This window comes from Cryptomeria japonica, chromosome 9, assembly GCF_030272615.1.
Source record: "Cryptomeria japonica chromosome 9, Sugi_1.0, whole genome shotgun sequence".
Lineage (NCBI taxonomy): Eukaryota > Viridiplantae > Streptophyta > Pinopsida > Cupressales > Cupressaceae > Cryptomeria > Cryptomeria japonica.
The window spans coordinates 91,093,270-91,165,358 of record NC_081413.1 but is presented as its reverse complement, the minus strand read 5'-3'; positions in this window follow the sequence as shown (position 1 = coordinate 91,165,358).

Genomic DNA, 72,089 nt, shown 5'->3' with positions numbered 1-72,089 from the left:
TTCTGATCTCTTCATTTGCATTGGAGAGTTTCTCGGTGAGATCTTCATGCTGTACAATTTCATTGTTTCTTCCTTCTATTTCATTTTGCATTTTATTCCTTTGTTCCAGGATTTCACAGAATCTTGCAGACTGAATTTCCTGTTCTCTTCTTAGCATCCTTACTTCTTTTTGCAGTAATCCATTTTTTTCTAGGAGTTCTTTGATTGCATTGTTTGCTTCATCTACTTCATTTGAACTACTTGTAGGAAAGAGATCTTCAATTTTTGTTTCAACATACTCATGATCATTTATTTCTTTTGCTAGTTCCTTTCTTCTTTTTAGGGATTGGGAAAGATGTTCTCTTGCTTCTTTGAGTTGTGCTATGGCCATTTCCAGATCTAGCTTTTCATTCTCAATACCTTTGTCAAGTCTGAATATCTCCATTGTCTTGATCTTTTCTCAAGCTGTCAAACTTTTACTCTGAGAACCACACCGTTCTGATACCAATTGTTGAAAATATTCAGGACTAACCAAGTTACTGAGAGGGGAGGGGTGAATCAGTAACACTTAAATCTTTTAATTCATTTCTGCACTTGCATATATTAAACCATTCATCCTTTTAATCTACTGCATGCATGGAAATATAATCATTTATAACACATAACATAAAGATTTGGTGACCCAGAAACCTTCCAAATAGAAAGTAAAACTGGGGTGGGGATGGTACCCACAAAACTTTGGTACTGCAGTAAAAGTTGGCCGGTTAAGGCTTACAATGATCACTTCTGATGATCTGCACTGTTAGAAGCAAATTTGGACTGCTAGGTCCACCTTGTTAGAGGATTTACAAACATACAATGAAGTATGCACTCGGTTAAGAGATTTACAAAAGACTGTTAAGTCTACCCGGTAAAAGGATTTACAAACTGATTCAACTGTTAGGATGAAACAGTAGATCTTGACTTACAACTTTATTGCTGATAAGATCCTTTGAGTATTGATCTCCTTCTGAGATAGATATGTCGATTCTGCTCCTTTTCTGACTCTGCGAAAATGTTTTGGTCTGCTGCCTTAATGCAGTTTCTGCTCTGCTCTTATTAATTTCGCATATCCATACATCTTACATTTTTCATACATACTACAGATGGTATAATACATCACATATATATACCATCCATAATTACATTTACATTTCATAAAGTCGGCCTCATACAAATTAATAACATAATCTCATTCTTAAGTTGGCCTTACATAGGTGAACAAGATATTACTGAGTCGGTAGATACTCGGTTCCTCAAGCTGGCTCGGTGATCTTCTGATACACGGTGTCCACTACAGTACTCGGCATCATCATGCTCTCGGTAAGAGTAGAAGCTCGGTCCATACTAGTCCCGAAGTGTAGCTTGGAACTCAGTAGCTGTGGTGACTCGGTAGATATAGTGTCACTCGGTAACCACTGGTGACTCGGTGAGAACTGACTTCTCGGTAACTACTGTTTGTCTCATATGCTCGGTGACAGTCTTACTGCTCGGTTTGAACTGTTTAATCGGTGAGCTTTGCTGAATGCTCGGTATAGGCTATGGACTGAGTGATGAGCTCGGTAACCATTCAGAATCGAATAAGTGTTTTCACTAAGTGTATTCACTAATGACAAATATATCATTATTCCAACAAGCTGTGGCAGCAGAACAGATTTTTGTTAGTACCATTCTATGTCATCAAAACATTAATCAATCAATATAAACCTACTATACCTGGATCTCCCTCGCGCTAGTAGGGATCATGATATGGTAGTATCTGCGACTAAGAACCGCTAGGCTCCCCTCGCTAGTATACTCTATCCACAATGGGTGTAGGCTGGATGGTACTGGTGATAGGTCTTCGTATCACCTCCTGTTCCCCCTGTTGGGGAATAAGAGGTGGATCCAGAGCTATGGTATCATCTCCTGAATGGTGGGGAGCTGCATCCGACTCCTCCTCATCATCTCGATCCTCCTCCTCATCATCATCATCCTCATCCTCATCCGCATCATCACCTGCATCCTCATCCTCCTCCTCCTCGTCACTGGGCTGATCGCCTGTAGGTGGATCAGGATCTCCCGCCTCCTCATGATCCTCTTCCTCCTCTGACTCCTCTAACTTGGATCCCTCGTCCTCATCTCAGTCTCCATGTCTCCATGGGCCTAGATAGCCTGTCGGATGATCTGGTGGAAAGATAGGACTTGGATATGATCTCATGAACCATGAAACATATCTACACTGTGCTCCAGGCTCTGCAGAATAGTCGGTGACTACATCCTGATCAGATCCCTCTAAGTCTGTCGACTCAATATCATCCACCGTCGGTCTCGCTACTGCTCCAAGTTTGGGAAGGACCCATGAGTGTCGAGTATAGATGGGTACATCGGCTAGAACACACTGCTCTAGTCCGAACTACCTCCGTACTCGGTCAAAGTAGAAAGGGACTATGATGTGTGCATATCGTCCTCGCAGTAGGCGGTTCCTCTGTAGACATGCTAACTGTCTCTCCATACCATCCCATCTGTGCATCAGTAGGTAAGGTCTCCACACTATCACCTCGGATGTCAGTCTGTCAACAATCACTCTCCAATACAACAAATCACCAAATCTCCACTCTCTGGTAAGTGGATAAGCGAACACCCTAGGTCGCTCGCTCGCTATACTCAGTGGAAAGCCGACGGGCCTAGTGCATGTGAAATGCTCTAAAATCCACACCTGTAGAAGTGTGCATGTCATCAAACTGCAACCCTGTCCGAATACATACTCCTCAAGGTCGTGATAGAGATGTGCAAGCATACTCCAACCCCATGCATGTGTGTCCCTCACCCATTAGGGCAGACGGCTAGTGCTATGATGGCTATCATAAGGCATCTCAGAAGTGGTACCTCCCCTGTGGGATGTAAGAGCCAGCTGACCATGATGCGACCTCTCATCTCACTCGGCATGGCTCTCCCTATGCAATACACTTTCTCTCTCTGATGATCCTCCGCTGACCGATTGGTCGCGTATGTAACCGTCGCTCCTCTAATAGGAAGACGAAGTATACGGTACACATCCTCGAGTGTGATCGTCAGCTCTCCTACTGGAAGGTGAAAGGTGCATGTGTCAGGATCCCATCGCTCCATCAAGGCCATCAGCATCGCAGGATGAAAGCGAATAGCCGGCATCAGAATCATGTACCACAATCCTACAATAGATAGAGTGTCTCTCTCTGACTGAGTCAGCCACAGAATCTGATCTCGCAAAGTGCGAAGAATATGTCCCGCTGTGTGCTCTCTCATATACGGGAGACCGTGCAACATGAAAACATGATGACAATCAGTACTCAATCATCGAAATCGCAAATGCAAACCATCGCACATCGTATGCAAGCCCCGAACCCCTCACTAGGCCCTGATGGGGACCATGGCACCCTGTCAGGGACCATGGCACCCTGCAGGGACCATGGCGCCCCTGTCAGGGACCATGGTGCCCTGGGGGGACCAGGGCACCCCTCAGGGACCATGGCGCCCTGGGTGGGCCCTGGTCAGCCTTCGAGGCCCGCATACGATCACAAAAAAGTCAAACATGCGAAAAATCAAAAGTCAAACGTTCAGTCAACTCACCTCGTCCAGTGGCTCATCGTCGATCACGGCCTGGCGTAGGCTCTCCATCCTCGTAGGACACTCCGATAGTCGTGAAGGCATGATGATGGCTAGGTGGGCTCCACTACACTGAATAGTATCCTGAAATCGACAAAGTGACGAATACAAGTGTCACTTTCGAGGTATATACTCTCATTTGCTTATTCTTACTTTTTGAAACCCTAATTCTCCTCTGTCATTCATTTTATCATAACTTGAGTTTGGGAGATGTGATTTTCGAGCCGTTTGTTGCGTTGGAATCGTATTTTCCTTCTCCTACTCTCGGGATGTTCCAAAAAGTGCTCTAATGAAGCCTATTTCGCGAACACCCCTCATCAACACTCTCTTACATAATTTGTCGCAAGTAAACATGCTACCCTGTTTCACCTCCCTAAATAAGCAAGTCGAAACAGGGGGGGGCATACAGCTACTCATAGATTTCATCACTTTCCCTAGTAAGCATTAGGTGATTTTGTGATCTAACGTTTGTTTTGTAGGGTGCGGTTCCTAACTGTGTACTGCAGATACCGCTGGGGGCTTCGTCCGACAACATATGGATATATCCTTTTTTCAAATGATGTTTACTTTTCTGTACTTTAGCTTGCATATGCACGTAGTACTCATGTGACCGCTAAAGTGGGGGCTAAATGTAGCATCGTAAATTGTACGCACTCGCTAGGGTGGTACAATTTCACACCTAGTTTAGCACCCGCCTTAGTGCATTTTGCATTCTGCATTGCATTTCTCCTTAAGCACTTAATTAATCAAATTAATTAGGTCTAAGGTTCCATTTCATCATTCTTTACATCACAAAGTTGGGCCCTTTCACTAAAGCACGCCATTCGCATTTTATTCCTTCAATGCATCACTTAATCAAAAACCCTAATTAAAGTCCTATTCCGAACTTGGGGGCTTGGTTTCGGGGTCAAAACATCTCGAAATCACCTATAACTTCGGGATCCTCTCTAAAATCATCATATCCGATGGCCCTGAAAATTTGGTGAAAAGTTGTCGGGACCGTGGCGCCCGGTGCACATGGTCCCGGACATTTTTCCTGAAATTTTAGGAGCGCGATCCAATCATGAAATAAAGCTTAACCCCAAGAAATTGGTGGGATATTCAATCTCTAGGTCGGCCAAAATATAAATTTACGATCTAGGGTTTCATACATAAAAGGCTCTCTTTCCTCATTTGAAGGGATCGGATTTTTGTTTCCACGAACTTCATATGCAGCAAAAGAGTAGATCTTTGAGGACTTCAACATCTTACAACATCTTTCTATCAAGCATCTATCAAATTCATTCATTCACTTAGGGCTTGAAAGACATTGAAGAACAATAGGAGATTACAGACTGAAGATTGGCTTGTACTCCTCCCTTGAGGGTTGGGTATGATTTCGTATTGTTTTCATGTCTTTGCATAAGCTTTGATACATCATTTATTCATGATTTAGATCACATTGCATCTTGATTTAGAGAATTTACACTATCATTTACAAGCAATTAGGGTTTACTTTCTAGGTTGCTCTAGTTTGCTTTCTTGCATTTTTGGACCTTGCACACACACTAGGTCTGCACACACAATACATTTTACAAAACAACTTGGCTATTCGTGGAGGTGGAAATCACCGAAATGGGGGTTTGACTAAGGCAAAACCCTATATAGCCGCCCCTCCCCCTTTTCAGATATTATTGCAGGTTTCGGGATTCAGATGACGCCGCAGGATACAGATCCGGAGAGAGAAAGTTGGGACAACACTCTATGTGAAATTGCAGAGCAGGAGACCGGGACAGGGGCGCTGGGCACCCTGGTCCTGCCAGGACAGGGGCGCTGGGCGCCCTGGTCCCTGGGACAGAGGCGCTGGGCGCCCTGGTCCTCTGGACAGACAGTTTGCAGACAGTCTCTAGACAGTGTTTCGGAGTGGAGAATAGTGGTTTCCGGTGCAGTTTTCAGGAAAGTGGCGCCCGCGCCCCCGTCCCGAACATTTTCAGTCCGATTTTGACTCCGGGTACATATCTGCATTCTTATTTCATCCTTGTACTTATAGTTGTTCATTGTTTAATCTCAATTCTGCAATCTTGTTATTAGTTCATACTTGCATTTTGAGATTAGGGTTTGAACTTGCATTACTTGATCTTACAATTTCAACAAGGGAATAGGAATCCTAATAGATATCCCGTGGCTCTCTCTTTCACCAAAAGAAGTAGCCAATTGTGCGATATCTCTAGGCTCTTTCGTATTCTGTAATGTGTGTCAAAGAGTAGGATTAGGGTATGTTGACCTAGTCTCGCTTTTTCCCCCACACATTACTATTTGAAGAGTAATTAATTTCAATGGGGCAATTTAATTTGTTTTTTTTTCACAAATGAATTTAGTTGACCATAAGTTTATAAAATTATCATGAGATTAATCGTTCAAACCAGATATTTTGACAATTTCATGATCAATCTTCTGAGAGGGCACACAATCAGGATTTTCAATCTCTATCAGGTGCATTATCAAGACCTGATTTAATCTGTGAAACAATGTTGTCTTCACATCATTTCAAAGAGGGGCAAAATGTATACACATAAAAATTGGCTATGAGCAATTAAATAAATATTTTATATTTATTTAATAATTATTCTTCTATTAAATAGTTAATTTGAAAAGATTAATTTATTTAATTCATTTTTGTATCTTTTTATTAATTAATTCATTTATCCTATTCCTCCAAACAATTAAATATCTAATATTTAATGGTTATTCTCCTATCCTATAGTTTCAAATATTAAATAATTCTCAAAATTATTTAATCCCTTATCCAACTCATCCCTCCATCTCCACTTCATCTTCCCTTTGCCAACTCATCCATCATATGGCTAAGGAAATTAATATTTCTTAAATATTAATTCATTATTTATCTTCAACCACCAAAATTAATGAAAATTGTGTATGTACACATATTTCATAACCATTTCCTATATTCTCTCCAACACCCCCTACATCTTAGGAAAGACTTGAGTCCACTTCTCCTATCATTCCTAAATCTTCTCCAACCATCCCTAGATTCCCTTAGTTAGCAACCCAGTCAAGGTGAGATGAGTGAAACTTGTCTTCTCCTTCCCCCTTTCTCTCAACCTTCACCTTTGCTCATAGCCGTTCAAATCTACAGATCTGATCAAGATCATTGATCTGAGCCACATCATCTAATCCTCTCAAGGTCTATAAAATCAAGAGCTTCAGTTGAGAGAGAGTTAGTCTTCAAATTAATCATATGCATCTGTGAGTTTTTGAAGCAAATAGAAAATAGCAATAGCAATTACCATGTAGCATAATCATTTTAGCATAATCATGTAGTATTTGCATATCATAGTATCAGTTAACTACAAGTTATCAGTCCATTCTTCATATGCCATCTTGGAAGCTATCAGTGCATTGTCTAAGAGCATACCATTGCAACCAGGAACAGTGGAGTTAGGACACAATGGGACATAAGTCATGAAGGTAATATATTAGTATTTTATTTAATATGTATTTCATGTAGTTTCATTAGTTGAGTTTGGATTTCCTGTAGCAATTTCCTTTGTATTTTGTGAAACTAACTTGTTGTAGGTAACATTCTAAGAATGCAAATGAAGCTCACACATGGATAAACTTGAAACATTGAATGAAGGAGATTCCACTATCAAAATTGCAAAACTGGAATGTTACTGAGTCAGGTATGAAAATTTAAAAATGGAAGAGGATGAAAGAATTTATGCATTTATGGAAAGAGTTAATGAATTTTTTTTAGGAGTACATTGTTGTGGAGGATCTTTAAGTGAAGATGAAATTGTTTCTAAATTTTTAAGAGCTTTTCCACTAGCTTACAAAATGAAAGTAATAGCTATTAATGAGTTGAGAACAATGCCTAATACATCAATATCTAGAGATAAATTTGTTGGAAAACTTTCTGCATTTGAGCTTGAAGAATTTGGTCCTATTGCTATAGTCAAGACTGATATAGCCTTCAAAGCATCATCATCATCATCTAAAAAATCTGATTGGAAAGCACTTTGAGCAAAAGAAGTTGATTATATCAGAAAAGAAAATAAAAACTTGAAGAACTTGAAGCACTATTTGCAAGGAAGATGCTTAAAGGTCCAACAGGAAGTAAGTATGAAGGTAAAGCACCTTTCAAATATTTTAATTGCAATAAAGTTGATCATATGGTGTCTAGGTGTCTTGATAGATATTCAAGACTACGAGATGAGGCAAAGAGAACATATAAGCCTAACCCTGAATATCAGAGATACAAATCTAAGAAAAACAGAGATAAGTCATGTTACTATGAAGATGAAGGTGTTACAGATGATTCTGATGAAGATCCAGTAGATAGTGGATGGGCATTTGTTGCAATAAAAGAAGATCTACTAGCACCTATTGTCAAACCGGTAGAGCAGGCATTAGCAAAAAAAATTGAAGAGAAGGATGAATGGATCATTGATTGTGGATGCTCGCATCATATGACTGGTGATAAAAGAAAATACTTATCATTATAGGAATATCATGGAGGTCAAGTAAGATTTTGAGATGACAAAGCTTGTTTTATCAAAGGGAGAGGCAAAATATCTTTGGATGGTAAGCATAATATTGACAATGTTTATTATGTTGAAGGTTTAAAGCATAATCTTTTGAGTGTTGGTTAGTTAGTGGAAAGAGGATTTAAATTACAATTCAAGAATGGAAAATGCAAAATCATAAACCAAAATGGATTGGAGATTGCAACTGGTAATCAGACTAAAGGTAATATCTTTCATTTGAATACCAACAACAAGACATGTTTGATTGCTCAGATTGACGAAAGTTGGTAATGGCATAAAAGACTCTATCATGTGAATTTTGATTGCATTGTAAAGATCAGTTCAACCAAGGCAGTAAGGGATTTACCTAAAATTGTGAAACCTCATAATCTAGTATGTAAGGAATGTCAAATGGGAAAGCAAGTTAGAACAACATTTAAGAGCATTTATGAGAAATCTAATAATATTCTTGATTTGATTCATACTGATTTATGTGGTTCAACAAGAACAAGAAGTCCTTAGGGTGATAGATACTTTATGCTAATTATTGGTGATTATTCTAGAATGTTTTGGGTTACTTTTCTCAAGGAGAAATCAGAAGCTTTTGGGAGATTCAAGATATACAAGGCAATGGTAGATAATGAAACTGAAAAGAAAATCAATATCTAATCAAGGAGGAGAATTCACATCTAGGGAATTCAATGCATACTATGAAGAGAATGGAATAAAAAGACAACTATAAGCACCCAAGACACCCCAACAGAATGGAGTTGTGGAAAGGAAGAATAGAACTATACTGGATGCAACAAGCACCATGATAATGGAAGAAAATCTACCTCATACGTACTAGAGAGAAGTGGCAAATACATCAGTTTATACTTTCAATAGAGTTCACATCAAAGGTGAAAACTATAAGAGCCCTTATGAACTATGGTTCAATCATATTCCTAATCTTAAATATTTTAGAATATTTGGAAGCAAATGCTATATTAGGAGAGATGAGTCTATTGACAAATTTGATCCTAGAAGTGATGAAGGAATATTTATTGGTTATTCAACTAGAAGAAAGGCATATAGATGTTATAATAAAAGATTGCAAAAAATCATTGAAAGTGATGAATACTAAGAGGGGGGGTGTGAATTAGTATGCCTAAAAAATTAACCAAACTCTTAAACAATTTTACTGCAGACTGATGTAGTAGTTTAAAAAACAAACCGGTTAAAACATAAACAAGCCAAATAGAAAATAGAACATTCACCCACAGAAGCACAGTCACCATAACACAAGATATTTTAACATGGAAACCCAAATGGGAAAAACCACGGTGAGTAAAACTCACAAGTCAACTATCTATAGAATAGTAACTAGACCGGTTAAGGTCAGACTGGTTAAGGCCTTACAATGTTCTTCACTAGAACAGATCATGTTAGGAATCTAGATCTCTATTAGATGATAAGTCCTGTTAAAGACTACCCTATTAAAGGATTTCAAATCCACAACTATGAACCACCTTGTTAGAGGATTTACAATAGGCTTGGCTAGGCCTACTCGGTTAAGGGTTTCAGACTTGTTGAAGAGATTAGTAATCAATAAGTGAATGATCTAGAAAGTAGCACATAATGCTTAATTAGATCCTTGATTGCTCTTTGTTAATGCATTCCAGCATTACTTCAGTCTTCTATACTTTTCACTCTCAATCTCTATTGTGAGATACCTTTTTCGCACATACCTAATCTTATCTCCAACACTAGCACACAATAACAACTTCAAAACCCTAGACATGATGTCCTCATATAGGAATCTGATTTCATGTCGATCCAATAAGATTATCGATTGAATCACTGCATCGGTATCACTGGATGATAACTCATCATACTTTACAATTATACCAATTTAACAAATAAAGACTGGAAAAATGGAACATAGTGTTCCGATAAAAAAAGATTAAATATCACTAGGGGTCCTCATTCCACTTGAGGTCTTGATACCACTTGAGGTCTTTAGTCATGCTTTGACTGGTAAGCTTCTCCTGCAAAACACCAATAGTGTTCTACAAACAAAGACTATACATACAATGGCATAAAATACCAGTTTGAACAATACAACACATATTATGGGTGGAGAATAACTCATACGTAAAATAAGTGTGTGTTCATCAATGATAATCACAACTTAAACATCATCAAAATGCCAACATAAAGTACTAATGTGAAGATAGATGAACATTTTAGAGGAGAATCAAGATCTCTAGATTCTAAACCGACAGTAGAATTGATTATAAATTAACTGGCACATATTGGAGTAGAATAGAATGAAGAACCAGTCACACCGACATCATCAGAGAACTCAACTGTGACTGAAGAACAACAAACTATGAATGGAAATCAGAAAAAAAAAACCCAAGTATGTAAGATTGAATCATTTCGAAAATCAGATAATTGGAAATAAAAATCAAGGTGTTATGACAAGAGGAAGATTGGCAAATGAAGAGGTATGTTTAATCTCCCAAGTTCAACCTTCATCAGTTGTTGAATCATGTAAAGATAAACATTGGATAAAAGCAATGGAAGAAGAATTAGAATAGATTGAAAAGAATAATACTTGGACATTAGTTCTCCAGCCTAAAGACAAAAATGTAATTAGAACTAAATGGGTATTTAGAAATAAACTGAATGAAGATGGTGAAGTAATCAGAAACAAAGCAAGATTAGTTTGTAAAGGTTATTCTCAGAAAGAAGGAATTGATTATAATGGAACCTTTTCAATGGTAGCCAAAATTGAAGCAGTAAGACTATTTCTTGCATTTTCAGCTCACAAGAACTACAAGGTTTATCAGATGGATGTAAAATGTGCATTTTTGAATGGAGATATTGAAGAAGTTTACATTGAGCAGCCTGATGGATTTTCATTAACAAATGATAAGGATATGGTTTGCAGATTAAGAAAAGCTTTATATGGATTGAAGCAAGCTCCCAGAGCATGGTATGCTGGACTAGATAAAGATATTTTAAAGCTAGGACACACAAAAGGTAATGTTGATAGTAATTTGTATTACAAAATTACCAATGATAACATTTTGATTATTGAAGTATTTGTGGATGATATAATTTTTGGAGTAGAAGAATAGTTATGCAAAGATTTTGCTAATAAGATGAAGGAAGAATTTGAAATGTCTATGATTGGAGAGATAAAAAAATTTCTATGTTTGCAGATTTCTCAAACAGATAAAGGTATATTCATTTGTGTAACAAAATACTTGAAGGAACTTTTGAAGAAATTTGGAATGGAAAACTCCAAACTGGTAAGCACTCCTATGACTACAACTGATAAATTGACATCAAAGGATGATTCAACACATATAAAGCTGACAAGGTACAAATATATGATTAGAGGGTTACTATATTTCACAAAAACTAGACTTGATGTAATGAATGCAGTATGTATTGTTTCAAGATTTCAAAGGAATCCTAAAGAAAATCATGAAACCGCAGTAAAAAGGATTTTTTGGTACCTGCAAGGTACAACAAATCTTGGTTTGTGGTATCCTAAGGATAACAATTTTGACTTATGTGCATATACAGATGCGAATTGGGCAAGAGATGTGGATGACAAAGAGTACCACTGGTGGCACATTATTTCTTGGCAGAAGATTAGTTTCATGGATCAGCAAGAAGCAGACTTGCACATCATTATCTATAGCAGAAGAAGAATTTATTGCAGCAGCAACTAATTGCACTCCGGTATTATGGATCAAGCAAATGTTGAAGGATATCAAGGTAAAATGCAATTAACTGATAGTTATTTACCATGATAACTCAAGAGCAATAGATATATCAAAGAATCTGGTATTTCACTCTAAAACAAAGCATGTTTCTATTAAGTATAATTTTCTGAAAGAAAACATATAAGCAAATGAAGTAAGATTGGTTTATGTGAACACTAAAGAGAAAATTGTAGATATTTTTACAAAGCCTTTTCCTAAGGAAACATTTAAATATCTCAGAGAGAAGCTTGGGATAATCACCCCATCGACAGAGACTTAAATGATGTAGATTGGCATCAAACCAATAGGGACTAATAGAAAAATCTTTTTTGTGGCTTTGATGAAGGAGAGCTACTACTCAGGGGGAGTAGTTAGTTGTATGTTATGTTCTAATTCTCATTTTTAATTGCTTTGGCATTTGATGTCAAAGAGGGAGAGATGTCTATGGAAAAACAATGTACTTTGAATATTGGGGAGAGATGTATTTTGGTTTTGGTTATACTATTTCTATTTTTTCTATAGAACTTTGTGTTGATCTGTTTAGGGGAGATTGATGGCATTTTGTTTTTGGCACTTAGATGTTTTTCCATCTAGTGTTGCCATCAATGCCGAAGGGGGAGATTATTGGTATTATGGATGACTTCATCATGTGTTGCATTGGTTTTGTCATTGATGTCAACACTTATCTTTCTGGAGGTCTACATTGTTGATTTGGCACTCTAGTTATATTGATTTGTGGATAAACTGACACATTGTGGTCCTAGTATGGATATTGGCTTATGCACAGTTACCAGTATATGTTTCACCCATAGCTTAAGAAGTCGATGATAACTTGTTATTATCTGGAGATCATTTGGTTATGTTGAAGACATGGATTGGATGTTTGCATTCAATGTTTTGCATACTAGACTGACTGGATTCACATATTTATCTTAACCAACAGATAGGTTCTGGTTATGAACCGGCATATGAAAACATGTTCCAGGTTAGCATGACATGTTTTGGAAATGATTTATTGATTGGATAATGTGTAAATGTATTGAGGCCGATATATTGTATTGCACCAAGTCTTATTTTGAAATTGATTTAAATGTAATATCTTTTGGGAGCCGACCTAATGGTTAGGTCTTAGGTTTTGTATAAATAATTGTAAGGTCTTATTTGGAAGAAGTGTGTGTATGTGTTGAGATTATTGTGAAGAGAGAAAATAAGCATATCCTTGTGTGAATCATGTAGATATCATCTGAAGGTTGAAGGAAAGAATGTTAAAGGTCATGAAGGTGTTTAGTCCTCATGCGCAAAGCTTAAATAGGTACTAAATCTAGCATTGAAGATGCTAAATTGAAGTAGTACATTGATTACTAGATATAACCATCCAATTGTGTAGTTAGTGAGACTCCTAATTTTGTGATTTAGCAGTGATCTCTAGGTGGGTGGCCTTTCTGCATATGCAAACCCCATTATTGTATTCACATACTATCTGTAGTAGTATCATCTGATTGTGGGTAAGGTTTCCCATAGTGGTTTTTCCCCTTATAGGGTTTCCATGTCAAAATCTTTGTGTCATGTGTTGTGGATGTTGTTTTTGTTTATGTTTCATGCATTAAGTTCTACCAGTATTACTATAACTATTAATCTAGTTTACCGACACTAAGTTTTAAGTTGGAGTAATTTGTTTTGGGTTGCAATTTATTGACAACTGATTCACTCCCCCTTCTCATTTGTCCTTCCTAGTTCCTAACAATTACCAGTTAGTGAGGAGACTAATCACAAATGCAATCACATAGAAAGAGACATCACATAACACTAGCATGTATCAGGAAAACCCAAGATGGGAAAAACCTTGGTGAGCAATGCTGCTGGAGTCTACTGCTCCAATCCAGCCTCACAATGAATCTCTGTTACAATATTTAGGGCTATGACCCAAGGAGTTAAAACCCCTAATTTAGGGCACTGACCCAAGGAGCACCAACCTAAGGAGCACCAACCCCTAACTTGTTTATGAGCTACAACCCCTACACCGAGCTACAACTTAGTGCTCTCAAAGATAACTTCAATTACAAAAGTAGTTATTCTATTACAAGTGAATCTTGTAACCATTTCATATACCTTACTTTGCCAATGAGACACCTTCTCTTCTATACCAGTACCCCTCTTATCTTGCTCTCATTAGCTGCTGTAATGCTGGTAAACTCTACTGGTTCACCTCTATTTTCTTCTATTCTATTGGATCTCTTCCTCACTATTCTATCTTCAGTTCTCTCAATTGCCTTCCTGCCAGTACAAGTACCTACCGGTTCACCTCTCTCTACCAGTTCTTACTTCTTTCAATTTCACTGCTACTCTCCACGATACTACTCTCACCCAATTCTATCACTGCCTTCTTTGTTGTTACCTTTTCTTGTTTTCTATCTGTATGGACACTACCGGTTCTTCACTTCTACCTGTTGAACACTTCAACCTTATTCTCCCTCACACTCAATCTCTTCTCTATCTCCTTGAAGAGCACTTGACTGATCTACTCTCACATGTAGTAGCCCTATCTTCTTCTGTTCAATAATGACCTTCAATGATTTTGGCTTCCTTATTTATAACCTGGTTTTCCTGCCAAGAGCCAATTCAAATCTTAGGCGGTTAGGGTTTCTTTGGCTAATCAAATCTTCATCAGATCTGATCCAATCTACCTTGTATCAATGACCTACATTGGAGGAATGCATCTGTATGCATTTTTAATCATCCAATGTATATTTGCTAAAAATAGCAAATCTAACCCTATTATTTAGCCTTGAAATTAGTCGACACATTTATGATCTAGCTGTTTCCATTTGAGGTCAATCTACAGTCGGATATCAAACATCATTCATAGTGCCAGCAGATCATTGATTTTCCTCTGACGTTCATCTTTCATCGAGCCGCATACTTGTAACATCAACCATCATGACCGCAATGCCAACTGCAGGTCACATATCAAACCAATTGACACATAAATATGTGTGCTCATAAGATCAGCTACCAGAAGAATACATTTCATCCAGGTCCTTTCCAATAACACCTGAGACATAACCTCATCCATCCAGACTACTGAAGTTACTATAATGATCCCTCAACATCATTGACATACATAACCTACAATACTGATCAACATCCATGTTGGTAACATGTTGCACATACCTGTGTCCTATACCGGTATCTTATATCTACTGGGACACTTTCCTCTTAACCTCTATCTCCCGATCACAATTACCTTTGCTACCATTCAATTTACCTATAGAAATAAACCATCTTCCATGTGTAGTCAAGGTGGTAACTACACACATACTACCACCTCATTTTCTTTACCACCTCATTTTCTTCCTCTCACCGGTAGTAGCTTGTTCATCTCCTTGTCTACTTTTCAACTAGGGGGTGACTGATATGGTAAATATGTAACTCCCCCTAAGTCTAACATCTCCCTTAAGCCATAGGAGACATCACTTGTGTATTGAATGCACAATATTAGTCCATTCTCTTATCTTCTGATGTCTTCCTCCATGTCTGCTTGATTTCTTTGCTTTCCACATCTACAGTCTTGGGAGCAGTGTCAACCTTCTTCACCTCACTGGTCCTCTTTCCACAGGCAGTGCTATAATTGCATACAACATCCCTTTCTAATCATGCCATCATGGCTAGTTACCGGTTTCCTTGAATCCCTTGATTGTATAGGAGCACTTCTCCTTTTGTTCCAAGCAAGTCTATGTTTCTCATATCCCCTATTACTACTCTCATACTGAGCATGATTGATTCTCTAATTGCCATTGAAATTCATATTTTTCTTCCTACATTCATAACTTCTATGACCTAATCCATTGCTGTTATAACACACAATGTTTACATTTTTAGGAGTAGTGCAATGATTCTTGTTAGCATAGCCGGTAAAGGAAATATGAATGTTTCTTCTTTGTGAAACACTTGGCTTATATGCATGAAATCTATAGCCATCTGATTTATTATACCTAGGAAGAATAGTCTATCTATTCCTAGACCGCATTTTATATTCTTTTCCCTATGGCCATAATATTTACATGCAAAACAATAACCAAAAAAAGGAGTCTTATTACTTACAAATTTATTCTGCCAAACATGAGGTGATCTTACTGCCTTGGCATCTCCATTTCTGCTTCTTCAGAAGTGGATCCAGGGTTGTCCAATCTTTGCAGGCCTTCCATTAGATCCCTTGTTCTTCCACACTTGACTTGATGTCTTCACCTATTTTCCCTTTTCCTTTCAAATCTGCATTGTTCCTCCATGCGACACCATTCTTCATCCTCATCTTCATTTTCTCCCTAGTTGTAGTAAGATCTATCCTTTTCTTTGGAAAATTTCTAATAGTGAAGGTTTGACCCTTTCCATATCCATTTTTGGAGACAAATTGAATATCTTTTTGGGAGGTCTCCTTGCTTGTAGATCATTCACCACTACCACATCCTAATCCTCCATTGTCCTTGGAATGTTTCTACTAGCTTAACATTTTATCCAAGGCTTTAGTCCCACCATCATACTTGTTTGTCAATTTGAGTTCATCTTGACATTTCTAAAGTTCTTTCCTAGGGGACTCCATTTCACCTATCATCTGCTGATGCTCTTTATCCTTTGTCTCTAGCTCAGTCTTTAGCTCTTTGCACCTACATTCCTTGGTGTCTTTTTGTTGAGTCTTTAACTCTAAGATACATTTCTCAAATTCTTCAAGGCATCTAATCAACCGATTTTGCTCAATAACTACATCATTCTTAAACAACTTGTATTCATTTCTCAGATTCTCCATTTCACTGTTAAGGTCTTGACATCCTTTGTCCTTAGACCTCATATATAGCAACAACTCCTCACATCTTCTCTCCTTGGCATCCAAGATAGACTTCAAATTATTTTCCATTCTTTTTGCCTCATCTAGTTGAGTGGTCAGTAAGCTGACCTTTTTGTTTGAATTTTCAAGGCAAGTTCTCAACTTTCTACATTCTTTGTGAACTGATTTATTGTAATCCTTAAGTTCATTTATAACATTTTTTAGTTCATTAAGGGCACTTAGAAGCTCACCTTCTAGATCAACTTTTGCATCTTCTTCCTCTTCTTCTTCTTCATCATTTCCCAATAGATCTTTCTGGCTTGATCTATCTACCCTACATCATTCCTCTTCATCTTCTTCAAGGTCACTGCCAAACATGTCATATTGGTGGGATCTATCTGCATTATCCCCTTTTGATGTGTGATTCTCAATGTCCATCTCATGGGCCATGAAGAGATGAGTCTCCTCATCACCATTGCTACTGGAACAATCTGATCTGCCTTTGTCATCTGCACATGTATCTATTGCAGTGTTCTTCTCACTATTACAAGTTGATCCAGCAGTGCAGGGCTCATTTCCATAGAGTTTCTTTAGTCTATCCCATAGACTTTTTTCCAATTTACACTTGTCCTCCTATGAAGGAATATCACCAGTGAGTCCATAGAAAATGTCCTTCATGGCTTCATCATTGCACTTGCATCTTCTTTCTTCTTCAAGACTGGTGGGAGGACTGACATTCCTAGGGATACCATTAACAAAGGCCATCTAGACATCATAAACACGGGAGGACAGGTAGACTTCCATTCTACAACTCCAAATGGCATAGTTTGATCTATTAAACACTGGAGCATGGATTGACACTAAACAAACCATTGTGTTCCTAAGCCAAAATCTACCCAAGTGAGAGAAATATTGATAAATACGGTACCTATGCTCTGATACCAATTCTTAGACACAATGCACCATTGAGAGGGGGGTGAATAAGTGGCTATTAATCTTTTCTCCTTTAACTATCTTATGTAAGTATACTAGTCATGGGATCTAACATAATGTAGACTTATCAGTTAGTCAGGAGACTAATCGCAAATGCAATCACACACAAAGATAGATCACATAACACTAGCATGTACAAGGAAATCCCAAGATGGGAAAAACCTCAGTGAGCAATGTTGCTGGAGTCTACTATTGCAATCTAGCCTCACAATGAATCTCTATTACAATGTTTATGGCTACGACCCAAGGAGCTACAACCCCCGATTTAGGGCACCAACCCAAGGAGCACCAACCCTTGATTTAGGGCACCAACCCAAGGAGCACCAACCCCTAACTTGTTTATGGGCTACAACCCCTACACCAAACTATAACTCAATGGTCTCAAAGATAACTTCAATTACAAAAGTAGTTATTCTGTTAGAAGTGAATCTTGTTGTCATTTCATATACCTTAATCTATTGGTGAGACACCTTCTCTACTATACCATTACCCCTCTTTTACTGCTCTCATAAGCTGTTGTAATGTTGGGAAACTCTACTGGTTCACCTCTATTCTTCTTCTGTTCTGTTGGATCTCCTCCTCACAGTTTTGTTCTTTAGTCCTCTCAACTACCTTCCTGTCAGTACAAGAACCTACTAGTTCACCTCTCTCTCTACCAATTTTTACTTCTTTCAGCTATTGTTGCACTCTCCATGATACTACTTGTTATCACTATTTTAAAATTGGGTTCTTCTTTCCCATAATTTGCTGTGGTATTTTAAAAATTTTCGAACAGGGTGTAGTCCCAAGTGCTTCAGCTTTGTTCTAAACTTAGAGGGTTTAAGGGTTTTTTAAGTGTTAGACCTTATTTTTTGTGTTAAACCCTCTGGTTTCTATTCTGCCGTTACTTTATTTCACTTAGGTCATGGGTTGCGGGGTCATAGGAAGTGTCCCCCCTTGTTATTTACCTAGGCGGTTACGTTGATTATTTGAAATTTTTTTGCCTTGTATTATTTCATTCTAAAGTGTCGGGCCCAGTAAACACCGATCAACTTGAGAAGGGATCCGACGGTCTGCGCTATTTCGCAATGGTTAAGTTCTCACCCTTTAAAGCCGTGAAATAGTGAGAATGAATGTTAGCCGTCCATGTGTCATGACGGAGGACGTAAAGGATGTAGCAGTTAAAGAAAGTGGGGCCCCCATGGTTTTCTTCTGGCATATTAAAAGGCAGCACGTGGCACAAGTCGCCACAGTCAGGGGGTTAGGATTAAAGGTTCAAAAGTGGGCCCCAACGATGAGTCGACTCATAGGTGGAGATGACCTGGTAGGGATAGCTCTTACAATTTATTGGGACCCCGTGGCTCCTTCCAGCAAATGATAGAATGACAAGTCAGATCCGAAAGTGATGAGGCGCCAGGTGTCCATGACGTGTCCGCGGGCCCACCATCTCTAAGAGCCTTTAACAGGGTTTAAATGCTGAGCAAGTTGAAATATGATCTAATGGCTCACGTTATTTTGCAAGGGTAAGATGCCCACTTCTTAAGGCCGTGAAATAGCGAGAGTTAACGAGGGCTGTCCACGTGTCTTGATGACACGCGGTCTAAACGGAAACTGTGGGTCCCTATGGTTCCTGCTTGACAAATGAGAAATTGACAAGTCAGCTTCGAAAGTGACAAGGTGCCAAGTGTCCATGACATGTCCGTGGGCCCACCATCTCTGAGAGCCTTCTCAAGGGGTTAAATACAGATCGACTGCAGAGATGATCTGACGGTCGGCGCTATTTCGTAAGGGTAAAGTGCTCACCCTTTAAGGCCATGAAATAGCGAGAATGAATATCAGCTGTCCACGTGTCTTGGTGATGACATAGGAGATAGACCTATTGAGATGAAAGTGGGGCCCCCCATGGTTCTTCTTTTGGCAAGTGACAAAGCGACAAATCGGCACAGCAGGTGACTAGGTGCCAGGTGTTAGTGATGACTCAGCGGGCCCACCATTCCTGAGGACCTTTTCAAAGGATTAAAAAGTGATCAACTTGAAGGATGATCCAATGGCCTGCACTATTTCTCAAGGGTGAGGTGCTCACTTCTTAAGGCCGTGAAATAGCGAGAGTTAACAAGGGTCGTCCACGTGTCATGATGATGACATGGCAAAAAGGGAAAAATATGGGCCCGCCATAATATAAAGGGAGACATTCGGCCAGTATCAAAACAGAATGCGAAGGGATTTTCTAAGCCAATGGTCGGATGCCGCGTGGTATTATGTAGCCAATAGAAAGACGGGACCCAGACTAAAGACAAAGCCGTCAAAATGAAATTAACAGTGAGACACTTGTAGGAAAACTGCAACCCGTTGGAGCTAAAATATGAATTCTCGTATGAATTCGATTTTGAAGGGACGACCGAAGCATGCGGAATCAATGTTATAGTTAAGGCCCAGAGTACAAGCATTTGATTTCCTAACAACCAAGTGTAGATATCTTTTAAAAGGATTTTGCAGAAGAGTAACGCAGAGTTATCTTTTTCAAATACAGAGAAGGTGAATCAGTTGCAGAGCGAATTCCTTCAAGCAAGCATCAAGTTCTTTGTTATTTTGCAGCTATTCTTGTGTGGTGTAATAAGTGAAATTATTCTCGTGTTACAGGAGTGTTTAAGAAGTGATATTCATCTTGTTGTATTTCAAATGGCTCCTAAAAGGGAATTTTCTGGCAAGGTTGATTATTTAGAAAGAAGTGTATGTGATGACTTTTTAGAACAGTTGACGCTGTCAACTAACCAGGCATCTAAGGCCAAAGAGTTAGTACCCAGGGCTCCCCGTCTTAAGATAGGAGAAGGATTATATGACAAAGGTAATTGGTTAAGAGACCCACAGGTTGGACTGTCTGGGTTGGGGCTGTTTAGAGTCGGATTTGGGATGAGGAATTCTCCTGCTCCTCAAAATAGCATTTGGGAACTAGATGTTGGGAAGTTGGTAGTCCCAGGAGTATTCATGGATATAGACTTGCTAACCCAAATGGCATTAAACTATGATTCAATCACAAGGTGCATCCAGGATGTAAATGGGAAAACCCTCATGGAGATCAATGCAGAAGAGTTGAGAACAGCGTTTTGGCTCAGTGAGTTTACAAACTTCTTGGAACCCATAAACTTCACACAATTAGCCCAAGTGTATAGTGCACAGAGGAGTCATCTTAGGAATGGGCCTCTTAAATAACTTTTTCTGAAAATAGGAGGGTTAGCAGTTGTAAGGCCCAACACACAAGAGCCTTTTTCATTGAGTATGTTTACCTTGAGGGAGAAAGGGATGTATTGGGCACTTTGCCAAGTTCTAGGAGAGGATGCTGAATCCAATATGCCAAACCATTATTTGTTAATGATTGTTCAAATTTTGAATCCTTCTCTTGCTATTACATTTGATTATGCTTCTTATATTGCCGATGCTATCCATGGAGGGTTGATAGGAATAAAAAATGGAAAGGTGGATAGGCCATTCGGATGGTACTCACTCTTGATGCACCTTTTTCTCTTCAAAGGTGGTGATTATTTCGCTAGTGGAATGGACCTGGTAAAAGAGAAGGAAGGAGAGAAGATGCCGGTACAACTATGGAGCACTGTGTTGTCATGGGACAGAGAGGATGCTAGTTTCTTAAAGTTTGATAAATATTTTGCATCCAAAATAAGAACTCTCCTTTGCTCTAACAACCCAAGAGTCCCCAAGGCTCTTCTGGAATTCTTAAGACCAAAAGAATTTGCAGAGAATATCAAGATAGTTCATAACTGGGGTGATATGTACTTATATCTAGTCTCCATAGTTTTCAGAGTCTTTGGTTTCAGAGGCACCCCATTTTTGTTACCATACCAGGTCCCCCTCAAAGTGGGAATAGCTGAGATTCTTAGACAAATTGGTGGCCTACAAGAGGCAGAGCTAACAGGCAGAGGTAAAGGGACAATTTTCCCTGCAGCTACAGTGGCCCACCAATTTGTAATCACCAAGGGAGGCTGGAATTGTTTTGAGGATTTCCTCAAATCCTACCATTTGTCCACTGCAGTGTCTAGATGTGCTGATCTAGAGGACTTCTACAATGGTGTGTTCCGGAAGAAGGTAGCATGCAGAGGTAGGCCTCATCAATTCCACTTTCCTAAAGACCTCATCAGGAATGAATTTGATTTAGATGAACAGGAGTTGAGGAAAGAAAAATGGGTGGCTTACAAGAAAGCCCTAGATTTTGTGCATCAATTTGATGCTAGCTATGACCCATTGTCTAGCTTCTTCCCATTGGAAGAAAAAATAAAATTTTTGATTGTTTTCTTTGAGGATGTGATGCAAACACTAAAGGAGAAGAGGGAAGCTGTAATTAAGAATAACCCTGAAAAGGCAAGAATGATTTTAGGAAAGTCATCTTCCACTAAAGCAATCCCTCCTAGTGACTACTCCCTGCATAAGAAAGCAGGTTACAGTGTGTTGGTGTCTACAACAGGGGAACCCTCTTCATCCAAAGGAAAGAGGAAGGTACAAGATGTCATTGACATCTAGGACAGCCCAAAGAAGTAGAGGGTGGGGAAGGAAGTGCAATCAGATACACCCCTGTATTCCCCATCCCAATCCCCTCTCCACATAGGAGATGAACAAGCAGCAACTGAATACCTCTCTCAGTTGGGCAGCTTAGGGTAGATAGCATATACCTATGATGAAGTTGAAGAAGGGATGCTAGAAGAGCCCACTGAAGCACAAATGGACATCACCTCAACTGAACTTAAAGGCCAGGAGTGGGATCCTGAGATAAAGAAGGCCACTAGTGCCTTTTTAGCTGATGATAGCTTTGTCACATCTAAAGCATTCATGCAATTTATCTGGAAGCAGCATATAGATAAATATAATGCTAGATGTGAAGCAAGAAAGGCAGAGCAGCCTAATAAAGATCTAGCCTCAGTGGAGGAAGAAATAAAATAGGAGATGATGGAAGAATTCAAAACCATCACTCCTAAACAGGGAAGGGATCTAGTAGCACAAGCTGGAGTGCTTATTTTACCAGAATGGAATATTGTTGATGCTCTGGTGCTGGATGCAGTAAGAAAAGAGACTAAACCCATGGAAGGGGTTACATTCAGTATTGACAATGCTGCACTAGTCATGTGGTCCCTCAAAAGAAATGAAGACAAGAAAGGTAAAGACACCTCAGGGACAAGTCACATTGGTGGATTGATGATTAAAAGAGTAGAGAGTACAGGGGTAGTAGAGGCTACTAGCATTGTGTTAGAGACTGCCAAATTCAGTGTTGCAGTGGCTGAAAAGGAAGCCAAAGAAAAGGAGGCCCTCCAGATTAAACTGGAAACAGTTTTGAAGGCTTATGATAGTGCTAAGGAGGAGATAAGAGGCAAAGATAGCATTATTGCCAAATTGCAGAGCCAGCTGGTAGGACAATGCCAACAAGGTGAGTCTTCAACATTAATGATCGCCTCTTCTCCTGCAAGACCTCCACCTACTAGCCCCATCATTGAGCTCCCACCATCTCCTGCGCCTTCCAGCTCTCAAATGATTGAGATAACTCCCCAAGAATTGGAGAACCTAAAGTAGACTCAGGCCTATTATGCGGGGAAGTATGAGGAGAAAATAAAAGCCACAATCTCTAGTTTTGCAAATACTATAAGTGCCTCACTGCTTCACAATAATGTGGGAAAGGTCATGGAGATATGGAATGAATTAAGGAGAGATAAGGCCATTTTGACACCCATTTTTGACAGATGGAGGCCAAGGGAGCAGGATTTAGAGTTCATGTGTGTTTCCTATGATGAAGCAAGGGCCAATCCCATTATAAAATCTACCTCTGATGTTGCTAAAGTCTTAATGCAATTGGCTGTAGATGTAGATAATGTGGATAGGAAGGTCAATATATGTAAGAAGGAATACACTGATCAGGTTTTTGAGTTGCTCTCGGGAATTTTTGCCAATCCGGATCAGATAAAAGATAAGCAAATATGGCTCAAAGAGGTAGAGGTCAAATTGTCAGCAAGGGTTAAGGGAATCATCGACCTTGATGATACCTCTTTCTTTGTCATAACAATACAGGAAATAGAAAAGATTAAATCACATTATAGTTTCCTTAATTCAGAAGTCAACAAATTGAGAAATTCTTGGAAAAGGTTGACCAAAATTAAGAGTGATGTGATTAATTTTTCATGGCCGATAGAAGAGACATATAGTGAGTGGGGAGTTAAATATTCTACCCATGATCCGGAGCAGTTGGAGAGCGCCCCTGAAAAGCTAGAAGAGGTTACAACCGAACAACCTGTTGAACAGACTGCAGAAGCTAAAAAAAGAACATAACTGCTTTACACAAAAATTGTAACCTCTTCAATTTTTGAAATAATTGTAACAAACTTTCCTCGAGAAGTCCGAAGCTTTGTGCATCCATATTGTTATAAATGGATACCAGGACTAGAGGGAAAGGGGATCACAAAATTTTGTAAGAAAACGCTGCAGAAAAATTATCTGAGCTTTTCAAAGTTAATGGAGAAATAGAACTTTTTGTAAAATCTCTTTGAATGAATATCAATATACAAGCCATCAGTTTTTGAGTAAAACTCTGTGTTGTCTTCAAAGTTTATTCACAAATTTATTTACTGTTTTCATTCTGAACAATCTAGGATTTTTCTGTTTGAATGGAATTGCAAAGCAATCTCAGTATGAGTGTTTTTAGCTTTTCTCGTTAGGAGGGAAATTAAATATGCAAGATCACTTATACCAGTAAATTCTTTGGGAGAAACTTTGAATTTTGAGGACCATAGTTTAGTGTGAAATGATAAAATTCTTGTATGTGTCAGGCACATGTAAGGATTAATGGAAACCGAGCAGATGGGAAGCATATAGATATATTGTTTCAGGAGTTTTATTTGAGTTAGGTGACTCTGTAACCTTGGATAAGGCACTGGTATTAATGGAAGTTGTTTATTGCATGCTTTGTTGATCAAAATGTTGAAGTCAAGTATAGTTTTCATGCTTTGTTTTCAGTTTCCTTCAAGGTGAATAAATCCACTAGTTTTCTGGACTGGTTTGTTGTGGGTTTATTGTTTAAAAGTGTGAAGTTAATTCACAAAGGTATACCCACCTGGGCTCCAAGAAAGCCTGAAGTGTAGAAGGTTCAATCAAACCTTGTCATATGTTGTCTCTGAGATTTCCTTGTCTTTTGATGTCTCTTCTGCACCCAGTATAACTCATATTACTCTAAGGACATTGAAAGGAATTAGATTTTGAGGACAACACTACTCTTAACCAGTTCTATCCTTTCCTTCTGTATAGTTACCTTTTCTTCTTTTCTATCAGTATGGACACTATCAGTTCTGCACTTCTACCAGTAAAACACTTCAACCTTGTTCTCCCTCACACTTAGTCTCTTCTCTATCTCCTTGAAGAGCACTTGATTGATTTGGTCTGACATGCAACAACTCTATCTTCTTATGTTTAGCAACAACCTTCAATGATTTTGGCTTCCTTATTTATAACCTGGTTTTCTCGCCAAGAGCCAATTCAAATCTCAAGCAGTTAGGGTTTCTTCCACCGGTCAAATCTTTATCAGATCTGATCCAATCTACCTTAGATCAATCACCTAAATTAGAGGAATGCATCTATATGCATTTTTCATCATCCAATACATATTTGCTAAAAATAGAAAATCTAACCCTATTCTTTAGCCTTGAAATCAGTTGACACATTTATGATCCAGTTGTTTCCTTCTTGAGGTCAATTTGCAATCAGATCTCAGACATTGTTCATGATGCCAACAGATCCCTGATCTTCCTCTTTCATTCATCTTTCATCAAGCCGCACACTCTGCAACTCCTTTGCGATTGTCGCAGTCAACATTTAATATTGACCAATCACAACTACATCTTTGACACTAGACATCACCAACCTCTGCATATTTGTCACCTCAGTTCCTTGTGGCATCATAGTCGATATCCACCTCATCACACTACACTATTGGTTCATCTTGGTCACCAACCACACACATAATCAGTACACCCATACCAGTTCACTAACCCTACTGGCACTAACCACCTTGCCAGTTACCCTTCCAACCGGTGTAATCCTTATGTCTGCACTTCACTTTATTAGCTAAGAACCTTATCTACCTTATCTCTTCTTTGATGTTTCACCAGTTGACATAATATGTCAACTATCACCAGTGCAGATTCAAGTAGATGTGTCTATCGATGGACAAATATACTTTCCTTCTTTCCAGTGAGACACATTGATGACATCACGTCATCACCCTCCAACTATTTTGCATAAACCTTCCTTCAGCATCCTGGTATCACCATGTATATTCCTGTAAACTCACTAGCATCCTTCTTCATCAAACTGGTTCTCCTAGCAACTGGTTTGTCAAGATGACAAACACACCATCTCAACTCCTCATTCTTCCTCCACTATCCTGGTATCACATCTTATTTTCACTTTCTTATCCGATGTGCATTTCTGATCCCATGCTATAGGGGCTTCCTTATCTTCCACTTGTACATCCAGTCTCTACATTCAATCATTTATTTGTCTTAGGGAATCATTTTACTGGTACAAGTGTGTCATTACCGAGGGGAGGATACATCTTCAACATGACATATGTCCCAATGGTTTTCCATATGTCAACCTGCACACAAAGGCAAGATACTATGTCAACCTATCACCTAGCCTTTGATAGCTTCTTTATCCGATGGGGGTCCTTCTAGTTATCCTTACACTAGCAATCTGGTGGCCTACACAAACTTCACCTCCAGTGTTGATGAGATCCAAATAGCATTCCACCACTTCAACACAATCAATGCCCATCATGTAGTCTCTTCATTCTAGTTGTATGTACCACCATATTGACAATCCTTTTACTAAGTGGAGTGGTCACTTTACTGCACCTCTAGCATACCGGTACACACTGGTTCTTCCTTCTGCATGAAGTTGGTCACCTAGTTGTCACCAATGACAACACATCAACTCTTCTCCCATGCCAGTCCATCTTCAATTCTGATTGACATCACACTCTAATGCCAACAGCCTCTTGTTTACTTAGTTGACATCAATGTTAGTGATACCGGTAACATCCTATACCAGTTATCAATGACAACACAATGCCAACAAGAAGAATAAAACAATCTTTGGTGTTGCAATGACTATGATGACTGAAGCTAAACTACCTAATATCTATTGGAGAGAGGCTATCAATACTACTATACACACTTTCAACATAGTACATATTAAAGATGATATTGGTAATACTCCTTATGAATTATGATTTGGTCATACTCCTATTGTCATATATTTCAGAATTTTTGGAAGCAAATGTTACATTAGAAGAGATGATGCATTAGGTAAGTTTGATCCTAGAAGTAATGAAGGAATATTTTTGGGTTATTCTACTGAGAGTAAAGCATATAGACCGGAAGATGAATTTATCAAACTTGAATAGGTAATGTAAGAATCAATTTAGAGTAGTGAACCTGTGACTCTGATAAGATCAAAAAATTCAATAGTGACAGAGGAAAAACATAATGAGTTAGAAAATCAAGAAAATTCAAAGACTCCCAGGTATGTAAAGCTAAATCATTCTGAATATTAGATCATTGGATATAAAAGGAAAGGTGTGATGACTAGGAGAAGGTTAGTTGCTGAAGAGGTATGTTTAATTTTGCAAATTGAACTGGAATCTTTTATTGAGTTGAGTAAGGATGAAAATTGGATAAAGAAATGGAAGAAAAATTAGATCAAATTGAAAAGAATAAGACATGGGAACTTGTACCTAGACCTAAAGACAAGAATATTATTGGAACTCAATGGATTTTTAGGAATAAATTGAATGAGGAAGGTAAAGTGGTAAGGAACAAGGCTAGATTGGTTTGCAAAGGCTATTCTCAGGAAGAAGGTGTTGATTATGGAGAGACTTATGCTCCAATTGCTAGAATTGAAGCAATAAGACATTTTATTGCTTATGTTACACACAAGAACTACAAAGTATATTAGATGGATGTTAAATGTGCATTTCGGAATAGAGATCTTGAAGAAGAAGTTTACATTGAGCAACTTGATGAATTTTATTTATTAGAAGACAAGGACATAGTTTGTAGGGTAAGAAAGCTTTATATGGACTAAAACAGGCCCCTAGAGCATGGTATGCTAGATTGGATAAGTATCTTTCAAAATTTGGCTTTAGTAAGGGTGATGTTGATAGTAACTTATATTACAAAATTGAGCATGATGACATATTGATTATTGAAGTCTTTGTGGATGATATCATTTATGGAGGAGGAGAAGGTTTATGCATGAAATTTGCTGATGATATGAAGAATGAATTTGAAATGTCTATGATTGGTGAAATAAAAAATTTCTTAGGCTTATAGATTATGCAAACTGATAAAGGTATTTTCATTTGTCAAACTAACTATGTGAAGGAGTTCCTTAAGAAATTTGGACTTGAGAATTATAAACCTGTCGGTACTCCTATGATAATTTGTTGCAACTTGTCAAAGGATAGAGAATCACCTAAAGTGAATCCGAGAAGATACAAATCAATGATTGATGGATGTTGTACCTAACTCAGAATAGACCTGATATAATGAATGTTGTTTGCATTTCTTCCAGATTTGAGTCATATCCTAGAGAGACTCATGATATTGTTGTCAAGAGAATATTAAGATATTTGGTAGGTACAATAGACTTTAGGTTATGGTATCCTAAGGATGATGACTTCACACTATGTGCATGTGCAGATTCTAATTGGAAAGGAGATGTGGATGACCGAAAGAGAACTACTGGCATAGTATTGTTTCTTGGGAAGAAGTTGATTTCATGGCTTAGTAAGAATCAATCATGCACTTCATTGTCTACTGCTGAAGCAGAATATGTTGCAACTACTACCAACTATACTTAGATTTTATGGATGAAACAAATATTAAAGGACATAAGGGTGAGTTATGATAAGACTATTCTTATTCACTATGATAATACTGCTTCTATTAATAGGTCAAAGAATTTAGTATTTCATTCCAAATCAAAACACATTTCTATAAAGTATAATTTCTTTAAGGAAAAGGTTGAAACAAAGGAAGTCAGATTGGTTTATGTGCCTACTAAGGAATAGATTGTAGACATTCTAACTAAACCAGTACCTAAAAACACTTTTGAATAACTCAGAAATCAATTAGGGGTTACCAGCTCTCTAGAAGAGACTTAGAGATGCAGGGATGCATCAATCCAGTGAGCTTATCAGAGATAGTTTTTTGATTCGGGTTGATGAATTTGGTGCTACTACTCATGGGGAGTAGTCTATTGTTTGGTTCAATATTCTTGGTTTGGTATTATCTTGTGTCATTGATGTCAAAGGGGGAGAGAGGTATCCATGTGAAAAACTATCAGATCTTTTTTGGAGAGAGGTATTCATGTTAATATAAGGGGGAGATATATTTCTGTTTCATCTTTTGAGAGAATGTTGGCACTCCTTGGCACTTGGATGTTTTTCACATTCAGTGTTGCCATCAATGCCAAAGGGGTATATTGTTGGAAATATGCTAGGTTTGGTTAAGTGTTGTCATTGATGTCAGTAGTGTATCCTGGTTAGATCTATCCTGATTAGTCTTGGTGATCATCCTATCTTTGGCTATGATTATTATTTGGTATGATCAGATCTCTGGAATCAATTTTGGATGCTTATTCTAATGGTTATATGCTTTCTATATTCTGGTGGTTTCATGATTTGGTTATCACTTTTGGTATCTATCAGTACGCAACTTTTTCTTGGCTTTCCTAGCTTTGTTTTGGCTTTATCAACTTCCGACATTCCCAGTTAGCTTTACCGATATGCACTATTTAGTGACTTCATCTGTGGATTTGGGGTTTGACTTATGGATTCAATTTCTATCATGCTATTGGTTCTTTTTTATCATATCCCACGTATTTGATGACTTTACATTGGATGGTGTGTTATTATGGTGGTCCTATTTGGATCCGGTTAAACTTTCATTGAAGGTTTCTACTGACTAGTGAAGCATGTTGGATTTTGGTCTTAGCGGAATTCTCAGTGGATTTAATTGTTTGGTTACTTGATTTAGGTCCATACTATGTAATAAAAATCGTAATATTGGTCTCGTAGTATAGTCTGATGTAACTTTTGTAATTATGGGTTTAGGGTTTAGCCGACCTTGTAAATAAGGTTGATGATCTATATTTATTGGTGACTTATTCATCTAATTGACATAATGGATGGATTGATGGTTATGGTTGGTTAAGTCAACATTATAAGAGGTTGGTTCATGAGTGAACAAGTCATATCATTCAAAAGAAGGTTGGAAAGGTTTTGTATTGCAGGGAAGACATAAATGCTCAACCGAAAATATATTAGGCATTTGTAGATGCTACTTTTTAGTTTATTCCTTTTTGGATTGTAGTCTAAAGATTTTGTAAGTCAGTGAGACTTCCCTTTGTGATGAGCAGTGTTCTCTAGGCTATTAGCCTTTCTGCATGTGCAGACCCCAACGTAATCATTCACAATACTACTACAGAGTATTCATATGATTGTGGGTAGGGTTTCCCACCATGCCTTTTCCCTTTCTGGGTTTTCCATGTCAAAATATTGGTGTTATGTGTGTTGTGCTTTCATGTTATATTACTCATTGAGTTATGCTCCAATTTAAGGTTCATAATTGTATTGATTGCTATTATTGTTAGTAAACTAATTCACCCCCACCTCTCAATTTATTCTCGGTATTAGAACATTCTAACAATTACATATTTAATTTAGGAACCCACAATTAGTCTTATACACACACATGCAACCTAGCTACATGACTCTAAATTAGTTTGTGTTTTGATTCCATCATGACATTTTAACTTGATGGGCTATATTTTTTTTTAAGATGATACTCTCTCTCTAACATAACAAAATATTGATGATTCTAATTACACTTAAATATATAGTTCTCAATGCTCGCAATTGACACTCATCTGGTTTAGTTGTGTTGTCATTGATGGAAACACACATCATTTTGGGTTGGATACTCACCGATATTCATTGTTTGTCAATCGTCATTCCAGTCATCCGACATACAAGGAAACTGACAACCAACAAACAAGGGTAACTGATAAACTAGGTATCGGTTTATGAGGCCGACATAGGAGATTGATCCGACAAGTTTACACAACAACAATCAGCGACATAGGTTGCGGAGTTTAATGCTTTTATTTTTGCCTAGGCCAATATGTAAATTAATTGTAATATCATTGTAAGCTAACATAAGGCATTTATGTTTATGATTGGGAAGGGTATTTAAGTCAATCCGGTTAGGTTATTTTGAATAGATATGAAATGTATAGTGATGTGATATTGTGCGAGCGATGTTGGTTGACTAAATGCGAATCTAATATTTTGTAGTTGGTCTTGGTTATTGGTTTTGAGGTTTGAGATGCGAAGTAAGTTACCAATAAGGGAGGACACAATGAAAAGCGATACAAATAGTTCTTGAACCGGAACTCATCCAGCATAGTAGGTACATTCTCTAAGTTCAAACTTTTGTTTGTAACTACATATTTGGTGTTTGTAGTCAGTGAGGCTCCTTTTGTGATGAGCAGTGTGCTCTATGTTGTTGACCTTCCTTCATGTGTAGGACCCTATTGTAATATTTATTCATTTGGTCAGTGGATAGATATTGTGGGTCACCAATCCCACCATGGTTTTTTCTCTTTGAGGTTTTTCACATATAAATCTATGTGTTATGGTGTATGTTCTTGTGATTGCATCATTTCTACTTGTTGTTATATTCTTTTATAGTTACCCATTACTAAAATACTTTGTTAATAATGTTAAAATTGACCTCACTGGTAGAACACTGATTCATCCCTCCCCCTCTTAGTGTTCTTGGATTCCAACAATTGGTATTAGAAAACCTTTGGGACAAGAAAGCAAAAGGAATTTGAAGTTCAGATAGGTTTCAACAAGAAGAAAAGGGAAGGAAAAATCAGGAAGGTTGGGGAAGCTGTATAGAAGATGTCCTTTGAAATCAAGCAAATCATTGGCCTAGTAGAAGGATCTTCTCCAGTAGTAGTTCAGGCCTCACCGACAACAATAACTGGCAAGGGTGTAGTGAAGTAGAAGAAACCAGAAACTTATTTTGCCCCTGTTGCATCCGGTTCTGATACTAATGATGAGCCCCCAAAGATTCCCAAGACTTACATACGGATTCAGAGGGAGAAGCCTCATGAAGGAAAGAAACATGAAGTAAAGGTCACCCCTTCGACAACCCCAAAGAAAATTTTGAAGGAGAGGAAACCCACAAAGAAGACAAAACCGGTTAAGGAGTCTACTTCTACTCTCGACAAGAAGAAGAAGAAATAAAATATAGATATAGCTCTCGAATCTGGTAAGAGTATTGAAGTCATTCCTCCTCTCTCAGTTCCTGAATTGATTGATCAAATAACTAAAGACGTAATTTTGAGTAATATCAATCATTACCATGTACATATGGATGATAAGGAACAAATGGTGATTAAGGAAGGAGTTTTGTTATACTTAGATTAATATAAGAAGGCATTAATTGAGATTGAAAAACAAATACAGGTAGAATTATGTAACACATTAGATACTAGGAGATTGTCTATAGTTGAAGAGGATAAACATATAAAGATGCAGGAGTTATTGACTATTTGTGGTGCTATAACTGATGGGGAGATGCAGTAGTATCTAAAATATCCAAACAAAAAAATATTCTGGAGCAAACACCAACATGTCAGTGTGATGGTGGGTAGAGTTAATGAAATAGTTAAGGAGACACATGAGGCATGGGTAAAATTATTTGTAGATAGACCTAGATTCTTTACATCACCGGAAATCCCTCCAAAGTCTAACACTCTAGACATACCTGTAGATGATAAGGGGAAAGGTATATTGGGTATGGATTCGTCAGTTTTGGAATATAAACTTTGAGAGAATGTTCCTCCGACAGAAGCACCTATACATAATGTAGAGAAACCGGTAGATAATATTGAAACTGTACATGATAAGCAAGATACACCAGAACAAAAAATTCTAGGTATAGAGGTCATTGATGTGGATACAAAAAATAAGCAGGTTAAGGATATTGAACCTCCGACAACAAATGTACATATAGAAGAGGCTAAGGCTGAGCAGGTAACTGCACCAAGTGGCAAAGCCACCAGTGCCATTCATCGGGTTGGAGAGTCTAGTCATTCATTGTTGGCACTTGGCTCATTTGGTCAAGTTGATTTTGGACAGAAGAATATTGAGCAACTGAACAGTTTTGAATTGATGTATGTTGTATCAAAGAAGTTAAGGAAGGAAGGGTCTAAAGATAAGCAAGTTATTGAGCAGGCTAACCCAGTTTTGCAGTAGCTTGCACTAGAATATAAGGTAGATCATATTGGAAGCCCATCTAGAAAATTGAAAGGTTTGACAGAGCACATTTCCAAAGAGTTTAAAACTCTTCAACAAATATCAAACTGATAGTTAATAGAGAGGTACAATGCAGCTAGGATGATCACCTGTGACAATATGATCACATCAAATGAGGCCAAGATGACAAAGGAGCTAACAAAGATTGATGAGGCTCTTAATCAATGCAGTTGTATATATAGGTCTTGTACTAACACCAGAAAACTTACATCTAACCTGGAGGTAAAAATAAAAGTGGCAAAGGCCTGGTTGGAACATCTAGCTAACAATTTTGATGGTACTCAGTCATTGACCAATGCTATTGATGGTCAAATTTTGGTTACACAATTTGAGATAGTAGCCTTGGAGAAAGATATGGATAGATTAATCCAGTAAGGGAATTGAGAGGGTTAGTAAGTCCCTGGTTGAACACTTTGTTACTTCATAAGTGGGAAAGTATAGAATTGATGAATAAACCCACATCGACAGACCTAACAGAAGAACTACATGCATACATTCTTAATGGGTTTGTATCTATTTTGGGAACATTGAAAACTGGTTGGGATACTTACTTAGGATTTTTGAAGGCTGCTTACCCAAATATATTCAAGTACATCTAGATCCAGTAAACACATTTTGATTAAATTATTTCATTCATTTTCCCTGCCCTTTGTCATTGATGTTAAAGGAGGAGAGGTTGATGTGAAAAATGTTAAGGGGCATAAGAATTAATCTATAGCTCAGGAGGAGAAGGGTCAGTTTTGGTCATCAGTTTTGGGAGGAACCGGAACAACACTTCAGCAAGCCATTTTTCACATGAGTGTTGCCATCAATGTCAAAGGGGGAGATTATTGACAATTGACACTCATTTGGTTTAGTTGCATTGTCATTGATGGCAACACACATCATTTTGGGTTGGATACTCACACGTATTCATGTTTGGCAACCAAAATTTAAGTCATCCGACATACAAAGAAACCGACAACTGGCAAACAAGGGGAACCAGCAAACTAGGAACTGGTATATGAGGCCACCATAGGAGATTGATCTGATAGGTTTCCATGGCAACAATCAGCATCATCGATCATGAAGTTTAATTCATTTATTTTTGTCTAGACCAACATCTAAATAAATTATAATATCATTATAAGCTAACATAAGGCATTTATGTTTATGATTGGGAAGGGTATTTAAGTCAGTCCAGTTAGGTTATTTTGAATAGATATGGAATGTATAGTAAAGTGATATTATGTGAGCGATGTTGATCAACTAAATGTGAATCTAATATTATATAGTTGGTCTTGGTTATTGGTTTAGAGGTTTGGGATGCGAAGTAAGTTACTGGTAAGGGAGGACACAGTGAAAACCAACACAGAGAGTATTTGAACTAGAACTCATCTAGGATAGTAGATGTGTTCTCCGAGTTTAGAATTTTGTTTGTAACTCCATATTTATTATTTGTAGTCAGTGAGGCTCCTTTTGTGATGAGAAGTATGCTCTAGGTTGTTGGCCTTCCTACACATGCAAACCCCTATTGTAATATTTATTCATTTGACTAGTGGATAGATATTGTGGGTTACCAATCGCACCGTGATTTTTCCTCTTTGTGGTTTTCCATGTATAAATCTTTGTGTTATGGTGTATGTTCTTGTGATTGCATCATTTATACTTCTTGTTATATTCTTTTATGGTTACCAATTATTGAAATACTCTGTTAATAAGGTTAAAATTGATCTCACCAGTAGAACACTAATTCAACCCCCCCCCCCCCCCCACTCTCTCAATGTCCTTGGATTCCAATAGTCAAAACAATCATTAGTTAAATATATTTAATAAAATCAAGTTATCTACCTAATTGTTTTCATTTAATCAATTTATACAATAGTCTAGTGATTAAACTCCACTAATTCAATGGGTTATGACATAGAAAAACAATGTGTCTCATAATCATGAATGCACAAACCATTGATATCAATATTTACTTTTTTGTACTAAATTTTTCTAATATTAAATAAGTTTCAACGTACAGCTCCCATATGAAATATCAAACCAATGTCACATATAACTCTACAAATGAAACCAAATAAACATTTAATGTGGCTAAACAAATCTCTAAAGATGCCACTACATAACACCCTTTCCCTCACATGAAAAATTTAGGGATTCCTCATGTAGAAACAAAAAAAAAATAGTTTCAATTGATAAAGATTCCACCCTCTTGAATATAATAACCTAGAGTAGTTCCTTGACCAAACAAATGAAATGGGAAGCACTCAAAGGTTGATTAAGTCATGACAAATTTTGTGAGAAAGCATATTTTTTTAATGAAGTGAATCAGATTGCATCAATAAAAAAGACACAAGATCAACTTTGATCAATATACATTGAATCTATGATGTACATTCGCTATACTTGCTTGGAAGGAGAAAGGTATCATCATGATAAGATCATCGCACAATACATGATTTTCTCTTCAACAACTCTTTTTAAATGTGTTCTAGTTTGCTAGGGTTTTGTGCAAATTGCCAATTCTCTCTCTGAGCGCAAGGTATGTCACTTCCATGGTTTTCAGTGATTTTTTTCCTATAGTTGTAAGTGGTCGGATCAGTCTGTTATCTGTAAGTTAATGAATTAGATCTGTAGCTTTACATATGGCTGTTCTCATATATGATACTATTGTGGATCAATCTATTATCTGTAAGTTAATGAATTAGATCTGTAGCTTTACATATGGTTGTTCTCATATATGATACTATTGTAATACCCACTGTTAGATCCTTGTTTTTTTTTTAAAGGGAGATATTATGAACTTAAGATGAATTTTAGATTTATTTAGTGGTTTTAAATTATGGTTTGTTTTGATTTAATAGTTTGGGATCTTTTTGTTTGATTTTATTAGAGTTCAAAGGCATCTTTTTGTTTGATATTAGTAGAGTTCAAGGACGTCTTTTACAGTTGAAGGGAAGCCCCTTTTCATGCTTTCATATTATTGAAATTTTTATTTAAATAACATTAATATATATATTTTTTTAATTATTCTCTTTTTCATTTATATGAATATGATACTATTGTGATATTCACTGTTAGATCCTTGTTTATTTCTTCACAGGGAGATACTATGAATCTAAGATGAATTTTAGATTTGGTTAGTGGTTTTAAATTGTCTTTTGTTTTGATTTAAGAGTTTGGGATCTTTTTGTATGATTTTAGTAGAGGAGTTCAAAGACATTTTTTACAATTGAATGGAAGCCCCTTTTCATGCTTTGGTATTATTGAAATTTTTATTTAAATAAAATTAATAGATTTGTTTTTTAATTATTCTCTTTTCATTTATATGAATTATATTTTTGTTGTTTTCAGTAATTGAGACAGTTAAATTCTATTCCTTAGTTTAAGAAAATGGATGAAAATTTGGAATTGCTATTTGATCTTTAGGTGCAAACAAATTTATTTGGATTTATTTTTTTTTACAGGGAAACTATATATCAGAATATCTCTGACTAGCTTGCAAATTGAGTTTAGAGAAGGAGTCACTACCATTTAATCGGGTGTATAAAATGGTATTTTTTGTGGCCTTCCTTCCTTCCTTATGTTTCACTTTAAATTTATTCTCGCTTGATATCAATAATACCATCATGTTTCTGTATTTATTATATCTATGTGTAGATAGGAATTCAGAAATCATCAAAGTAAATGACAAATTAAACTAGCTCAATCACAAAAACTAAATTGCAATGATAACAATCCTAATTACATTCAATAGAAAACATGAAGACAAGATATTCAAAATGAAATTAAAGCAAACCAAATGCAGATATCTCCTTCATAATTCTCCATTGTCCTTCTTTCTCCTTCAAATTGCTTTGTTTGTGGATCTCACCTACAAATCCAAAGGTATAGCATGAAAGCAAGATTGACAAGATGAGATGACAGCGTAAGGATACTAGAAGCGTGATTGATTGATTAGGTGAAAATGTGATTAGATTGATTTGAAAATGTAATTCATTGGGGTCCTTGATTGAAGAAATTCATCCAATTTATAGACAAATTGTAGAGATGACAAGATTAACATGAAGAGATTTAAAAGGAAATTTCAAATCAAGAATGACAAATATGACAAACTATGACAAGATTGACAAATTATGACAAAATTGACAAGATTGCTATGCAAAATTGATTGATTGACAAATTATGACAAATTATGACAAGATTGAAATGTCATTCCCATGAAATTAGGGGAAATATTAGAAAAATAGGTAAATTAATTAATAATTTTTCATTCATTAATTAATTCACAAAAAGAGAGAGGAATTAATTAGCCAATTAAATAAATATTTAATTGTGACAAGAAGACTAAATTAATTATTTAACCTTAGAAGATGATTTAGAAATGCAAGGATGACAATTAGGTCTTAACAAAAGATAATTGATATAGGGTCGATTCGATCATGATTCTGATTAACAAAGGACCAATGCTGAGAAACGATTTGATTGATAAATTGACCAAGGTTGATAAAGAGATCAAATTGAAAAGTGCCAATTGACGAGGAACAAATGACTAATTGATCCAAATTGACACACTTGAAAAGGACAATGATCGATGACAAATCGATCACAAAATTGATGAGATTGACAAGAGGACAAGGATCGATGTCAAATCGATCGCAAGATTGACGAGATTGACAAGAGGACAAGGATCAATGAGAAATCAATCGCAAAATGACAAGATTGACCAAAGGACAAGGATCGATGATGAATCGATCGCAAGATTGATGAGATTGACAAGAGGACAAAACCCTAATTCCATCATCGGTTAGGATTGATGATGTCAAAATATGCCAAATGAGCATGCACATTGATGCAACAGGATAAGATCGACCAAAATCATGACTGAAGATTGTTATCGACAAGACCAAATTTGAAATCGAGACAAATGAAGAATATAGAAGGACTAAATGCTCACAAATGATGAAGACCAAGTGCACAACATAGGAGAAATGTTAATGCGATGCAAAAACCCTAAAATAAGGCAATGCGCAAATGTTAAAGTATGACTCCGCAAGCGTTGACCATTTTTAGATGTCTACATTTTGCCTCTCTTTGAGACAATGCAATTTTAAGCATTGTTTCAAAGAACAATAATGAAAATGCCCCAAACAATAACAATGACACATGCATGCCCCCTTGAGGAATTGGCCAGAAACATTCAGAAAAGAGGCCAATTGATCGATAAGAATGATAGAAAATGATAGGAGCAAACAGACTGAAAATCGGGGATCAGATACACAAATGACAAGAAATTGAAGGTGAAAAAGACCATGACCAACATAAGATAGAGAGGGTGCATGTCCATCTATGCACTGACAAAGATCTATAAATGAGACAAAGAGAGTGAAAAGAGCTCATTTGCACTCGCCAAAGTGGAGGATTCTTCTACTCTGGAAAAGGACACTTGCATAGAGATGGCGAACATTCCAATAGCAGATCACCTCGGGGAACATGTACACACCTATAGACAACTGGATGATGCGGGAGCAGCGGTATGTATCTCAAAAACTCATATTGTCAATTTCATGAATTTGACTTGCTTGCGGGACATTGCGGGGCCCACATGGAATGAAAAAAAAGACTTCTGCGCCTATGTGGGTGCATCATGCACTTGTGTGGGATGTCTTGCACTTGTGTAGGGTACATAGGTGCAAGTTGATGCTACACAGGCACAGAACAGGGTACACAAGCATAGTTGTGCACTGGGAACCCTAATTTGACCAAAAATAGCATGCGAATGATCCCGAAAAGGGGGATAAGGATAGGATAGGTCAAAATAGATAAAGAACACCCTAATTTGTGGATGAAATGAGGAAATGCAACCCATAGGAGAAAACCCTAAAACTGACAAAGTGTGCCCCAATTGTGATGCAGAGTCAACAGTATCCACTGATTACGTGGGAGAACTGACCTGACTGCTTCATGTTACGACATAGACTCAAGAGCACAGACAGAGATACATTAGCAGGACTTGGAGTATACTATATCACATTCATGCCCAAGATTAGGGCAAACATAGGACTACTCACCACATTGGTAGAGCGATGGCATTTAGAGACCTCCTCATTCCCTCTGGTGACTGGAGAGGCGACTGTGACACTAGAGGATGTATGGTGTATCCTCCGCATTCCGATTCATGGGGAGATGATAGAGTATGACCCAACGATAGGGAGAGACGTGTTGTGCAGATTATTTGAGTGTGATGCAAATGATCTGGATATCATAGAGAGGGAGATTTGCTGGGAGACCATGGCATCAAAGTATGATCAGTGATATGTGGTGATAGCCATGGTTATAGCATGCCTATTAGCAGGGGACAGATGAGGACATGGATTCCCTATTGGATGGGGAAGAGTGCTAGAGTGGATGGTGATAGAGGGGAAGGTGTATGCATGGGGACCATGTGTGCTTGCTATGCTATATTTTCAGCTGCATCAGATAGCATATCACAAAGTGCAGACATTGAGTTGTGGGGTGACGCTATTACAGGAATGGGCATTTGAGCACATAGCCATATGTTGACCAATTGCAGAGAGACAGGTAGTACCTCATTGACCATATGTGTACTACTATGGGGGAGCACTGAGATAGGGTCCTTTCGGATACATATTGTATTGGCGACATGAGCTAGATGGATTGAGAGAGTTCACATGGAGGCCATATCTTGATTGCCCTGGATGGTCAGATGATAGTGATGAGCTATTGTATTGCAGACATGAGAGATACCTAATTGGGTGACTAGTGAATCACCAGAGAGTGATCAAGATGTACCTTCCAAAGAGAGTCAAATGATATTTTGGAGAGAGGTAGGATGTACCAAGAGGGACTGCACACTTTGCTCGATCTCATAGAGAGACGAGTCAGTAGGGGAGGATGATTCAGCCACACATAGCATATGCTAACTTCACATAGCTATAGTAGAGATAGTGGGATTGGAGATTAGATGTGGTGGATGCTAGGATGATAGAGGAGTACGAGTGATGGTTTGCATGACAATGGCCAGTGCCATTGATAGATCCTGATATTCCGGTACCGAGGAGACAGGAGGACTTCCTACTCACTGGAGAGGATGAGGACAGAGATGAGGATGAGGAGGATGAGGGAAATGATGAGGATGAGGGGGATGAAGAGGATGGAAATGATGAGGATGAAGATTATGAGCTAGATTCGGTTGATTAAGAGTCATTGCAGGATATACCCATAGAGCTAGAGACAGCTAGCATATAAGAGATGGAGATGTGCAGGGCTACCATAGTGAGTCAGCATGATCACATTGCAAAATTAGAGAGACAGAATGCTATCTTGAGGATAGTGCATGATCAGTTCAGAGTAGAGATAGCCAACAATAGCCCAGGCACAAGAAGAAGAGCAGAGAGTCACCGAGTATATTGGGTCGATTAGGGATGCCAGTGCATGTGAGATGGCACAGATGTTGGTGGAGATCAGAGAGGAGATACGCCATTGGAGGACACTATATGAGAGTGCAGTTCCACCAGAGTAGAGAGAATCATCATATCAGGCATGATCAAGGATAAAGAGCAGACCACGTTCTCGGAGGTCAGTGAGCAGCATGGTGGTGAGTGGACCTATGAGACCACCATAGCCAGGACCAGGGACAAGAGGGACGTCATCTTTGAGACATGACATGGATGAGGAGGATAGAGGGAGCACCCAGTGATAGAGGCACGTGCTCCTTATGATAGAGACATATGTAGTTTGACATTATGTATTCAGCCTATGGGCCATACTTAGGATAGACAGTCCAATTTTGTACTCCGATATTGTTTTGATATATGATATGATATGCATCAATATGATGGGATGCAATGTGTTATGACTTATGTTTATTTTCCATGTATGGATGGCTTATGCACTATTTATGTACTATTGTGGAACATGTATGGATATATTTTGATGTGTTTTTTGATGTATTTATGAAATGAAATGGATAAAATGCTTGAGATAATGCAAAGTAGTAATCAATGAATGCAGGATGCAGCTTATGTTTTTTTTTGTTTTTTGTGTGGAGATCGGAGAACTAGATCGAACTAACTGCCCAAACTGATAGAAGAAATGTTAGTAAGAAGAAATTAGACAAAGGACAGTTAGAGATGAAGAAAAAATTGCTTTCACCAATGCACAGAAGTAGGTGAGAACCTTTATTTAATGTAGCAAAGCAGATGCAGAGCATCATGGCATTGAAGGCCAGAGCTAGAACGCAACCCCTTTTGCAAAAGATAGGCACATCACACATAAGGAATGAGTGAAGCATCCTAGGGTGCATACATCAAGGGTCAAGGTATGTGCGGCATTCACAAAGCAAACATACTTATCACAGACACCCAATGATATAGTTGCCCTAGTTTGTGACAAACATTCCACAAACAACAAACACAACAAAAAACAAAAGGGACCATGAACCATCCCGGTCACTCTAAATCACTCAGTGACATCATCGAGCAATAGAGGAACATGATCAAAGATAAATCAATAAATGATAAGACACGCTAATTCCAACAAGTGAAACAAGCATCTTGATCTTCATTGTCAAAAGTTGAAAGTGTTGATAGGACGATCATGCTGTCTGGTTTCAAGGAATGCGGTACCCCATCTAAGATAGGACACAGTCTGGTGTCGAGCATACCACACCCTATATAAGACCCATGATAGTAGTGACAAGGACAAATGATATTGATGTTGATGTTCGATTGATAAGACAATGTTGATTAGTTTGAATGCTTGGTTGAACAGTTCATCTATGAATGCGTGATTTCATTAAAGCACAATGTTTGAAGCAAGTGTCATGGGAGGTATGCTCAGCGATCTGTCTATGCACAAAGGGATCATTTATTGACAAAATTCTTGTTTTTGGATTTGTAGGGATTTTCTCAAGACATTATTTGACTTTTTTTGGATATTTTCAGGACATTATTTGACTTTTTTGGATTTTTTTAGGACAATATTTGATTCTTTTTAGATTTGACATTTTAGCTGAAAATGAACACATGATTTGTTTGATCTTTTTGAATGTTTTCAGGATTTTTTTCAATTTTTTTTATTATTTAAGGACATTTTTCAATTTTTATGATTTTTTTCAGGACATTTTGAAATTTTTTTGATTATTTTAGGACATTTTTCAATTTGAAAGCTCCAGTAATTGATCATGACAAGGGGCACGCACCCAATGAAATTTTTAAAGACATATATAAAGACCAGGATTGAAACATATGCACAAGGACTGGAAACCTAAGTATGCAAGACAATGATGTTGACCAATCACAGGCCTGGAATAGAACATTAGGTCAAGACAAGGATAAGCGTGATAAACCTGTAGAGAGAAAGTATAGCTAGGGGTCATGATAGATGATGAAGCAATAATATTTTACACATGGCACTTGTTTTCCAGGTTTTCACCATGGTACTTGCCCAAAGCACCTGTTTGCCAAGTTTTCACTAGAGGGCAAATTTTTCTTGGCTTTTGTTTGTCTTTTCAAAAATTTCACGTTTTTTGTATTTTTTGAGCTTTTTGATTCTTTTTGTATTTTGTTTCAGGATCATATTTGAAGAATGGCTAATAGAAAACTATGCCTAGTACTTGCAAAGGTGCATGCTATTTACAGGATCAGACAAAGGTTCACCTTCTAGGGTGGCAAGCTGATATGGCCCCGAGCCATAGGCTACAGTAACTATGAAAGGCCCAACCCAATTAGGTTCAAACTTTCCTTTGATGATGTTAGTAGATTGTGAATTCTTGGGGTTTGCCTTTAAAACCAGATCCCCCACTTTGAAGTGTCACCCTTTGACCTTCTTATTATAAGAGCGATGGAGAGGGTTTTGATATGCTTGCAAATGTGTTAGGGCTATCTGATGTTTCTCATCTAACATCTCAAGCTGATGCAACTAAGAGACTCTATGCATTTCATCATCAATCAGATGTTGCAAGGAAACACGCAAAGAAGAAATCTCCACTTCCAAGGGTAAAATGGCTTCCACACCATACACCAAGGAATAAGGTGTTGCACGAGTAGGTGTACAAATAGAAGTGCGATAAGCCCATAGTGCTAGATTCAACTGTACATGCCAATCTCGACCAGCGTCATCAACAACCTTTTTCAGGATCTTGATAATGGTTTTATTTGATGCTTCAGTTTGACCATTACCCTATGGATAGTATGGACTAGAGAAACAGTGTTGGATGTGAAACTCTTCATAGAGTTCCTTGACATCTTTGTTCTTGAACGGATGGCCATTATCTGTGACTATTGCAAGGGGAACCCCATATCTGCATATAGTATAATTCAGTAGGAATTTTGAAATTTGCACACTAGTGATATAGGTCATGGGGATAGCCTCGATCCATTTTGTAAAATACTCTATGGCTATAATGATAAACTTGTGTCCATTTGCAGATGTCAGGTGAATCTTGCCAATAAGATCCAATCCCCATTGAGAAAAGGGCCATGGAGATATGACAAAATGAAGCTCTTGGGCTAGCGCATGAATGTAATTTCCATGGATTTGGGATTTGGCATTTGTAGCACTCTTGACAAATTCATGAACATCCTTTTCCAGAGTGGGCCAATAATACCCAACATGAACCAACTTTTTGGCTAAGCTCAGACCATTGAAATGGCCTCCACATATACCATCATGAACCTCGCGTAAAGCCATTTGTGCTTCATCATAATCCAAACACCTGAGAAGGGTATGGTCAAAGGAATAAAAGTAAAGGGTGTCGACAATGATGACATATTTGGTTGTCTGTCAGATGAAGGCTCGACGTTGGTTAGAGGAAAGATTAGGTGGTAAGGTTTGGGATTTCAAATATTGATAGATGTCATTGTACCATGGGGAATCAGGACCAACAAGAACACACATCACATCTGTTGTCAGAATTTCAAAGGAAGGGACAAGCAACTGTTCAACCAAAAATTTACATATGACCATATTATGGGGCATATTTAACATGGAAGCAATCGTTGCCATAGCATTTGCCGATTTGTTTTGAATTCTTGGAACTTGACTGAAATGGATAGCCATAAATTTTGTCTTGAAGATATCTACCATATTCTTGTAGGGAATAAGCTTTTCATCTTTTGTTTCATAGTCATCATTCACTTGACGGATGACTAACTGAGAATCTCCATAGACTTGCAAATGTGTGATGTTCCAATGGACAACTACTCGAAGTCCTGTGACCAGAGCTTCATTTTCTGTAATTTTATTGGTACAATGGAAAGTTATTCTATAGGATTTGGGAATAGCATCACATTAAGAGGTGACAAACAATATACCTACTCCGGACCCAAACTTGGTATGGGATCCATCAAAATATAACTTCCATTCATTGGAAGATGTGAGAGAAAAGACTGATTCATCCAAAAAATTGGTCAACATGGGATGATCATCATAAATAGGAGCCTCGGCAAGTTGATCCGCTATGATTTGTCCTTTTATTGCCTTTCACTCCATGTACTCAATATCAAACTCACTGAGGATCATAACCCACTTAGCTAGGTGACTTGTCAAAGCTGCCCTGCTAAGCAAGTATTTCAAGGGATCAATTTTTGCAACTAGCAATTTCTGATGATTTAACATATAGTGTTGGAGCTTTTGTGTTGTAAAGACCACTGCTAAACATGCCCATTCAATAGTTGAATAATTCAGCTCATAGCCCACTAGTGTCCGACTGACATAATAAATAGCCTGCTCTTTGCCTTTCTCATCTTGTTGGGCCAAGAGAACTCCCAGTGTCATTTCAGTTGTAGAAATATACAATATAAATGGCTTCCCTTCTATAGGAGGCATTAGAATTGGTGGTGACAGCAGATAATCCTTGAGAGTTTGAAATGTTGATTGACATTGCTCAGTCCATTTAAAAGTGACACCTATATGCAATAAATGCTGGAAGGGGTGACATTTATCTACCAATTGAGCTATAAACTAGCAGATTGACTATAGCTTTCCTTGCAGACTTCTTAGTTGATGGAGATTGGAAGGAGGAGGCATATCCATTATTGCTTTAACCTTGGCAGGGTCAACTTCGATGCCTCTATGAGAAATAATGTACCCTAATAATTTATCGGCTCTGACACCAAAGACACACTTCTTTGGGTTGAGTTTGAGCTTGTAAGTTTCCATTCGGTCAAAGATTGGGCCAAGGATGGCTAAATGACTATCTCTTGTGACAGATTTGCATAATAGGTCATCAACATAGTCTTCCATTAGAGTATGCATAAAATCATGGAAAATTGTTGTCATAGTTCTTTGATATGTTGCTCCGACATTTTTAAAACCAAAGGGCATCACATTCCAGCAGTAGGTACCCCAAGCACATGTGAATGTAGTCTTGTGTTGATCTTTAGGAGCAATGTGAATTTGGTTATATCTGAAGAAACCATCCATCAATGATAGCATCTCATATCCAGGAGTCATGTCAACTATGATGTCTATATTTGGCAGTGGAAAGTCATCTTTAGGGCATGCTTTATTGAGATCCCTAAAGTCCGTACAGATTTTTCTGCCCCCAGTTACCTTGCTAACTAGTACCAAATTTGAAATCTAGTCTGCATAATCAATGGGTCTGATAAAGCCCACGTCTAGTAATTTTTTTAGTTCTACCTTGACCAAGAGAGCCACCTGGGGATGCATCTTTCTGAGTTTCTGTTTGACAGGCTTGGCATCTGATTTTAATGGCAAGTGATGAAGGACTAATTCTAGATCAAGGCCAGGCATATTTACATAGGACCATGCAAAACTGATCTTTTTCTCAAGAAAGAAATTGACAAAATCTATCTTTTCCTATTTTGATAGAGAAGCAGCAAAATGAATGACCTTAGGGTTGTCAGGTGTACCCAAATTTATCTCATCGGTCATTTCCACAAGCAATGTTGATTCATCCTAACTTGATTGGGGTATGTCTAATCTTCCACCTTTGGGCACCTCAAAGAGGTTTTCACCCATAGGTACATCTTTTATTTTTACTTTTTCATGATCAGAGAGTGCCTTATGGTTTTCACTCAAAGACTCGTTCTTTTGATTTTTTACTTTTTCTTTTTTTTTTTTCATTTTTATGACTCGAAGATGGAGTTGACTCCCTAAAATATGTTGTGGAATCTAGATCAATATCAAATCCTACCTTATGATCACCTTGTGGTATGCCTTCTCGTAGTCCCAGAAATTCGGCAATTGCTTTGTCATTTTGAAAACAATCTAATGTGAGTGGTTCTTGTTGGTAATGTTAGATAAGCTGAGGATAGACAAGGGGCATGTTATCATCGGTTTTAAGGAGAGAAAGGGCTGAGATGGTAAAGATGTAAACATCTATGGTATCACTATCTGAACTGCTCGTATCTAATTCAAAGCTTGGGTCCCAGAATGACTCTATCCAAGCATTAGGACATGTTTTAGGAGGGGGAGTTATTTCATGTTTTTCTTCCATGGGCAAATCATCTGGGTCAAGGAAAACATTGTCAAGGGCATAGGAGCTAGAGGAAAAGGAACTCCACTCCCATTCATTGGAATCAGTTTTGGGTTGGGTATCCTTAGGTGTTGTTTCATCATCAGAGTCATGCTCATTTCTACACGTGGTCACTTTGGTAGACGAGGGTCCAATTTGCAATGGTACAAAACCTAACCCTAAAGTTGGAGGTCGCATCTTGGGTATTGTGAGGCCCTACCCCGACTCAGTTTGACATTTTCAGTTATTTGCATATTGAAACTATTATGGATGCTTTATTTTATGCTTTATGGACTTAGAACTTATATGATTCCATGATTTGGATCACACTGACATATGTTGATGCTTTATTTCATGCATGATGATTATGAAACTTTAGATATGTTACTAGAATAGAATTACATTATGATGGTGAATGTCATTATTGGAAATTTGCAAGATTTCATTTTGATGATAGAAAAATGATGCTTATTTATGAATGGTTCAATTTTAGAAAATTATGTTAATTGCTTATGTGAAATTGAATTTGAACGAATGAGATATTGAAGTATTGTTGCCAAATGTATGAGTGTTTGATGTGTAATGAAATCCATGTATTTGATTATGTATAATTGTGATGATTTGGAATTACTAATGTGTTAATTGAGATGCGCAGGAAAATTATCCATGTGACCATGGAATTTATATGGAGAACCAAGCCTAGACCAATGTACGTTTGTTAAGCCAGGAGTTGTCTATTTGGAGAGACAACACCCCATTTGTAATGTATTTTATTTGTGAAGTGTATGATGCTTGAGTGTTAAAATTAATTTATATGTATATGTGTAATCCTACAAGAGACAAATTCCATGTGTGATTTTTATATTGTATTTTTATTGTGTCACTTGACACATGTGCTGATTAGTGTCATTGATTTTTGACTTGTCTCTTGGAGGGAGTTTTGTTTCTACCAAAGTCATTTAAAAACATGAGTGTGGTCCCAAATTTGCCTTGGGTAGGGAGTCTTGGGAGTGGTCAACTCAAGTTTGACCCGTAGGTAAACTTCAGTTGGGATTCTAAAGGGTTAAATGGACTCCTAGGGTCAGTTTTAAGGCTTTTCCAAAGGTCCAAAGGGTATACCTATGGGTTAGGGGTATTTTGAAACATGTGGCTTCTCCCATGTGACTATTTAGTCACTTCAAAAAGTGGTATTTTGAAGATGAACGAAAATTCAACTTAGAAGGTTCCTCCTAGGATAGACAACCTTCTCTTTTGATGTCAAACTCTCTTCCCCATCGTCTTCCACCTTTTCCCTTTCCAATTTTGGTAATGTGTAAGAGTTTGGGAAGGGCAACCAATGGGAACTCTCACCTCACCCAAGGGGTTGGGAAGTGTGTGAGAGGCCTTCTTAGGCAAGAATTGGAGACTTAGTGAGTAATCACCCACTCTCCATTTTTGGAGATTATGCTTTGATTTGAAAAATTAGTAGGAGAATAGAATTTTTGGAGGAATTTGGAGAAAAGTTTGTGTGGAATTGAGCAGCTCATCCCCAACTAATTTTAGCATACCTATTGGCAGGATAAGGTTGGTTTCTTCTTATCTCCTCTTGTTTATGTTGTATGTGTTAGTTTATGTTGTTTTGTAGAAGAAAAGAGTTGCTTGTAAAGAAAGTGTTTTATGAAGTTTTTGTTGAAGTAAAGAATGTGTAGTTTCATTTCTATGTGTTTTGTTTTGTGTTTCTTGTTGTTTTTGGGAGTGTCCAAGATCTCCTACTCTTGGGAGGGTAGGAAGATCTTGGGGTGGAAGGAGTATGATAGCCTTGGGTGAGAGGCTCTCCTTATGGAAAGTGATCTCAAGGGTGTCCTTTGTGACCCTTGTTGCATAGCCTTGTGTATGCATTTGGGGGTCATAAGGGGAGTAAATATGGCTTTGAGCCTTGTTGGGGGGCATAAGGATTGTGGAAGTATTTTGTTGCATTTGTATTGCCATGAGGTGGCTTGTGTTGTATTTGGCTTGCAATCTCCCCATTGGTACTTGGTCCACTTCCACCCATGGAAGAATCATCATGAATGTGGTGAAAGTGTAGCTTGGGATGGGAAACTTGTATGATGAGTGTCTTCCTATGTTTGTTGTGAAGTTTGCTTGTTTGTGACCCGTCTAGTGCTTGGTTCTCCAAGCTCAGGGGTGGCTTCTAGTAAGCCTAGGCTGGGAGGTGAGCTCTCCATGGTCAAGATGTGTTTTTATTGCAGGTTGCATGTGATGGGAAAAGAAGGATTAAAGAGCTATGTGGCTATTTATGTTGCAGAAAAAGTTAAAAGACAATGTATTCACTATTGGAGTTTGTAAAGAAAAATAAAAAGTGAGCTAGATTGTGTTTATTTACAAGGAAAGAAGAATATGTATTCAATGTTAGCTTGTAAAAGAAAGAGAAAGTCATTGTTGTAATTATTTTCCAAAAAGTAAAGCAATGTATTTCTATTCCATGGAAAGGAAGATGTAGATGTTTTATTTCCAAAACCTTTGAGTCCATATTTACTTGTATTTAGATTGCTAAAGAAGTATGTATACTGTTCTCACTCTAGTTAGTGTTGCAAAGGAATGAAGGAATGTACTAAATGGGGTATAAAACTTCATGGTTTACAAAAGGGAAAATAAAGAAAATAAAAAAAAATTGATCAAATGCAATTTTATGATTTCTGCAAATAGATGTAGTTTATTACTGCATGTTCCTTATGTTAATAAGCTGCTGCAAATAAATAAACCAGTTATGTATTTCTCCATGAATAGCAGAAATAAAACTTTTCTATAGTAGTCTATTTTTCCTTCAAAAAAAAAAAAAACTCTTAGTTTTAGGTTTATTTTGTTACTCAAAAAGACTACATTGTTATTTGCTAATAGAATGCCTTGTTAGTTTTAAAAAAAATATATGCCTACTTGAGTGACAAATAACCATATATAAATATATATATATATATATATATATATATATATATATATTTATATACATTTTTAAACATTAAGTATCATTTGAAAAATCTGTTAAAAAAAAAATGATATTTTTATAGATCTGATTTTACTACAGAAGAAAGAGAGGCAACTAACCCTCTTGTTAAATAAGCCAATATATATATATATACATACATACATATATATATATATATATATGTATAAATATATATACATGATTAAAAAATCTGCTTATGTGCAAAAACTACCCATCCCAAAATATAAAACTATATGTAATGTTCTTTTTTTTCCAAAACATATATAAACATATATTTATATGTATATATACATATATATACATATATTTATATATATATATACATATATAAATGTGACAAAAGAAAGAAAATCATATTTTTTCGAATGTTTTAACCTGGTTTTAAAACCACGTAAATATGTTTAAACAAAAAAAACTGTGCTTGAAAAATGGCAGGGCGCAGCTTTGGGCGGCGGCGCCCGCAGCCTGTGGTGCCGCAGCCTGCAGGCGGCGACGTTCGCAGCCTAAGAGAGCCGCAGCCTGCGGGCGGCGTCGTCCGCAGTCCGCGGTGCCCGCTCTGCTCTGCCTTTCCCTCTACGCCACGTAAAAACTTAATTTCTCCGCCCATTACCAGTTAAAACATGCAAAAAAAAAATAAAGGGGGTTTGGCTTCGGTCCGCCCCTGCGCGCTGCCTCTCATGGCCGCCGACTCCCCTTCACCTGCACACACTCACAAATTAAAAAAAAAGGGATTTCAAACACACTACCCACACACACAAAATGGTAAGTATGTTGCTCACACATGCCCTAACCCTATTTTCGGGTTAGGGCAAACATATTTAGGTTTTAAACTAAGATGTGTGTGTGGGGGGGGGGAAAGGGGATTGTTAGTAAAATAAATTATAAACACCTCTTTTCATTTAAATATTTTCATGAGCCTAAAATTAACTATTTATACATATATATATGTATATATAAAAGAGGTTAAATTCCTTGAGAGGTTTAATTTCTTTATTTAATTGGAATCATATAGTTGATTTTAAAATTAAGTAATGTTTTTTTTTTTTTCTTTTAAATTATTAATGAATGTAGAAGAGATTTTATAAGGAGATTTTAATACTTGGTGGAGTAGACTAAAAAAAAAAATATAGACACAAAATTATTTGTAGGGCCAAGAGGGCCAATTAAGTCTAAGGTTATAAAGTATTTTTAATTCATGGGGTTTTCATTTTAATAAGGTGTTTTAAGAACTCAGACAATTAAATTTAGAACCTAGGAGGTTAAGAAAGATAAGGTAAATTTTAGATCATTTAAATTCGAGATAAATCGTTATACTTGAGATTTTAATTATTAATTAATGGAGCTTAGTGAAAACCCTTTTTGGAGAAATTTTAGCTCATAGATGACTTAGTTATCTTTATCACTAAATTGAATTTAATTACCTGATTTACACAAATGTAGTTAAGACCAAACCAAAGTTGCATTATTTTAATTAAGTAAGTCATTAATTAGTTAAGTTTTTTTTTTTTTTTTAAAAAAAATTTCCGTTTGTGCCCAAAAGTTGGGCATGACATTTTGGTATCAGAGCAAGGTTGCCAACACTAGGAACCTTACTCCATTACGTTTCGCTATAATTATTTAATTAATTAAATTGTATTTATTTTTATTTTTAAATTAGCTAAAATAAAAATAAAAAAATCAAAGATATAAGTATAAAACAAAATAATAGATTAAAAAAAAAGTTTTGTGGTGGGAACCCTAATAAGATGGGGAAAGTGTCTAACATTCCTGTATCCCATGAGGAATGTGTGGTCAAAGAACACCAAGTGGACATTCCTGTTGTGTTGCTAAATTGAGCCTTTTTCTAGTTGGTTAGTTCCTTGTGTTTTGCCCTTTTTTGGATCAGGTAAGAAAGTCAGTAGCAGCTAAATGGAAAATGAAAGGAAACATTTCTATTAATGCTATGTGAAATGGACTTTTCCTTTTCAGTTTTATTAATCAAGAGGATCTCGCTTGCATCCTTACGGATGGACCTTGGGCTTATGGAAGAAGCAACTTTCTTTCCTTGTGTAATTGGAAGCCAAATCTTGACCCATGGAAGTACTTAGGAGTTGTGGCTCCAACATGGATCCATCTATCTGGTCTTCCCCTGGAGTTTTGGAATTTGGGAGTTATTAAGGGAATTGCTAACTCATTTGGTAAATTCCTTGTTGTTGACCGCATCACTTGAAAACCAAGTCTAGATTGTTGTTTGCTACAATATGTGTGAATGTAGCTATTAATTCTATGTTACTAAGGAAGATAACCCACCTTTCTATATTGGCCTTGTGGATCCAACCGACTGAGTATGAGAATGCTAAGGCTTTTTGTCAAAGTAGTAATAGATATGGGCACCTTAGCACATCGTGTAAGAAAAAACTAGGGATGAAGCAACAACCCCCTAGAGTTACAAATAAGCCATAGAATGGTGATTAGATGTAGTGTTTGACTATAGGTCAGGGCCCCTCTAATCTGGAGATCAAGAAAAAATTGGTTCAGGAGAAGAAAAATAAGTTGATGACCTCACAAACTCTTCATCAAACAGTGCCAAGATGGGTGGAAATATTCCACTTCCCATTATTAACAACCTTGCAGACCAAATGCAAAATACTACCCTGAAGGTAGGGGATATAGTGATTGATCTGAGTCAGAACCCAGTTCAACAAAAGATTGCAACTAGGGAAGATGAGCTCGAGGCAACAAAGAAAAGAGAGTTAAAGGACTCGACCCATGATAAGGAAAATATAATTTTAGAAAATCAAATGAGGACCCTCCAGAAGAAAAGAAATGAAGGTTTTGTAAAACTTAAGGAAAACTTACAGATCTTAGGATTTTATCAAATCTCTCCGACTACCAAGTCAAAATTTTGGTTCTTAGATGATGAGAGTGATGACAAAGAATGGACCTAGGTTAAAACTAAGAATAAAAAGAAGAAAAAGGTGGATAAGGGTGGAGAGGGTAAATTAGGGATACCTTCTCAGAAGGATGCTAGGATGAAGGATGCAACCCAGGAAGTTGTAGAGGGAAAACATAGAACCTTGGATGGTTTCTCTAAGAACAAAAAGAAGAACACTTAACTTATCCTAGATGTGGGATATTGTTTCTACTCAGGTGAGTAGAGTTCTTTGTGTTGTGTTCAAATTAAGATTTTATCCTGGGATATGAGGGGATTGAATAGTCCCCTAAAAAAGCATGTGCTTACATGTACATTGATGAAAGAAAAAGTGGATATTCTTTTGATTCAGAAGACCAAAATGAAAGTGGTCATTTTTAAGAAGGCTATTAACTCCTTTTGGGCCTCTACTACTTTCCCTGGGAGTGATGAGAAGGGTGCTTCAGGAGGAATTTCTACTCTTTGGAACTCATCCTTCAATGAAGGCACTCTGATTCATTTGGCAAAAAGTTGCTTGATAGTTAAGATGTGGGACTTGAGAACTCGGCTGCAATGGTTCCTAATTAATGTTTATGCTTACAATGTGAGATCCCCACGTACTACCCTTTGGTCCCCTCTATCCAACCTCATTGTCAATCAAGTGAATTCTCTATGGATGGTGGTGGGAGATCTCAATTCACCACTTTATCCCTTAGAGAAATTGGGAGGCATAGAGGACTACTTTGAGAGTATGACTAATTTAGCTAATTTTATTTCGGCTATGAGTCTTATGGATATCATCCTCAATGTTTCCAGATGTTGGAATTCTACACTCACATGAGAATGGTTGATGTTTTCATTGATGGCAACCAACCGATAACAGGATTCCACAGGTTCACTGGCATCACAGACATCATTCATTAGCACCGGCATGAACAACAAGTTTATTCACCAGCATTTAGTTTACACCGGCAACGAAGCATACCGGCACTCAGGCCAACATGGGATAAATTTTTGTTTATGTGAATTGTATTGTAATATAATTAATTATTTGTAAAGACTCATATATGTATGAGATCTTATAGGTCATTTTTGATATGGCATAGAGAGGCAATTACGTAATGGTGTTATGAAGAAGATAGCAAAAATATTTTGTAATAAGGCAGATAGGTTATGTGAGTGAATATCATTCATTGACAAGTTTTTGGTTAAGGTTTCTAACAGAGCTTAAACTGGTATTGAATCAAGCAAATTCTATTTTGAGCAACACATTGTCTTGGATTTAATTATCCATTTTGTAGTTAGTGAGACTCTTTCATTGAGCAGTGAGCTCTAGGCTATCAGCCTTCCTGCATGTGCAGGCTCCTATTGTAAGTAATATTTATTCATATAAATTGGCTAGTGAGTAAATATTGTGGGTCACAAATCCCATCAAGGTTTTTCCCTTATCAGGTTTCCTCGCCAAAATATCTTGTGTTATGGTGTGCATTTATGTTGTCTTTGTTATTTCTTTTTGTTGCATTATTACTTGTTTATTGGTACATTAATTTGGGTTGGAAAGTTATAAATAAGTTCAAATATTCCATTAACTGGTTAGACACCAATTCACCCCCCCCCCCTCTCAGTGTCTTTGGGACTGTGATTGCATCTAATAGTTGGTATCAAAGCTTAGTCCTCTAGTTGCAAAAGCCTAACAACTTGAGGAAGATTTTGAAACCGGTACTAATGGAGAGTTTGAGAAAATAGTTGGAAGGAGCTCTTGAAGATTTTAATGCAGAAAATTTGAAGAATATCAAACTTGAAGATGATCTAAGGATTGCCCAAGAATTAATTAAAGGACTTTAGGAGAACCAGGTTATACCACAAAATAAGAGGAAGGAACTTCATGAGAAAATGTAGAAACATGATGATGAAAAGGAAACTCTTAGGGATATTGTAGAGAAGTTGAGGCAAGATTTAACCATGAGGCTATCTAAGGATATTGAAGATAGGAAGAAGAATAAAGAAGACTTGACTAGGAGACCTAATGATGGAGAAAATGAAAATCTAAGACTTTGTCATGAGAATGATATAAGCTAAAGGCAGCTCTGATTCACATGCAACATGATAAAGATGAGCATAGGAGACAAGTTGACATTCTGGAAAATGAGTTGATCACTGCAAATGAACACAAAGACAGATTCAAGAAAAGTTCAGAAAGGCTTGATGACATGCTGAAAAGACAAAAACCTAATAGAGATACATTGGACTTGGATTTGAACATGGAGAAAGTTCTGGGACTGCAAACAATCAAGATCACAACAAACCGGTAAGACAACCTAATGCTTATAAAATCAATGGGAAATGTTTTTATCCTTAGTGGGTATGGCAAAAAACTGAAAATCATGCATTCTACCCTCTATTGATGGTGAGAAGTTATATTTCACTTAACTGGTAGGCATTTAATGCGGTTGTTGGAGAAATTTTTGGTTATAAAACACTGGAAAACCCTCATTTCAATCCACCAAGCATCTGAGCATTCGAAGAGAGCGCAAATTTGAGCAAAGGTATTTTAAAGGCAAAGCAGCAAGGTGTTTTCAGGCATTCAAGGATTTCAAGTCAAAAGATATTTATCTTTCGAAATGGTATCTTCATCTTCTACACCTGAATTTATTGCAAACCCTACTGTCGTAGAGAATATTAAGCACCGTAGACCCATGTTTAAAATCATTTCCAAGATTGCAAAGCAAGATGATTCCATCAGAGCCTTTTCTAAGATTCTTAAGGGAGTTGTTTTTGCCAAAGTCCCAAGGATTTATATTCACTGCAACAGAGAGAATTTAGGGTCAGATGACTTGAGGAACATGTACAGAAATGTTATAATTGATGAACAAGGTTTGGTCAAGCCAAAGCATAAGATTGTTGAGGATTTAGGATTTGTTGAAATTATGAACATTCCTAAATTTCTGGATAAGATAATTCATCTTGTACTAAGCAGAGTTCAAGGGGAGTTTGTGTGGCTAGATTCTATTTTTAAAATCTCTAAGGAAGCAATCAAGGTAGTTACTGGTTTAACCTCAATTGGTAATAGGCCCGACAAAATGAAGAAGATACCAAACAAGGGTGTTATGGACCTAACCAAAGCTACATTTGACAACATATATCTTAGGGTTAATGATATCACTAATGCAAATGTGAAATATGTGAGCATTGTATTTGGATACAGAGTTACACATGCAAATAGGTTAAATTTTTTTTCTAGTTTGTGTATTCATAGTGCATATGAGATGGTTAAGAAAAATACAAAAAATGATATTTGTGAGTGGCTTAAGGATGAATTGCTTGATAATTTGAAAAAGATTAAGGGTGACAAGAAGGGAACATTCCATTTTGGGAATCTACTTGTGTGTTTAATGCTTTACTTCACAAAGGAGATACCCGACATTGGTCACAAGGACTTTGCATATGACATCTCGGTAGGTAGATAGATCATAGAAACTATTATCGACATTGGTGCTAACAGTGATGACATGATTCAATCCTATTTCAAAAACTTCCAAACCAAAATGAAGGCTACATAAAGGATACAACAGAGCATTGTGGACAAGTATGACAGGCAAATTTGTTTTGTAATCAAAAGAGATGAAACATGGATGGATGTTGTTACTCCTAAAACTTTTTGGATTACAGAGATAAGATATGAAGTTGATCTGAATATTCTTGAGGCTTATGCTAAGACACTTCTTGACGCACTTAGGGAACCCTCTGAAGAAATTTTTGGCAGTACTGAGACTATTTAGAGTGTTGTTTCGATGCAAAAGTAGAGAAAAAGAAGAGAAAAATTAATAAAAAATGCATCCAAGATGGCTAAGGAAGTTAAGGAAAATGTAATTAAATTGAGTGGCATTTCTGCTACTGAACTAGAAGGATTGGAACCGGTAGCTCATGTTTCACCAGTTGTCACTTCTTCTGATATAGACAGTGGTAAGGCAATAGAGTTCAAAAGAGTTGAGAGGAAGAGGAAACCCTCACTGGTACCTTCTCCTTCTCCTAAAAGGACAAGAACATTAAGGAAGAAGCAACAGGCTATAAGGGAGCCTAAGAAGAAGTTAACTCCAAAGAAGAATTAAGAACCTAAGACATCAAATACCCTTACACTAGAGGAATTAATCAATGAAATAACACAAGAAGGTAATATTTGCAATGTGAATAAATTTTATCATTCATTCAAGGATTCTGACAAGAAGACAATCAAGGAAAGCATCACTTTGCATCTTGACATCTACAAGAAAGTTTTGATTGAGGTTGTAGATGACCTGCCTAATGACTTATATATAAGATTAGAGGCTAAAATAATGTCAATGATGGAATTGGATAAAAAGTTAAAGGTAGAAGCATTGTTGGCTGTTCACCTCGTTAATTCCAGAGAAGAGATTGATGAACTAATTGCTGAATCCAACCAGTCCGTTTTTATGAGTGGTTATCAGTAGGTTAGCCTAATGGCAAGGAGAGTGAAAGAGATAGCTAATGAAACTACATACAAATGGGACATATTTTTTGTTGAAAAAGAAAAGAAAGAGGAAAGGGATAGACAAAAAATGGATAAGTCTTTTGCAAAGGTATATCAAAAGGACAAAGGTAAAAATAAAATTGGTATTGTACCTATTATAAAGGTCATAGATAACCTTTCTCCACCACAAAAGGATACACCACCAATAACTTTAGAGATACTGGTACATATAGATAGGTAGCCAGATAAGGAGACTGAAGACATAACACATGATGATACTAACCTAGATTCTAAAATTCTCTTTACTATGAATGTAGATATACAAAATTTTAATATTGTTATGGACAAAGAGACTACAGAGGTTAAGATAGCTGATGCTACAAACATTGAGGTCTCTGAGCCACAGATTAACACTGCTGACTCTTAGAACATTGAAATACTGACTGAAGCTAAGAATCTCGAGACTGAGAAACCAATAGATGTAGAGGTAATAACATAGAGTGAGAAACCAGCAATTGTAAATGATGGTAACAATGAAGAAATTATTAACTCCCAATGCCCAGAATGAAAAACAAAAAGCACTAAAAGTTGGATCAATTATCATTAGATTGATAATCTTCCTCTGAATTTTATTGGGTACAGCTCCCCAGTCAGATATTCAATAAATTAATTGGTTTTAAACCACACATTTACTTTTAACCAAAAAGCAACTAAAGGCACTAACACCTACTCATAACCATGAAGTAAATGTGAAGATGATTGAATACTAAATAAAGTGAATGCAGGAAAAAGAAAACATAGTTCATATTCCCAACACCCATAGAAAATAATTGAAGAGGTAGGAGCACATATCCTTCCCAAGAGGTAACTTAATCTAAAAACAAAATTCTAGAATTAATCACATCTAAAGCTTGTCATGACAAGAATGGTACTGAAAAATAATATTAATGAGACAAAGCTCAATAAAATCTAAAAACAACAATAAAGAATTCAAATATTCCTGAATGCCTTCTTCAATCCTTCAATATCAAAAATGAGTTCCAACACTCAAGTTCTGTACATTGCAATTGTAGGAAAAGAAAACATGCCCCCTGCTATAATTAAAAACTCAAAAATTATTGCCCTTTCCTATAGCACATAGACTGCTGGAAAAATAAACCTCTTTTCCTCTTTCTTTTGCATATTTATCCTTCTTTTCCTCTCGGTGAGACACTTTCAGTTCCAAAAACTGAATCCTAGCATGTCATATGTTGACAGCTGGATATAAATAACTGTCTTCATTCCTTCAACACTTCTTGGCTTCAATATAATATTTAATCATAATGTTTTAATCTAAAAACATTATAATTTAAAATATATAATATTTATGAATTAACTATGGGCTCCATCGTTACAAATATAAGTCGTGCCAGTTAATATTTGAAAACAGGAAACTTGGTTGTTGCTGGTAACTTTGAACAGACCCACGCTCAGTCCACCATATCTTTTGAAGGAGACATAATTTGGTTAATCTCTCTAGTGGAAATGTGCACAACTTGTCTTTGCACAACTTATACAAAAATGGGAAAAATCCAACAGTGGAATAAAAATATATGCCCCCCGCAACATGATGATTTTTCTGTCACAAAAATTAGAACTTGATATTGTTTGCAATGCAAGAGCTATGTATGTCTTGGCAACTCCATGATTTCATTGATCTATACAAGCAAACTAGAAAAAGAAAACTATTGGTATGATCAGCAACATAACAATACAGGCCTAATCTGAATTCATTATAATATCACCACATCCCATAATTGAAAAATATGATAGCTATGAAGAAGAAGGCATGATAAAATGTTAAACATCTGTGCGAGCCATAGTTGTTCTCTTTCTTGATATTAAGTGGGGTGGCTTTATTTGCAACTAAGTGTCTTGCTATTCATCCAAATGAAAGTATATTTCCTGTTAAAACTCGAGTTCCTTGATAATATTTACAACTAATGGGGCTGGTGATATATGGTAAACCTTGTGCTCCAAACTCTTACACTTTGGAAACTGCTCAAGAACTGCTTGAACTTTTGGAACCTGTTGAACTACTGTGAACCATTTTGAACTTGCCTAAACTAAATGAACCTACTTGAACTGAATGAACCTGACTGAACTGAATGAACCTTCTTAAACTGAATGAACCCGACTGAACTGAATGAACCCGACTAAACTGAATGAACCTGCTTGAACTTAATGAACCTGATTGAACTGAATGAACTTGCTTGAACTAAATGAACCCGACTGAACTCGATGAACCTGTTTGAACTAGATGAACCCGATTGAACTGGTTCAAGGGGGTTCAATGGTTCAAAAAGTTTTAAAGACATTCTTTTTCACTTAACTGGAACTTAACACAGAACTTTAAAGGGAAAAAGTCTATGGAGACATGATACACAACTAGAGGGGCCCGACTTAAAAGTTTTTAATTGGGCAGACCACAAGTGGGCCAATAGGTAATTAGTCAAGTATCTGTGGAAAAGAAAGTTATTGCAAAATTGAGCAGATCCCCTATAGATTTCAGACCTACAAATGTAATAGATGTTCTTTTGGATTCAATTAAGAGGATCACATAGTGCAACGCCTTAGCATACAAGGCCATTGATGATACATTACCTATTTTGAAAATGATTACACCGACATGTATGGTAGATCATATTGATGGATCTTTGGGTAAATTGGACACATTGTCCAAATTTATTGCTTCAAATGTTCTAATTGTAGATAAGGTCAATGAAGAAACCATCAAGAAAAGGGTAAATAAAGAAAAAGGTGAATTCTTTGAGAAAACTATCAAGGACTATACTAAGCATATTGATTCCTTATTAACGATACTTAATTCCACAATTTTGGAATACAAAGAATTATATAAGGAAGCTTGTAAGTCTCACCACTTGACTGAAGACAATGATGACAAGATTAAGGAAGCACAAAAGGAGATAGATAATATAGTAGACAATATGTTAGGTTCTTCAGAACTTACCTCAGTTTTTTTAACACAAAATGGCAGTTTTTGAGGAAAAGATAGAGAAATTGGAATACGAAAGAGCAAGGATAAGGTTGAAGGCCCGAGAACTGAAAAATAAACTTGGTCCAAAATTAGACAGTCTTATAACTCGATGGGTTGAGCTATCTAAAACATTAATTCAAGGAGAACGATCACCAAAGAAATGTTGGCATATGGACACTCCAATGAGACATTGTGTGTGATTGAAGGTTTTGTCATTGATGGCAACCTTGCAATCCTATGGCACCGGCAAAGCATTACTCAAGCAACCTTACAATCCTACGGCACTGGCAAGACATTTTACCAGCAAAGCATTACTCAAACAAAAAGTGCACCAGCATCAGCAAGATCAATCTACACTAGCACTGGCACAGAAGTAAATATGTATACTGGCACAGAGGCCGACAAGATTTTTGATATGTAATATTTTGTTTATTATTGTAAGCCAACTTGGCAAATTTTAAAATGACTCTTGTATATAAAAGAGATCATTGTAGGCATTTGTGGGATATGGATAGGAAGCATATATAAATTATAAGGTAGACCTAATATGTGAATTGTAGGTCAAGGGTATATGTAAAGAATAGAGAAAGAATCGGTACTGAATCTGGCATTAAAGATGCTATTGTAAAGCAGTACAGAATATTGGATTTGTGTAAATCCTCATTGTAAGTCAGTGTGACTTCTTATTGAGCAATGAGCTCTAGGCAGTTGGCCTTCCTACATGTGCAGGCCCCTATTGTAAGTAATATTCTCTTATTGGCTAGTAAGTGAATATTGTGGGTCACAAATCCCACCAAGGTTTTTCCCACACTAGGTTTCCTCGTTAAACATCTTGTGTTATGGTGTTCTTTTCATGTGGATGTTTTTTATTCTGTTATTTGCATTAATTTTTGCATACCGGTATACTATTACTTTATGTCCTACATATTTAGTTTTAAGAAAATTACACTACCAGTCAGATACTAATTCACCCCCCCATTCTCAGTATCTATGGGAACCCTAACAATTGGTATTAGAGCCTAGTCCTCTATTTTCAGAAGCCTAATAGCTTGAGGAAGATCTTGACACTGGTAAAGATGGAAAATCTGATGAAGCAACTTGAAGGAGCTCTTACTGACTATGATGCAGAGAAGTTGAAAAATATCAAATTAGAAGATGATTTAAAAGTAGCTCTGGACATTACTCAGGCACTTCAAGAAAATCTTTCTGTTACAAGAAACAAGAGAAGAGAATTTTGTGAAAAATTGCAAAATGAGAATGATGAAAAGGAATCACTAAATGATATGATAAGCAAATTGAAACAAGAGATCATGACAACAAAAAATGAAATGCAGGATATGACTATGAGATTTTGCAAAGAAATTGAGGACAGAAAGAAGAATGAAGAAGAATTGACCAGAAGATTAAGTGATGCAGCAAATGAGAACACAAGACTTAGCTATGAAAATGACATGTTGAAGACAGATTTGATGCATACTTAGAATGACTCAAATGAACTAATGAGACAAAAAGAAATCTTGGAAAGGGAATTGGAAACTGCAAATCAACACAAAGAAAAATTCAAGAAAAGCTTAGAAGAACTTGGTACCTTATTGAAGAATCAAAAACCCAAAGGTGACACTTCTAGAGTTGGATTTGAAGTTGGAGAAAGCTCTGGTACTGCAAATACCCAGGATCAAAGCAAACCGGTAAGACCCTCTAATACTTACAAATTCAATTGAAAATGCTTTAACTGTAATAAATATGGTCATAAGGCAAATGAATGTAGATCTAGGAATTATCAGAACATCAATCCTCCCACCAGTCAATGCACCAAATGCAACAAAATTGGTGATAACTCTGAAAATTACAGAATGAATGTAAGATGTTATGTTTGTGGAAGTTTTGGTCATTTATCAGATAAATGCAGAACACAAACCGACATAGGTTATGGGAAAGCTATTCAGAAAAATAGCTTAACTTGTTATGCATGTAACAAGATTGGTCATATTGCTAAATTTTGTAGAAGTAAAGGTACACCGGTAGATAACAGAAGTACTAGCTTGAAAGGTAAAGAAAAGGTTGAAGAGGTTAAGCAAGAATTTTTAAAGCAATGGATTAGAAAAGGTGATCTAAATATTGGGGTTACTTCTCCACCGGTAGAACCAATAAATGCTTCACCGGCAGGACAATATGATGCTCCACCGACAGGACAGAGCAATGCTCCACTGGTAGGATGTTCTTCATCAAATTGAAGAAAATTATTTTGAGGGTTTGGCAAACAAATGACACATGTGCTATTATTCCCTTAGTTAGAGAAAAGAAGTTGAAAATCTTTCATTACCGACAAATAAAGTTGAGCTAATACATTACCGGAGAGCAATTAATGTTGTAGGTAGTAGAAAAGACCTTATAAAACAAGTTTTTTGGCTCCATTTCATTTCACCGTGAATTCAAACTTTCAGAGAGCGCAAAGATTTCCAAGCTAAGGCATCATGAGCAAAGAGGCAAAGCACTTCAACAATCAATCCATCCAAAGGCAGAAAAAGGTATTTATCATCATGGCATCCTCCTCTGCACCTGAATTCATAGCAAACCCTACAGTAGTTGAGGTTGTAAAATGACCTAGGCTCGTGTTTTAGCTAGTTCTCGAGGTAGCTAAGAAAGATGACAACACAGGTGCTTTTTCCCAAATTCCAAAGGGTGTTGTTTATGTAGAAGACCCTAGAATTTATATTCATTGCAACATAGAGGAATTAGGTGATGAAGAAATCAAAAACATGTATAAATCTATTATATGTGACAATGCCAGAAATGTGAAACCTGAATATAAAATTGTTGAAACCCTAGGATTCACTGAAATCCTCTACATTCCTGAATTTCCCAAGGAAGTGGTTAGGATAGTTCTAAGTAGGGTACATGGCTCATTCTTTTGACTTGACTCAGTGCATAAAATTACAAAGGTAGTTGTGAAAGAAGTAACAGGGTTACCTTCCACTAGTACCAGACCCGACAAAACCAAGAAGGTCTCCAATGATCTTGTAATGAAATTAACTAGTGCAACATTTGACAAAAGATCATTGAGGGTTAATGATGTGACCGATAAAAATGTGAGATTCATTAGCATGATTCTAGGTTACAAAGCAACTCATGCTAATAGGCTTAACTATGTTTCTAGTTTATGCATAAAGAGTGCTTATGACATGGTGAAGGACAATGTAAAAATTGATATCTGTTAATGGTTAAAAGATGAGTTAATTGATAATTTGGCAAAAATCAAGAAGGATAAGAAAGGAACCTTTAGATTTGGAAATTTACTTGTATGCTTAATGCTACATATAACCCAACAAGCTCCCGGTATAGGCTATAAGGATTTTGGATTCAACATACCGGTAGGAAAACAATTGTCTGACTTATTCAACAACATGGGTGAAAATAGAGTAAAGAATATCAATGAGTATTTTCAAGCACTAAAGGTCAGAATGAATAAAAGAATCATACTATCATAGGAAATTGTCAACAAATACAAGGATGATATATACTTTGTAATCAAAAAGGATGAGATCTGGATGGAAGCAGTCATCCCAAAAACAATCTGGCTTACAGAGATGGGGTATGAAATAGATGACCACATAGTGAAAACTTATGCCAAAGCACTTCTGGAAGCCCCCAATGAACCAAAGGAAGAAGTATTTGGTAGTGTTGAGACCATTGAAAGCCAAATTCAATCTAAAAAGAGAGTAAAGAAAGTTGAGGCATTTGTGAGGAAAGGAACTAGACAAGCAAAAGCCATAAAGGAAGATGTACTAAAGAAAACCGGCATAACAAAAGATGAGTTGGCAGCCCAACAACCTGAAACTCATCTATCACTGGTAGATACTTCCTCAGAAGGAGATATACCAACAACTTTCAAAAGAGTTGTTAGGAAATTGGTATCCACTCCTTCACCTAGAAGGACAAGATAGAAGCAACAAGCTGTGAGGTCTCTAGTCAAGAAAGCCACACCAAAGAAAAAGCTAACCCCCAAAAGGAAGAAGAAGACAAACACTAACTTGGCCCCTTTTGAAATATTTCTGAATGAGATCACAGAGGAAGGTAAATTGAAAAACATAGGGAAAATCTATGACACCCAATCAGATGATGAGAAAGGACAAGTCAAGGAGAGTGTTATATTACACATGGACATGTATAAAAAGTTTTTGATGCAAGTCCTAAATGAAATTCCTGATGAATTATATAAAAGACTTGAGGCCAGAAGGCAAGGAATAGTTGATTTGGATAAGAAGATTAAAATAGAAAAATTACTTGCAATATACCTGATCAACTCACCTAAGGAAATTGATGATCTGATAGCTCAGGCCAACCGGATAGTTTTTTCCACTGCACACCGGCAAATATCACTAATGGCAAGTACAGTTACTTAAGTTTCAAAGGAAACAAAAGATGGTTGGGATACATTCTTGGTTGAAAAAGAAAAACAAGAAGAATATAGGAATCCCAAGCCCATTCTGGTATATCAAAAGGACAAAGGGAAAGGTAAAGTTGGTGGACCACCAAGTATCAAGATTAGAGACAACTTACCCCTACCTCCCTTAAATACTCCACTGGTAAAAACAACAACTGCAGAAGATCAACTGGTAGCTGAGAGCATGACACAGAGGATAATAATCCTAATCCTGAAGTCCTATATACTGTGAATGTTGATACTCAGAAAATCAACATAATGGTAGATAAGGATACATCAGAAAACAAAGAGCAACCGGCAATAGATTCAGAGAAAAAGATGGAATTTGGAACACAAAAAGAGCAACCAACAGAGTTAAAGGCTCCATAATAGATGCCACTGGTAAGAAATGATGCAGGAACACCAGTGCTTAAAGAGATGGAGACACAAACAGACCTACCAGAGGTCAATACTAGCATGGTCACTTCCACCGGCACTCAGTTTATTGGGTCACCATCAAATGTAATAGAGGTATTGCTCAAATCTATCAAGAAAATAACTAATTATAGCTCACAAGCTTATAAAGCGATAGATGATTCAATTCCAATTTTGAAATCAATAGCTCCCAATTGTAATATAGCCAACAAAGATTCTTTAGGCCAGTTGGATACACTTTGTAAATATATTTCTGGAAATTTTGAGCAAACAAAGGTAGAAGCTATAAAGGAAAGTGTGGAAAAAGAGAAACATAAATTCTTTGAGGAAGGAATAAAGAAGTGTAATAGGGAATTTGACACACTTCTATCGGAACTGTGCAATTTATTGAAAGAATACAAAACTTTGTATAAAGACACCTATAAGATAATCTTTTTGACCATGGATGTAGACAAAAAGATGAGCAAGGTACAGGAAGAGATCAATAAACTTGCTGATAATTTTGTTAACTCACCCGATACATTACCAGTTTTTGAGGAAAAGATAACAAATTTTGAGGAAGAATTGCTCAAATTAGAAAGAGAGAAAGAGAAAATAATAAACAAGGCAAACTTTTTGAGATCTAAACTAAGTCCAAGATTGGACCATTTAGCATCTCTGCATAAGTAAATCTTAGAGGCACTATCACAGGGTACCAAAACACCAGCAGAACACTTGTAGCATCTCACCAGTACAGTATACAGAACTGAGATAGCAATAAAGGAGGGCAAGAAGTTTATGGATGGCATAAACTTAATTTTGGGAGATATTCTTCAGATAATAACTACCCAACTACAAGGTTGAGGTTATGAATTGGTACAACTACAAAATCTACTAACCTTTGTCATTGATGCCAAAGGGGGAGTAGTAGACAAGAAAATTCAAAGCATAGGGATCACATACTCAGGGGGAGCCCTCACATTTTTGGTCTACACATTTTTGGATATCTTTTTGAAATTTCTCATGAGTGTTGCCATCAATGCCAAAGGGGGAGATTGTTGGCATATGGACACTCGAATGAGACATTGTGTGTGATTGAAGGTTTTGTCATTGATGGCAACCTTGCAATCCTATGGCACCGACAAAGCATTACTTAGGCAACCTTACAATCCTATGGCACCAGCAAGACATTTTACTAGCAAAGCATTACTCAAACAAAAAGTGCACCGGCATCAAGAAGATCAATCTACACTAGCACTAGCACAAAAGATGTTCACCGGCACAGAAGGAAATATGTATACCGGCACAAAGGCTGACAGGATTTTTGATATGTAATATTTTGTTTATTATTGTAAGACGACTTGGAAAATTGTAAAGTGACTCTTGTATATAAAAGAGATCATTGTAGGCATTTGTGGGATATGGATAGGAAGCATATATAAATTATAAGGCAGACCTAATGTGCGAATTGTAGGTCAAGGGTATATGTAAAGAATAGAGCAAGAACCGGTACTGAATCTGGCATTGAAGATGCTATTGTAAAGAAGTATAGAATATTGGATTTGTGTAAATCCTCATTGTAAGTTAGTGTGACTTCTTATTGAGTAGTGAGCTCTAGGTAGTTAGCCTTCCTGCATATGTAGGCCCCTATTGTAAGTAATATTCTCTTATTGGCCAGTAAGTGAATATTGTGGGTCACAAATCCCACTGAGGTTTTTCCCACATCGGGTTTCCTCGTTAAACATCTTGTGTTATGGTGTTCTTTTCATGTGGATGTTTTTGATTCTGTTATTTGCATTAATTTTTGCATATCGGTATACTATTACTTTATGTTCTGCATATTCAGTTTTAAGAAAATTACACTACCGGTCAGATACTAATTCACCCCCCCCCCTCTTAGTATCTATGGGAACCCTAAAAAGAAACAGATGCATTATCTAACTAGCATGATCCAGAAGACAAAAACCATTATCTTTGACAGTAATAAATCGATGCAGAGCTTGAATATACTTTTGGCTGATATCTTTCAATTATACTCAACTGGTTACAGGCTACGAGGTAGAATTTTAGTACTCTTTGAATATTTTTGAAATCCTTTGTCATTGATGCCAAAGGGGGAGTAGTATGGAGAAAAATGCACAGAAGAGATCACTTGCTCAGGGGGAGCACACTCTTTTTCAGGATCAATTTTGGACTTCATTTTTGGATAACAGTTTTTAGATTTTTCTCACGAGTGTTGCCATCAATGCCAAAGGGGGAGATCGTTGGAATTATACACTCACATGAGAATGGTTGATATTGTCATTGATGTAAACCAATCCCACTGAGATTTTCCCTTACCGAGTTTCCTCACCAAACTATCTTGTGTTATGGTGTGCATTTATGCTGTCTTTATTATTTCTCTTTGCTACATTATTACTTGTTTATTGGTACATTAATTTTGGTTGCAAAGTTATAAATAAGTTCAAATATTCCATTAACTGGTTAGACACTAATTCACCCCCCCCCTCTCAGTGTCTTTGGGACTATCATTGCATCGAACACTAGATTCACGTGGTCAAATAGAAGGCAAGCAAAGAATTTGATCTGAGTTAGATTAGATAGGTTCTTGGTGTCTACTTACTAGGAAAACTTTGATTCCTTCTTACTTTTCTCTTTCTCGAGAGTTGGATCTGATCATAATGCAATTCTTTTTCCCATAAAAGACTCTAGGGAGAAAAAACATTACCTCTTCAAATATGATATTATATGGTCACATCACCCTGACTTCAAATCCCTAGTTAAACAATGGTGGAATGTTCCTGTCAGTGGTACCACTATGTACTAAGTTGCTAAAGTCCTCAAAATCCTAAAGGTAAATGTCAAAGGATGGGACTGGTACTTGTTTGGAAATATCTTTGAAAAAAAAGGGATATCATTTAAAATATTGAGAAGCTATAGAAAAAGGTGGAAGGAAGCAAAGCCTCGAAGGAAGAAAAAGGGGAGGAAATTAAATTAAGATATCAATGGGTCAAGATGAGTAATAAAGAGGAGGTGTTTTAGAAACAAAAATAAAGAATACAATGGCTCAATGAGAGAGATAGAAACACAAAATTCTTCCATCAGTCAACCTTGAAACATGGAAGCATGATTAAAATAACAAAGGTAACTAAGGAAGATGACTCCTTTGTTGAGAATGAGAAAGAGATGGTTGAGATGTTTATTAATTTCCTAAGTCTAAATAACCCAAATAACCAGGACAACTTCTAACAACCTAATAGACTTCTTGATGTGATCCTACAAGTCATTACTGATGAAGACCTATCTCATTTGATAGAGAATGTGACCTTCCAAGAGGTAAAAGATTCTATGTTTTCATTTGGAGACTTTAAAGCCCCAGACCTTGACGGTTTCCCCTAGCCTTCTTTAAAGATCGCAGGGAAATTATGGGAGAGGACATCTACCATATAGTGAAATACTTCTTCAGGTCGAGTAAAATGTTTAATCAAATAAATGCCACTTTCATTGCCTTGGTTCCTAAGAATGACAATATTGTTTCCACTAAAGATTTTAGGCCAATCAACTTATGTATACTTTTGTGTAAGATCCTCAATAAATTTATGGTCAATAGGTTAAAACCGATGTTATATAAGATGATTTTTATTAATCAAAAAGGATTTTTCAAAAGCATAAATATTTTTTGATACTATAATTGTTGCTCATGAACTTGTTCACTAAATGGAAAACAACAACAAATCCTCTATGGCCTTCAAATTAGACATTTCTAAATCCCATGACAGGGTCTCCTGGAACTTCCTCCTTGAAGTCTTCAAAAATTTTGGCATAAAGGGTAAATTTCTAAACATGATTGAGCAATATGTTGCTAGTCCAAAAATTTTAGTGCTTTTAAATGGATCACCGAGGGGTTAACATTGTTGTTGAAGTGTTGGGGAGAAATGTCAAGAAACGGAGAAGGGAGGAATGCTAAAAGGAGTTAGAGATACTTCCACACTTGATCCTATCTCTCATCAACAATTCATTGATGAAACCATCATTTTGGAGAACCTTATGTCTCAGAAGTGAGGTATTGGAAAAGGATACTAGATAATTATGCTAAGATCTCAGGGAAGCATATTAGTTATAAGGGAAGTAAGATTTTATTTATTAATGTCAATTGCATCCTAAAATCACCACTATCCTAGCTTGCCAAACTACTAATATTTTTAATTCTTATTTGAGGTTACCTTTCATTTCCAAGTTTCCCTCTTTGGCCTTATAGAATGGGATTATTGAGAGGTTCCAAAAGAAATTGGATGGTTTGAAAGGTAAGTTTCTTAGTATGGTTGGGGAAATTCAATTGGTTAAATATTGTCTCTAGAGCATTCCCATATATTATGTCTCCCTCTTCCAAATGCTAGGGAAGGTGGCTGAGAAGATTGAGAGGATTCAAATAAGATTTTTTGGGTTGGAACTGAGGATATACTATCTTTAGTTGACTAGGATAGGGTTTGCTACTCCATCAAATTAGGGGGACTTGGGATTAAGAAAAATGTGGCTGGAAGTTAAACAAAGGTAAAAAGGTCTGGGTGGATATATTGAAAGACAAATACCTCGGCAATGAAAAGCACAACAAATTCCTAAATTAGTTTGAGTTACCCTCTAGGTCCTTCATTTGTAATAATGTGGCAAAAGCTAAGGCTTTTATAAAAAAAAATGGAAGAATGATAATAGGGAATGGGAAAAAAAACAACTTTTGGGATGATGTTTGGAGTCATGACCAAGTCATTCTATAGTTACCTTAATTCTGGAAAGTGAGACTGATCTTAATCAGGAGATGTGGTAAGCTAGTTGAAGATTATATAGTAGGGAAAAGAGACAAAGCTGAGTGGAAGAATCTTGAAGAGGTGGTGATTCAACAAGATGATGTCTCAACCCATCTTTAGGATCAATTTATTAGGGAAGCTAAATCTCTCTCCTTTCTCTTTCTTGATTGCTCCTTATCTCCCCTCATTAAGGATGAGATATGGAAACCAAACTCCTTGGGTTTCTTCTTACTCAAATCTTCCTACCATAGTTTGGAGGAGGAACTGGTAGAGGATTTCAACTAGAAAAACATACGGAAAAAGGGCTTGATTCTGAAAGTGAATTGCTTCTAGTGGAAAACTGCACATGAAAGAATTCTCATTGTCGATAATCTTAACAAAAAATAATTCTACTTTGTTGACAGATGTGTGTTATGCTATAAAGACATGGACATAATCGATCATTTGTTGTTGCATTGCCAATATACTAAGGAAGTTTGGGATGCACTATTACATGACATGAAAATCTATTGGATTGTCCTTTAAAAAATGAAATATTTAATGAGGAAGTAGCCCTTAACCCCATATTGTCACCCTGTATCTAAATACTTGTGGCTTTAGACTCCCCCCCCCAATAATGGTATGGAATATCTAGAAAGAGAAGAACAAAAAAGTGTTTAGGGATGAATCTAGGAGCCACAAGGTGCTATTCAATATTATAAAACAAGAAACTAAGGAGACCATCAATGTGGGAAATCCAAGAATTTCTAAAGTTATTCCTTTCGTACTAAACCTTATAATAAAACAAAAATTGGGAATTGATCATAATCTCCTAAGGCTAAACTGGCATACCATGATTGTAAGGAAGGGTTGTATTTTGATCCCACCTGAGGAGGGGTGGCTCAAATGTAACTTTGATGGTTGTTCAAAAGGAAACCCAAGAGATTTGGGAGCTAATTTAAGAAGAGGCATGAACAATAAAGGTGAAGCTATAATGGCTTCGATGGGACTTACTCGGATACATCATCATAAAAGGAGAAATATGATCCTTGAGGGTGACTTGAAACTTATTGTAGATTTTTTGAATGATATTATCAATGCTCCTTGGGAGATAACATGAATTATCCAAAATTGTAAAAATTTATTTAAGGCTTTTAGCAAAGTAAAAGTTCAACACCAATATAGGGAATTTAATGTAGCTACAGATGATATTAAAAACCAGGGGGTAACAAAAATAGGATGGTATTATTTTTATTTTAATGAGATCTCAAGGGGATTAAAAAAATATTAGCCAAGGAAAGGGTAATCCCCTCATGGGGTGACATTGTCAACTAGACAATGAGGATGGGAGGTGGTAGTTTTTTAAATTTTGAATGAGTGCCAAGAATTATAAAATTCAAATTTTCCACTTTTTGTCCTACAATCTACTGAGTAGGATGATGATTACTTGGCTACTTGGGATGATGTGTAACTTTCAAATATGGTAGAAGGATGATGTGACGGTGATAAATTCAAAGCATCTTGAGGAATGTACAAGATAGATCAATCCTTAGTTCATAGGGTTTCGAAAAGATAACAAAATCATTTGTGGGAAAGGTGGTGATTGCAATTCCCTAACTAGCTTAAATTATAATAATGAGAAAAGAGATTTTGCATGTGTGGACAATGAATCTCATCAAGACAAAAAGGAATTTTTTAAAAAGTATTGCTTAAGAAAAAAAAGTGACTATAAAATCTAAAAAACTCCATGAGTCAATTTCATATATGTTTTTTGTATTCTGCAAAGTGGAGAGGCAAAGCAGTGGTGACTACAAAGCATATATGAAGAAGTTCTTTGAAAAGGGAGAATGGTTGGTTACCATCCAAAATGGGTATGGTCGCTCTACACTTCTGAAACCCTACCCAAATGTTATTTATTTTGTCATGAATTAACTTACTTTAGAGAGGTGTTACACAACTATACATGGGTACCACTTCCTAATTCTTAATCATACTAGGCATGGTGAAAAGGTTAGCATTCCCTATTTTCTGTTTTTTTTCCTTAGAGTCCTGCATTGTTAATGGAGCCAATCTATTGCTTCACCAAGGCTTAATTTACCTCATGTATAAATTTTGTTTTCACCACTCCCTGAATCATATTTGTTTGCTATCCTACCCAAAAATGTAGAGCAAAATAAGAAAAAAAGGGTTCCTCTATAAAGATTGAATAAATCAAATCCAAACCCCTTTGGTCTTTTGATTCTACTCCACTAGGTAATACCAAGGGTTTAAAAACCCTAATGTTGCAAGAAATTGAACCCCTAGAGGTTTCCCTTCTAAATACCAACTTAGGACAAAAGGAAAATGGAAACCCCTAAGAATAACTCGGCTAAAGCCAAAAAAGATAGAAAAAGATTTGGTGATGAAGAATATCACAATCAACCT